Below are 68,918 nucleotides of genomic sequence, written 5' to 3'. Positions count from 1 at the left end.
GGCCCTATGAAAGTATAACAGACACATCTGACTACGAACTTCCTTAGCCCCCCATCCTAAAAGAAATTCTAGGAGGACATGGTTCCCCCCCCCAGGGTCCCCACCTCCTTTATCCCATGCACCAGCTCTTGCCTATTGGTCAGTATTAAGTCGAGTCTGGCAAAGCCTCCTGTAGGTTCTTCCACCATTTGATAAATGAAATGGTCAGCCAGGCAGGCCAGAAAGTTGCCCAAATCTGGACACTCAGCAGGGTGTCTTTGTATATAGCTGTGGCGTGGTTTCATTTGGAATTCTGTGTACATTCCTGGTTATCACATTTCAAAAAGGCTTCTGAAGAAGTAGGGACACAAGGAAAGTCTAAGGAAGATCTGGTGGAGTAAGATCAGCAACCCCTCTGTCCACCCCCGGAGGCGATAGTAGGTGGGATTTAGTTGTTGTTTAATATTTGTTCAATTTTTTAATATTGTTTTATAACTCAACTTTTGAGTTCATCATGAGACAGTCACATGCCTGTTCACATACAGTTTACGTACCTGGAGAGTCCCACTTGCATGCATGTGCGCGCACACACACACACACACACACACACACACACACGTCGTCCTCTGCAAAATAAGAAACTGGTCTGGGGTGCTGGGTTTGTGTGAGAGAAATTTGTTTAAATCTTTTAAACCATTTATGTATCCCAATTTCTCGTGATCATTTCAGGACCCATCTTTGCTAACAACAATATAACAACAATGTTAAAGAACATCGAAAGAAGAAAAATACAATTATCCTTAAGACCACTCTGGAAGCACCTGCTGAGGTTCTTTGGGCTGACAAAATAAATGTGATAAATGTTTCTGTTTTTTATTCCAGATCCAAGAAACGAGCAGCCACCCACAATGAAACCTGGTTTCTAATAGCTCATTTTCGAGGTTACAGACTTCCTCAGAGGCTGAATTACAAAATATATGAAAACAATAATCACTCCACAATTAAACTGGCTAATAAATGAACATCTCATGGGGAAAATTTTGTTTGTGTGTGGCCCTTATTAAACACTAGTAGTAAAGCCCGTTGTGTTCTGTAATACAACAGGTGCTACCTCACGGTTTGGTGTGGGTTTAGTGCTCCTGGAAATGCTGCCCATCTCCAGACTATAAAGATCAGCTCCCCAGTCAAAAATGGCTGCTTTGGAGGGGTGACTGCGTAGCTGTCTGAGACTTAGGGATGCCAGCCTCCAGGTGGGGTCTGAGAATCCCCTGCAAGGACTGCTCATCTCCAGGCATGAAGGGAAAGCGCTCCCCCCTCACATCCACCCCTTCAAAAGAAAAGCACATGGCCCCAGCCACCCCTTGGCCAGCACAGTCTGTTGCTTGGCTGGTGATTTCTGCCCTTCTGAAGCCTGAGGCTTACTGCTGGCCACTGCAGACTCTGTTGTTGTCTGCAAGGCCAAGTCATTGACTAATAGAAGTGGATCACCAAGTTCCCCCCAAGGTCTGGCTGTCTTCTTTCCTGTAAAGCTAACTCCATTTGACATTCTGCGCCACTGATGCCTTTGAGTTCATAGGATCTTCCTGGCAAATACTGATTTCTTTTGAACAGGTGAAGCTGGAGAAAATTCATCTAAGTTCCTAGCTCTCTCAAGCCACTTACTTGCTCACCATTTACCGTTTCAGACTATAAATATTCTTTATATAGATCTCCTTGCACTTTCCAGACTCTCAGGAACCATGCTGGCCCCTCTGCCTGTCTGCCTGCCCACGCCCCAAAATACAAACAGTTTCTGGTAAGAGCCGGCCAAATCGAAATAGCCTTGGCTGGGGTGCAGCTTAAGATTGCACCCTCCACCAGGAATCAGTGGGTGATCCTGCACGCCTCCCTGTCTTTTGAGGCCCAGGTCCCAGGAGTAGCACGCATGGCGTTCTTCCAGGTGAAGCGACCACATATTGGATCATGGCTTTCTCAGCACCTTCTCAGCCAGCACTGACTGTGAGGGCCATTCCGCACAAGGACCAATGTTGCCTTCACAAAGCGGAAACGCTAGTTTAAATAGTGGAATCTCGTCGTTTCGCCTACCTTCATTTGTAGTGGAATCCAGTAGCATTTCATTCTAGTGGGAATCGCTAGGAAGGGATTTTTTTCTGTGCTTGTTCCCACCCCTGACCGTCAATCAAACGGAACAGCCAATGGGCGTTTGTTATCATGCTCCCGAAAAGCCCCTTTCCCTTTAAGCACAGGTTAAGACCCACACACACACAAACACGTTGCAACGAATATGCGTTGATTCGTTGCAGTGGAGAGACCCATCTAGCTGGCTTGTGAGCTGGCTGTTCATCGTTACCACACTCCCCCGAGTGGAAAAAAATCCCCCCCCCACAGGCGCAATTTTTGGCCGAAATTCAAGGGAACTGGCGAACAGGGGGCTGTGTTGTGCTTGGGGACTTAGGGGAGCTTTAAAGCACTTTTGTGGAGTGACTGTAGCCGGAGAAGCCTCGCTGGGTGAATGAAGGCTCGCTGGTTCGTTGCTTTCCCCGCTCTGAGGGAAAAAAAGTTCGGAGGAGAGAGCCAGGGGGAGGGACTTTGTTGCAATCGCTACATTGAGAACGCACAGGTCTTTTTTGCAAGTGTTGCAGGTTGTTGGCAAGAGTGTAGCGATTTTCTGAGGGTGAATCTACTTTTCCCAATTCCCCGAAAATCGCTACAACGAAGCGATTTTGGCGCTAGTGTTGCAGGAGTGTTGCAGATTGCTCACGATGTCATGCAGAATGCAGTTTTAGTTGCGAAAACAAAATGTAAGACTAGTGCTATATTAAAGTCCTGCGGAATGGCCCTGAGTTTTCGTCAGTCTCGGAGTTTCGCCTTGAGCTTCCCTGCAGTTCCGTGTGCCCACATCCCCCTCTAGTGGCAAAGAGGGGTGCTTGTTTCACTGGTGTCTTCGCCACTAAGGGAGGAAACGATTGGGGAGAACCAAGGGGCTTTACGCACCGGGATCTTTGTTGCAAATTGGTCACTGAATGAAAAATCGCCATTTAAAGTAGTGGAATTCGTCGTTATGCATACCTGCCTTTGTAGTGGAATCCAGTTGCGTTTTTTAGCGTTTCCCACAGGCTTCCGGTCTCGGCAGAAATCGCTAGAAAGGAAGCGCTATTGCCAAGCTCGTCCCGCCCCTGGCCGTCAAGCAGCCAATGGGCAGCCGTTAGCATGCTCCCAAACAGCCGCTTTCCCTTTAAGAAAGGTTTTTTTAAAAAAAAACAGACCCATTGCAACGAATCTGTGTAGATTCGTTGCAACGGAGAGACCCATACAGCTGCCTGGGGTGTTTGAGCTGTCGTTTGATCGTTTGATCGTTGCCACGCTTCCTCAGAGTGAAACCCCCCCCTCTCACGGCCCGATTTTCGGCTGAATGAATGTTTAAAAAATTAAAGGAAAATACTTCTGCAAACGTGCTTTTCTGTGGTTTGTGCTTAGTGACTAAAGGGGAGGGACTGAAGCCAGGGAAGCCTCTAAACAGAAAGAGGCTCGCTGGTGCGTTTATCCCCGCTCGCTCGCAGAAAAAAAAATGGCGATCGCTTCGCCAGAAGATCAGAGAAGAGAGCCAGGGGGAGGGACTTTGTAGAAACTGCAACAATGTTAACGCACAGGTCTTTTTTGCTAGTGTTGCAGATTGGTTGCAGGACTGTATCGCTTTCCGGAGGGTGAATCCACTTTTGGGGATTTCCCTGAAAGCGCTACAAGGAATTGCTTTTTGCAGATTGGTTTCAGGTGTGTGGCAGATTGTTGACGACGTTGTGCAAAACAGCAAATCAGTAGCGTTTTCAATTGGCAACCATTGTGCTATTTTGAAGGCGTGCAAAAAGCCCCCAAGAAATAGAAGGCTGTTTCCAGAAAGTGGCCGAGCAGCTCTGGAGAAGGTCAGCAGAATGGGATGGAAAAGTAAAGCTAGACAACCAGGCAGTTGGGGGAACAGGCCGGGATCCAAAACCTGCTACAAACTGGAGGAATTGAGGGATCACTCTTTATACATTTTTGCTAAGACTGAAGAGGTGAGCAGGCGTTGGCACTTGAATGTGAGAGTGATGAATAGTCCTTCTCCCTGGAGATGCACTAATTTGAAAAGGGGTTGTGTGTGTGTGTGCATTGTGGAGTCTCTTTGTGAACTACAAATGGGTTCGAGGGCTCTGATTGGCTGGTTTGGCAGGCAGTTATCATGTGGCTGTATGTGGATGCTGTGACTAATGTAACATGATTAACTTTTGCTTATATATTCCTACTGTTATGATGGTCAGTTCATAGTCCGAGGAAGAGTGCTTGCACTCGAAAGCTCACGCCTTGGTTGGTCTTAAAGGTGCCCCTGGACTCTGATTGTCCATCGTGGAGGGGAGTTTTTTCCTTTTGCATTACAGATAAAAGTATAATGGCAAAGTATTCCTTTAGGGCAGCCTTTTTCAAAATTTTGACCGTGGAGTAACCTCTGAAATATTCTTCAGGCTTCCAGTGACCCTGGGAGTGATACCAGCTGGCCCTGCCCCCCTGCCATGCACCCATAAGTCACGTGTTTACAGTGAGCCTGGCATCATCACTCATATAATAAAATGCTTCTTAAATAAGAAGTTGGTCTCTTTTTTTGTGTTTTGCCTGAGCAAAACAATGAAGAATTCATCTCGGCTTTCACAAATCCTACCATGCAAAGCAGCAGTTCTCAGTGGAAGGATCTGTGTGTGATTTGGAGATCACTTTGGGAGACCGACCACCAGGCACCACCAGGAGATCGGCAATGCCAGCTGGGGATCATTCATTTTTTAAATGGGTGCGTGTGTGGGCGTGTATTAAAAATTTATTCTCCCCAGCTGGGGTAACCCCTCCGTGGCCCTGGTGTCACCCTGGGGTTGCTCGTAACCCTGCTTGAGAATTGATGTGATGAGCCCAAGTCCCTGTGGGGCTGGTTGCGTTCTTTGACCCTGCTGTGGAAGGGACGGGAATTCCCACAGACCAGGCAGAGGATCTTGCAGAATGGATTTATTAAAGCTGCAGCTTGACTAGCCAAACGAGACACTGGGGGTCACCCTTCACTCTGTCATGCGCCCTGTCCCTCTCCCTTGGCTTTCCTGGGCTGGAGGTGAGTTCTTCCTATTCACCCCTCTCCTCCGGGGTTATTTCCCGTTGATGCTTGTGATGCATTCCGTGTTTCTGTCTGTTCTCCTTTGAAACAAAAAACACTCTGTGAAGAGACTAGAAGCGGCCAGGCCACCCGGTCACTTTATCAGACCTCGAGACTCCAGAGTCACACCCCGACAGATGGAACACGGACCTGAGAACAGGCTCTTCCTGCCAGGATTAGGGGCCATGCTCCCCCCCCCCACCTGGGCCATTGTTGATTGTCTTCATCAATTTTCCCTGTTCCCTGACAGATTTCCACTAGATTTCCCAGTATGTACTTGTCAGGAATCAGGCTGAGCCAAGCCTGCAGAGTCCGTGATAAAGACACATCCGAGATACAACAGCCAGTTGAAAATCCAAAGAGAGCTTTATTAAACAGAGTCCACAGAACGCTAAAGCAAGCCAAGATCTTCCTAAGCAAAGATCTTGATAATAACAAGGAACAATGGGTAACCCAGGGCAGATATAGAGTCCTGTTCATAAGGGAGGGGTACACAGGCATTTCGGCGGGAGAGCGAAAGGGCACCAAAGGTGAGTCGTGTCACAAGGCGCCAGATGGTCAGGAATCTAATCTAAGTTGTTACCATGTTGTTGAGACTCAGCTGTCTCCACAAGGACACTTATAGTGAGACTGATACATCAACAGCGGAAAACTCCTGCTGGGAAAAGAAAGGGAGGCTTGGAGCCTGAAGACAGATTTACAGGTTTATGCCGTCGGATCCATCAGGCTGGTGAGAAACTAGATGTCATGACAGTGCCTTCTGAGAAGACTGACTTCGGTTAAGGACCGATGCCTGGACTTGGCTCTGTGGGTGCAGAAGGTCAACTTCTAGGAGGACATTCTGGGGGCCACAACACAATTCCAAGACAGAAGATTTTATACAGGTGCGAAATCCCACACCAGTTAAGTCACATTTAGGTCACATCCTAATGGTCCATTCTGGCACAAGCACTGATAAAATCTTCCACTGAAAACCAGTTAAGTTCAGGTGGAGATCTTCCATTGTGCTCCCCCCACCCCGGGCGTTGAGGGAAGAAGTAGGGCAAAGGCACTGGGTTATAAGGCCAGGTGTGATGTCAAGTCACCCTTATCACAGGCAAAGAATGATTTTGGCAGACAGGTGTCTTCAGGCTGGTTGTTTATGAAATCCTGGAACACTGAACTGCTACACTAAATATTGGGAAAAGACTGAAAGGTAATTAAAGTCTTATAGGATCTTAACATCACTGGCTTTTCACACGGCTTACGGCTATGTACTTACAGTTGCATAGAAAGAACAGTCCCTAAAAACTTCTAAAAGCTACGGGCCCTGCAGAGACTTTCAGCCTTCCGCAGGGCCTGTAAAACGGAGCTCTTCCGCCAGGTCTATGGTTGAGGCTGGGGTCGGCGAGGTAGATCTATGCCCCCCCGGGGGGTTGTACATCGTTGGACCTCCTTCTCTACCCCCATCAGTAGTAGGAGGAGAATGGGATTTTTCCACCATGTTGGGGGTATTTGAAGTCTTTTAATGGGAGTTTTAATGGAGTTTTAAGACACTGTGACCCGCCACAAGCCGGTTAGGGCAGGAAATAAATTGAAACCAATAGGACTTTCTCTATATAATGTAATTCAGTTGAAAATCTATGCCAGGTTGGGGAACTGCAGTGAGTCTCAGAAATACTGGGTGACGGGATGCTTGGATTAGCTAAGGAGGGCAAGTCATCGATCTTCCACAGACAGGTTGATAAGATTCCACATGACATCCTTGTTGACAAGCTGGTAAAATGCACTATGGATCCTAATTCTGTCAGGTGGATCAATAACTGGTTGACAAATCGTACCCAGAGGGTACTTGCTAATGGTTCAGCATCTGCTTGGAGAAGAGTAACAAGTGGAGTATGTTCAGGCTGGAGAAAAGGAGGTTGAGAGGGGACATGATAGCCCTCTTATTTGAAAGGTTGTCACTTGGAGGAGGGCAGGATGCTGTTTCTGTTGGCTGCAGAGGAGAGGACACGCAGTAATGGGTTTAAACTTCAAGTACAACGATATAGGCTAGATATCAGGAAAAAATTTTTCACAGTCAGAGTAGTTCAGCAGTGGAATAGGCTGCCTAAGGAGGTGGTGAGCTCCCCCTCACTGGCAGTCTTCAAGTAAAGGTTGGATACACACTTTTCTTGGATGCTTTAGGATGCTTAGGGCTGATCCTGCGTTGAGCAAGGGGTTGGACTAGATGGCCTGTATGGCCCCTTCCAACTCTATGATTCTAGGATTCTATGACTACCCCAAGGATCTGTCCTGGGGCCTGGGTTGTTCAACATATTTATAAATGATTTGGATGAGGGATTAGAGGGGATACTTATTAAATTTGCAGATGATACTTTAAAAAAACAACAACCCGTCCCCAGGAGAAGGGAGAGGGAGGTGGGTGTGAGGGTCAGCACTGGAGGCAGAGATATAGCACTACTTCAGCTCAACAAATTTCCTCGCTGTGTGCCTTGCTGGTTGCCCTCCTCTGGCTATCACTGCATAGTTTGGGGAATCCGCTTTATGTGATTCCCCAACTAGTGCTTGAAAATGTAGCTACCAGTTTGCTGCTTGGATGCTGTATGATGGGGAGGTCATGTAAAATGCCAAAACTATGGCGTCTGCATAAGGTAAGCATTTCACTTAATTTTTGGGGTGCAGAATGCCTGTATGAGTCTATCATGGAGCATTTTTTGGAAGTTTCGCCTTATTGTAGTTAGAGTACAGGTAGAGCCGAGAAGCACCTTCCAACAAGCAGCAGACCCACTGCCCCCACCAGATCTTCAGGGACAGAGATCCCCTGTCCAGATCTTCCTTGGATGTTTATGTCTGCTGGAAATGTATTGGCCCTCTCCGAGCTCAATTAGCACCCACGGGGGAAGGGGGGGAGGGGAGCATTAGCCAACCTTTCTGAGTCAACAGCTGAACAAAGGACGCTCTGGAAACAAGTTCGTCACACCGTCCTTCCCTCTCGTCAACAGGAACAATAGGCCAAGCGTCACTCTTGCAAATAAATATAATTTTGACTGCATCGTTCCTGTTTCATTTTGGCTATGACTTTAGGGAGTTCCATATGAATATTCATATCAAACACAGAGAAAGGGCAAAAGAAGCTTCAGCTTTCCATCCAAACTAGGATAATCCCGAAATCTCCCAGGAGACCTAATCTTCACTAGGCCAGTATCCAGAATCCATAATGGGTTAGGTTGTGAGTTTTCATCTTCCAAGTATAAGGAAGAATACCAGAAGAGCCCTCCTGGATGAGACCAGTGGTCTGTCCAGTCTCCCATCCCACACAGGGCCAACAAGAGGGTAGAGAGGCCAAGGTCTTCTGCTGATGGTTCCTCCTGGCCCTGGGATCCAGAGGTTATCGGCCTCTGAATGTGCCGTCTCCTCCCGGTCACCAGGGCTTGTAGCCACTGATAGACTCATCCTCCATGCATCTATTTAGATTGGCAGCAAATCTCACATTTGAATTACACTTTGTGTAAAGTGGTGCTTCCTTTTGTCCGTCCTGAACCTACGGCCCATCAGCTTCATTGGATGCCCTCGAGTTCTAATGTCTTGTACTAAGTTGTACCAAGGCTGGTAGACTATGCACGAAATTCACAACTACCTGCCTACCCAAAGTGACCACAGTTTCATACCGAAATGTTTCCCTACTGCCACCATAAAAAATATCCAGAAATTTACCTACCATCCCACAGCAGCAATTAGCAATTATCTGGATATGCAAGGAAAGACCACAAACACTGGCACATCCCTTTCCTGCCAACCAACTCACAAACTGCCTAAGTTCCCAGAATCAACATTTCTGTCTAAAAATCTCCAAAGATGGAGAACCCACCACCTCCCGAGGAAACGCTCTAACTGTCAGGAACTTCTTCCGGATGTTTAGACGGAATTTCTTTTGAATTAATTTCATCCCATTGGTTCAGGTCCGTCCCTCTGGGGCAAGAGAGAACAACTCTGCTCCATCCTCCGTATGGCAGCCTTTTAAATACTTGAAGATGGTTCTCAGATCCCCTCTCAGTCATCTTCTCTCCAGGCTAAACAGACCAAGCTCCCCCAACCTTTCTTCATATGTCTTGGTCTCACCATCTTTGTTGCCCTCCTCCGGACACACTCCAGTTTGTCTACATCCCTCTTCAACTGGGGTGCCCAAAACTGAACCCAGGACTCCAAGTGAGGCCGAACCAGAGCAGAGTAAAGCGGTACCATCACCTCCTGTGATCTGGTCACGATACTCCATTTGAGACAGCCCCAAATCCCATTTGCCTTTTTAGCCCAATGTCTGGTCTACTAAGACTCCTAGATCCTTTTCGCGCATGCTACAGCCAAGACAAGTCTCCCCCATCCTATATTGGTGTATTTGGTTTTCCCTACCTAAATGCATAACTTTATATTTGTCCCTATTGAACTTCGTTTTATTCAGTTTAGCCCACTTCTCCAGCCTATCAAGCTCATCAGTCCTGGCCCCGACCTGGTGGAATGAGCTCCCAGAGGCGCTTTCAGCGATCCGCAGGGCCTGCAAAACAGAACTCTCCCTCCAGGTTTATGGCTGAGGCTGGTGCCGCACGTTAGATCTGATGCCCCCCCCCACCCCCATGCTAAGAGGATCAGCATTTAGCATTGTCATCCATGCTCCTTCTTCACACTCCTCTATATAGATTTTTTTTGGGGGGGGGTTAGTGGGTTGAAGACCACCATGGTTCTCAGGAGTCTGTTTTATTGTATGTGTTCCAGAATTGTTTTAATGGGGGTTTTACTGGGGTTTTATATGGATAGAATGTATCCCGCCACGAGCTGGTTCGGGAGTGGCAGGTAATAAATCCAAATAAACAAACAAACAAATAAATAAATATCCTGTCTTTTGGTGTGTTTGCTACCCCTCCTGATTCAGTATCATCTGCAAATTTAATAAGTACTCCTCTATTCCTTCATTCAAATAATTTCACAGAATCACAGAATCATGGAAGGGGCCATAAAGGCCATCTAGTCCAACCCCCTGCTCAACGCAGGATCAGCCCAAAGCATCCAAGAAAAGTGTGTATGCAACCTTTGCTTGAAGACTGGCATTATCAATATGCTGAACAACACAGAGCCCAGGACAGATCCCTGAGGCACTCCACTCATCACTCCTCTCCAAGAAGATGATGAACCATCCACAAGCACCCTTTGGGTGCAATCTGTCAACCAGTTCTCAATCCGCCTAACAGTAACAGGATCCATACCATATTTTACCAACTTGTCAATAAGAATATCATGTGGGACCTTATCAATAGCCTTACTGAAGTCAAGGTAAACCATGTCCACAGCATTCCCCTGATCCAGCAAGGTTAGTCTGACATGACTTGTTCTTGAGAAAGCTATGCTGACTCTTAGTAATTACAGCCATCTGCTCTAGCTGCTCCAGGATCAATGGTTTGATGATCTGTTCTAAAATTTTGCCAGCCATAGATATCAAGCTGATTGGTCAATAGTTATCCAGGTCCTCCTTTTTCCCCTTCTTGAAGATGGGGACAACATTTGCCTACCTCCAATCTTCTAGCATTTCACCTGTTCTCCAAGAATTGTTTGTGATTGAGCCTTCAGTATTTCACTTTTGAGAAACTTCCAATCTTCTTGAACTCCCATCCCCTTAAGTTTTTCTGACCACTGGATTCTACCCAACATAACTTTAAGTTTCTTAAAATTTGCTCTCCTGAAGTCCAGCCTGTTACGTGTGACAATGTACAGCTTTTCTCTTCCCCAAGATCATAAAGTCCAAAATCACACGGTCCCTACTATCAAGCAAGCCCACAACTTTTACCTTGTCAATCAGTTCTTCACTATTGATGAGAATGAAGTTTAAAACAGCAGACCCCCCCTGGTTGCCCCTTCCACTTTCTGGGAAATGAAGTTGTCAGCAAGACAAGTCATGAATTGATTGGACTTTTCATTTTTAGCAGAGCTGGTCTTCCAACAGATATCTGGGTAATTGAAATCTCCCATGACCACTCGGTCCTGTCTCTCTGAGAATTTTGTAATCTGGTCTGGTCTAGGAGCATCTCATCCAAGTCCTCTGCCTGGCCTGGTGGTCTGTAGCAGCCCCCCACCATAATATCCCTATTATTTCCTACTCCTTTTATTTTTACCCAAAGACGGGTCTCTCGTGCTCAGACACATGTATTTCCTCATAAGTATATATATCCTTAACATGTAGTGCTACTTCTCCCACTTCTTTATTTGTCTGTCCCTTTTTAAAAAGTTGGCTGATTCTGTGAAGGTTCAAGGGGGTGGCAGGTTAAGTGTCAGCAATAGGGATGTGAGTGTCCTGCATTGTGTGGAGGTTTGACCCAGGAGGTCCCTTCCAACTCTATTATTCTATGATTCTACCTTTAAATCCTATTAGTCCAGTTGTGAGAGTTCTCCCACCAGGTTTCTGTAATGCCTATTAGATCACAGTCCCCTTCCTTTATTAGGACTTCTAGTTCTTCCTGCTTGATTCCCATACTCTGTGCAATAGTGTAGAGACATCGTTAATCCTTCATACGAGTTCCCCAGGCTTTTAGTTTCTGATATTTCCTGTGAGTTAATGCATGCCTGAAATTCCCTTTAAGAATGCAGCATTCCCACCTACAGCTTCTTCATCGGAGTAGGCCTTGAATGTTCCTGTCACTCCCCCACTGGACTTAGTTTAGAGCTCTCCTCGCCAGGTCCACAAGACTCTTTGCATAGTTGGAGCAGCTCTCTGAGTCTGAGCAAAGCAGCGAACTGGAGACTCCTTTGCACCTCCTCTCTCTTCTTTACCAGAAACACCCTGTGGATCAGCCCAACAAGGTAAACCAAGCCTGCCTGGCTCATAGCTGCCGCAGCTACTGCTGGGTTGCTGGTTACAGCTGCCTTTCCCTTCACTCAGCTCCATCCAGGTCTTCCCTTTTAGTATGTTCTTAGAAAATAAAACAACCTTTCCTCTTTTCTTAATTTCTCATCTTATTTTCCCCACTTTCCCCTCAGTTTTGCTGTCTTCCTTTTATGATATGCGTGCATTTCTCTCTCTCTCTCTCTCTCTCTCTCTCCATGTCTAATTCCCCTTTTATGTGTCAGTCTTGGTCTCAACTCCTCTCCTCTATCCTGGCTGGCAACTCAGAAGTATTCAACAAGAGTATAAATATTATGTGGGGTGGGGGAATTCATACTGCTGCAAGCTCTATCAAAACAGCATCTCTAGTCCCGGCATCTCAAGAAGGACAGTGCAGACCCTGCCTCAAGGCCTTCCTAAAGTACACCAAGGCTGGGTGGGGCCGTCCTCAGCCAGAGGGCTTGCAGCTGGACCTAATCCGCCTCACAGGAAGGAGGTGCAGCTGGGCCCCATTTAGCCTGACAGGCCAGCTGACCTTCTGATAGCTGCTATGCTGCTTCTCTGGTAAGTCCTCAGGGCTGGACAGGGTCTTCTCCTGGGGTTTTATGTAGATTGGCACACAGGGCTGGATACCCACCTGGCTGGGCTCAGGTTGCTCATTATCAGGAGCACTGGCCTGCCCCCTATCCTCAACCCAGGCAGCACATCTGGATTGACCACAACCTCTGGATTAGCATCTGGGGGCTCACCCAGAGGTGCAACAGGAGCAGGTATGACACAAGAAGCAAGTTCTCTTTTGTGCTGAATCCATCAGAGAGGACAGGACCCTTAACTGAGGTCAAGAGAAGCCCATTAATGATGTCTTTACCTGGAGAGACATCTGGAGGGCTGCAGTTTGACTACCCCTGCTGTAACAGCATGTATAGAGTAAGGCAGGGGTAGTCAACCTGTGTCTTGGTCTCCAAACCCCTCACTATCTTTGTTGCCCTCCTCTGGGCACGCTACAGTTTCTCTGCATCCCTCTTCAACTGGGGTGCAAGCAGGCAGTTCCTTACAAAGGTTAGGTGATCGCCGGGGTTACCCGAGAGAGAAAGAGAAGCCTCCAGGTAACTTGAAAACCTTGGAGGACAAGATGGGGCAGGCTGAAGCAGGCTGAAGCAGGCCTGTTCCACCAGAGCGATCCAGAGGAACTGATCAGCCACTGACTTAGACAGATCGCTGGACTAGAGGTCCACTGGTCTGACCCAGCAGGGCTCTCGTGATCTTAAAAGGTTGCTCCCTTCTGCCCATGCATGGAAATGGCATGTGAACCTGAGATCGGGGCCACACAGGTGGAGCAGAAGTTAGAACCACAACACTGAGCTGAAGTTGTTGTTGTGTTGATGGGACATCTAATACCCCCTCTTAAAAGCTGCTTTGCTACGGTAAACATTAAGTTTCGTGTTAAATGGCAAATGACACAATGTTTTTAGAAACCCTGTCAGCCAAAACAACCCCAACAAATAGCAGTAAATGAGCAAACAAACAAAAGAGATGTGAGAGCTGCATTTGAACTCTGCCACTTGACTGCGCTTCCCCTCTCTTCCCAATCTTTGCTATAATCGCCCAGTCCCTTCTGCATCTCAAGGAGCCCTTAAATTTTGTCTCTGTACCTTGAAGAAAACTTTGTTGGTGCTAAAAGTGCCCCTGGATTCCAACTGGATTTTGTTTCAATTGAAAAGCAGGACATGAGCTGGAAAGCCAATTGTCCAAGTGTCCCTGCTTACCAAGCCTTGCTAAACACGGTCAATATCTTTCCTGCCCAAGCACAGCCTTGGCTGGCTCATCGTCCCTGCCTGCCTCTGCTGTTTCTCTACCGAAAGGAGGCCTGTGTCTAGGAGCATCCCGAGCCAAGAGCCTGCCTCTTCGGGGAGATCAAAGGCCAGAACAAGAGACACCCCAGTTCCCCACCAGTAGCCCTTCTGTTTGGCCAGGATGGACATGCAGCCCTCATTCACCCCCAAATTGCCTCCAGACACCTGTCTGTGGTCCCTGCAGCCTCCCTGGGGTCTGGGTGTGCTGGCCGTCCCCTGCATACTGATGTCAGCTCAGCTCAGATCTCTGGAGGGCCTCCCCAGAAGCTTCACAAAGAGCCTTGAGCAGGGGTAGTCAAACTGCAGCCCTCCAGATGCCCATGGACTACAGTTCCCAGGAGCCCCTGCCAGCGAACGCTGGCAGGGGCTCCTGGGAACTGTAGTCCATGGGCATCTGGAGGGCCGCAGTTTGACTACCCCTGGCCTTGAGAGACCCTCTTGCCATCCCCCAGCACCCCCTTCTGAAAGGCCTCCCACTGAGTTAATAGGGTCTGATCCCATTCCTCTGGGAGGGCATGACCGTCATTCCGGTCCCCTGCTCAGGTCTGAAACTAGACTGGGAGGGGGGCAAATAACTCCACCAAGTCGGGGATTCTTGAAGTTTCCCACCCATCTCTCTTCTAGTCCCCTTGCTTAGCCTCCAAGGGGGTCATTTTCTTCCAGGGAACTGATCTGTGTAGTCTGGAGATGAGAGGCAATTCTGGGAGATCCCCGCCTGGGGGCTGGCATCCCCTTGTCTTCAGCAGGGGCCTCACCCCTGGGCAGCCACAGTGCTGGCTGCTCTCCTTCCAAAGAGCCTTTGGCCACTTCTCCGTCCTGCCCAGCCTTTGGGGGCATCAGAGACCCTGTTTGTCAGGCAGACCCAGACGGAGAGCAGCTACCTTGAGGGCGTGCATCAGAGCCAGGGAAGCCTCCAGCTCTTCCTTGCCCCCGCCCTCCCCCCCCCAAGTTGTTTTGGTTGGGCTGGGCTGGGCTGTGTGGAGGAAAACAAGCTTTCATGCTGGCCAGGCAAGGCTATAAGAAGGGCTCTGGCTGGGAGGCAGGCAGCAGTGCGCCCCAACTGAACCATGCATCTGAGCCTCCTCCTCCTCCCCGGGAGTCTTGCTTTCTTGGCTGGCTTGCCACTTGCATGCCCAACGTTGTACACAGGTGAGTGGCGCTCCCCCTTTCCCATCTGGCTGCGTGTCCCTCGTGGTCAGGAAGCCCCACCTGATCTCTTCCTCCCTCCTGCTTTGCACTCCCTGTGGGTGCCCTCCTGACTCCAGGTTTGCAGCTCTGGCCAGGGGCTGGGGGGCAGCGGGGGGGGTAGGGGTGGGATCGAATTAGCACATTAAAAACACAAAGCTTGTGCTCAATGGATAGTTCTACAGGGGAGCCAGCAGAAATGTGAGCTTCTAGTGCAGCAGAAATTGAGGGGCCAGCCAGGTCTCGGGACGGCAGAACGTCCAAGCGTCTGATTATGCCCTGGAGATCTTCTTGGTCTTGAAGATGCTCCTTCCCCTGCTGCTCTTTCTCCCCCCCCCCCACCGCCCCCCAGGAAAGATGACCGGCTGGCTCCTGCCCTTCCTTCCACACCCACTTCTCTGCTGGGACAGGTCACCCTTTCTGGGGGTCCTCAAAGCCTAACAATATTTCAGGGGTTCCTCCACGGTCAAGAGGTTGGAAGGTAAAGGTATCCCCTGTGCAAGCACTGAGTCATGTCTGACCCTTGGGGTGACGCCCTCCAGCGTTTTCATGGCAGACTCAGTACGGGGTGATTTGCCAGTGCCTTCCCCAGTCATTACCGTTTACCCCCCAGCAGCAAGCTGGGTACTCATTTTACCGACCTCGGAAGGATGGAAGGCTGAGTCAACCTTGAGCCGGCTGCTGGGATCGAACTCCCAGCCTCATGGGCAGACAGCTTCAAACAGCATGTCTGCTGCTTACCACCCTGCGCCACAAGAAGCTCTGAGAGGTTGAAAAAGGCTGCCCAAATCAGCTGCCCGGACCAATTTGACTCTCCCTCCTCCGCTTTCCTTCTCTTCCCAAAAGTAGAAAAAATAGAGAACTGATTGGAATACTGTGTTCTTAGATGTCAATACCATATATCTGTATATTTGTGGAAAATAAATATGATTATAAAATATAGACGAGCTTTTCTAGAAGAACGGCTGTGATGTCTTACTTTTACGGCAACAGAACCATGATGGGTTTTCCCTCCCCCCCTCTCTCCCTGCCCCCCACCTCTGCAGGAGGAAAGAAGCCCCAAACCTGCCCTGATATTCTGCAGAACCCGGATCAAGCTGAGCTGCGTGGAAACTACTGCCAGGACGATTCCAGCTGCCCAGGGAGTCAGAAATGCTGCAAAACCAAACATGGGCAACTCTGTGTGCTTCCTGAGGGAGGTGAGCAGGGGGCTGCTGGGGCAACGAGGGAGGGAGGAGGGGAGGGAGGGGGGGGAAGTCTGAAACCAGCTTGCCCACCCACCCTGCCCGGGCGAGAGGTGTCTGAACCGCCCACCCAAGGTCACCCTCTCCCCACTTGAGTCCCCCTTCCTTTCCTCCGGCACCAGGGAATGAAGGAGGACAGCCATGCCTCTACGCACGTCCTGTTCCAGGAATCCCTGTCCTGGTCCGATGGGACCCTCTCTTCTCTACGTCTGCCAGATGGACCAGGGCTGCAACCCCTGAGCTTTGCCATCCCAGTGGGACAGAGGGAAGAGCTACAGCTGGGGGGGGGGCAGGCCTCTTTCAGAGATGGGGATGATTTTTCCAATGCCCCCGAAAGGAGGCATCCTGGGAGCGATACTCTTAAAGACTTTGACCCCAATCATTTGTGTGTGTGTTTGTGTGTGTGGAGGAGGTAGATCTCGAAATATGCAGTGTCTTTCACAACTTCCAGAACATTTAAAATATCCCTGGTGGGATAAATTCCCTGGGCATTTTGTCCCCATCTGTTGGGAGACACACATCACCGCAGTACCCACACCACCTAACCTCAGAAGGCAAGCTAAATCAGGAATCAACAAAGTGAATCAAAGCGAAATATACTTTCTGTGCCCGTTCTTCATTGGGTGGGGCCAGGTTCACATGGCAGATGGTCAGGGGGGCGGAGCAGGCAGGAGAGAACCCCCGGCTCACCAGCCTCCCCTCGCATCCCTCGGAAACTCTCTCAGCCTGCCCTTAAAGGTCTCTCAGAATTGTCACCAGGAGGAACAGGAGGAGGCAAGAGCCACTAGGCAGCTTGGCTCCTTGGAGCACAGGTGGGACGAACGTGTCAGAGGTAGATTACTGAAATCAAAGGATCCAGACAGGTATGAATTTTCTTGGCAGGTTCTAAGTATGCAAAAGGGGAGCAGAGCACTTGCTGTTTGACAAATGAATGGCCTTGTTGAAAAGAGAAACAACTCTGTAAAGAGGGAGGTGAGAGATAGTCCTAACAGTCTAAACGACTATGTTTGTCCAGAGACAACCAGGGAGGAGGTGGACTCAAAGCAAGTCTCCAGTTGAACCAATCCAGTCACAGGAGATTATTTGAAAAAAAATACCAAGAAATTCTTATTCCAACTGTGCTAACTACACATCTCCTCCCAATTCCTCCTATAGCAGGGGTAGTCAACCTGTGGTCCTCCAGATGTTCATGGACTACCATTCCCATGAGCCTCTGCCAGCAAACGCTGGCAGGGGCTCATGGGAATTGTAGTCCATGAACAACTGGAGGACCACAGCTTGACTACCCCTGCCCTATAGGATATCCCTCATACACTGTTGAATGACACACCCTACAGATCTTATCTAGTCCAACACAAAACCTCTGAAGCGATGATCGTGCACACGAAATCTTATACCCAGAATTCAACTTTGTTGGCCTCCAGGGTCACACGGGACTCACATTTTGTTCTACAATGTCAACCAAAAGTCTTCCAGCTGCTTGGCCAGTTAGGAGCCTGACGGTGGGTCTTCTTTCTTCCCCTTCCCCCTCAGTCCTCAGTGGCTACTGCCCCAAGCTGGCTCTGGAGGACCCGGATGCCGCCACGTGCACGGCAGAATGCAACGACGACTACGACTGCCTTGGGTACCAGCCCAGCCAGAAGTGCTGCGATTTGGGCCCCTGGCGCTTGTGCATGGAATCCGACAAAGGTGCGAGGGGGTCTCACCGGGGGAGGGGGCATGGGCGGCGCTGGGTTCTGGGGACGCAGAGCAGGCCAAGGATTCGTATCTAAAAAAAGGGGAGGTCCTGAGATTTGAGTAGGGATGGAAAGATGCCCCTCCCTCCATCTCCGTGGTGCTCGCGACTGAGAGAAGACCTGACCCCCTTCCCACACAGACCACTCGGGGGCTGCTAAAACAGAATGCTTTAATGCTTATGGAATTTATATCTGGTTTTATATTTATACTGATTGTTACCCACCCTGAGCATTCAGGCAGGGCAGGATATAAAAGTAAAGATTGAGCTTATTTGGGTTTTTTTAGCATTTACTCTGCATTTACCCCACAATTCCATTTTAACCGGGGAGGTTTCTCCGTCCGTTCCAGGACTGCAGCCCATCCAAGTCTGCGACAGTCCTGTCCATGGATGTGACTCCCTCTTCGATTTTTTAATGCTCATGCTCACAGTTAGAAGCCCTGAAGGGAAGAAAGCCCACCTGCAGTGCCTTTGAAAACATGTTTAGAACTGTGATGGAGCCAGCCTGCTTCTGCCTTGCAGGGCCAGCCCTGTCCTTGCCCACCCCCTGTTCTGGCTGGTTGCCAACTCCAGGCAGGTGGCAAATGGAACTCGCTGGGTAACAGAGGGCTAAAGTCCAGGGTCGCAGCTGGAATTGCCAGGACCCCTAGCTGCCCCTTTCACACCCGCGAGGCCTTGGGCATTTCTGCACCCGTTAAATGTCGTGAAATGCTGACCTTATGCAGTCGTTCTATTCCGGCTGCCCCACATGACGTCGCCCACGTCCAGCCTCTGGGCAGTAACCGGCCGGCTACATCCTCCGTTTTAAAGCGCGAGTTGGGGGATCACATAAAGTGGATTCCCCAACCTATTTAGCATGAGCTACTGGCGAGCAAGCAGCAGGCAACCAGCAGAGGGAAGGTATGCAGGGGTAGTCAAACTGCGGCCCTCCAGATGGCAGGGGCTCATGGGAATTGTAGTCCATGGACATCTGGAGGGCCGCAGTTTGACTACCCCTGCCATAGAGGCTCAAAAGTGCATCCATCCCCCTGCATTCTCCTGTCCTGCCCACAGATGTCAGTCCTCTCACTCCATCTCCCATAGACACCAGAAGGTCTCCTGATTCTTTCAGAACACCCTCAGGATGCTGCCAGATCCCATCTTGGGACACTCCACTTCTGTGGTAGTTTCCATCAAATGGTCCCCTTCACTCCTTCTCCCCTGCTGAGGATAAGCCGGAAGTCCCACACTGCATCCTCCAAGCCAGTGGTAGTCAACCTGCGGTCCTCCAGATGTCCATGGACTACAAATGAGACCCTGCCAGCAAATGCTGACAGGGGCTCATGGGAATTGTAGTCCATGGACATCTGGAGGACCGCAGGTTGACTACCCCTGCTCCAAGCCAAGGGCACTCCCTGCAGCTAACCTGTCATGATCAGCTGTTTGGCAGCTCCTTTAAATGCCTCCTCCCCAGACTCCTCCAGCAGCATTTGATGATGGCAGATCAGCTTCTGGACATGCCCTCTTCCAACCTGCCTTCCCTGAGACGAGAGAGAGGATGCCCAGTGGCTGATCCGCTGCCTGGTGCATCCTTTAAATGCCTCCACCCCACCCCCATCCTTCTGAGGCAGAGGAGACACTCCCAGAGAAGGCTGGGGGGCATTTAAAGGGCCTGTCGAGCAGCTGGTCATAAATGATTAACTGCTGGGCATACTATTCCCCCCCCCCCCCATGATGATGTTATCCATTCAGGCGTGACCGACTCTTGGTGATTCTATAGGAGTCTTCGCCATGCGCCCCTGTCTCTGACCGCTTCTTTTAGTTGGTCCATGGTCATCCCTGGGTCGGCTTTGATCGTGTCGAGCCAGCGGATCCTTTGGTGACCACGTTCCCTTTTTCCGCTGACCACGCCGAGCATTCATGATTTCTCCAATGTGTTTGATCGCACCCTCCCCCATAGCCTTCCTTCAACCATGGTTTGACTACTGCTGATTCCGTTTAAAGTGTCCGGATGGGTGACTTGGCTCAAATAGGTCCTAAAAGCACCTGAGTCAGCATTGATTTGTGTAATTTTTGGCTCATCCAAACCAAATTGCCCATCCCTAAAATTGTGTCCTTTACTTTCCGATTGATGATTGAAATGTCTTTCTTATAACTTTGATTTTTTCAGGCCCGCTGTGTTGTTCTGTTTTGCTCTCAGCCTCTTGTGTTTTAAAACATGCCTTGTCATTTGCTTCCTGACGGACTGAGTAGATCTGACCACCTTTGTAATCTGCCTTCGGTACCAGTGAGAAAGCTGGATGACAAATCCCACGAAGAGCCATGGCTGCCTCTAACGCACTCTTATACGTCTGCTTGGGTGTCATCTGACTAATCCCTGCTCCTGAATGACCAGAAGGGTTGTGACCTGTGGCAATACTGCAGGGCAAGGAGAGAACTCTGCACGTGCTCAGAGGCTCCCTTTCAGTTACTGCTTCATATATCCTGCCATTGTACAGACATCCCAGGGCTGAACAAGGCCCAGTTTAGGGGGCTTTGCTAGTGTTTCTTGGCCTGCTCACCCCCAGAATCGTTGCTTTTGAAGGAAAGGTGGGTCTCTCTTGTGCTCTGAGGAGTCAAAAGGGGCAAGAGGTGCAGGGAGCGAAAAGGAGGCAAAAGACTTAGCCAGGGATGAGAAGAGGAAACAGGAGGGCTCAAGGAAGGTCTCTTCAAGGGCTGGGCTGGCCCCAACAGAACCCCCTTTCTCTCCCCCACCTCATTTCAGAGCACCCCGGAGTCTGTCCCTTGAGGGAAGTGGTGCAAACCTGTGATCCCTGCAACAACACCTGCGACGATGACAGGGACTGCTCCATCACCCAGAAGTGCTGCTTCGACGGCTGCAGCCGCAGTTGCCTGGACCCAGGTACTGTCCCTGGCACGCTCCCCCGGCTGCGGCCGCTGCGGCCAAGGGGTCCCGGCTGCAGGACTGGCTAAGGCAGCCAGTGCTCCAGAGTCCGGCCACACGGCCTCACTGCCCTCCCTTGTCCTTCCGACAGTGCGCAGCCACCAGTGTCGGTTGCCTCCGGAGAGGGGCCCTTGCAAGGCCTCCCTCACACATTATTACTACGACGTTGGTCGCAAGGCTTGCGTAAAGTTCACCTACGGCGGCTGCGGGGGCAACTCCAACAACTTCGAGACCAAGGAGGAATGCGAGAAGACCTGCGGGAAAATCAATCCAGGTACTTAGGATGCTCTGGGCTGATCCTGCGTTGAGCAGGGGGTTGGACTAGATGGCCTCTATGGCCCCTTCCCACTCTAGGATTCTATTGTTCTTTAGGATGCTTAGGGCTGATCCTGCGTTGAGCAGGGGGTTGGACTAGATGGCCTCTATGGCCCCTTCCCACTCTAGGATTCTGTGATTCTATGATTCTACCCGAGTCCCTCCTTTCCTAGCTCTGGCTGGGGGCGCAGACCATGGATGGCCGACCTCTGGCCAGACCAAACATCGGGGGTGCCCACGTGCCCAGCGAGGGCTGCCAGGGAGCATGCCCCTCTGGAAGCTACAAGAAGTCTGGCCACTGTGGTGGTGTGGGAGAAGAAATTCTGCACCTTCTTTGCAAAGACCTGTAGGAAAAACACTTAACATATTTGTAGGTGCAAGTTGAAATTTACAATTAAACAGAGCTTGCAATTTGTCGTGTACTTTTATCCAAATTTTCAAAATCCACTCCAGGATTCCGTGATGCCAAGCAATGATTCTCCGCCAGGTACTCTGTGCCCATGCCTGGGAAAGCTCACCGGGAGTCTTGGCTTGGCACTATCCTTTCCAGGGCCCGGCCCCCGGAGGGCTCTTTCTGCTTCCTCTTCTCTCCTGCTGCCCCCTCACCTGCTCCTTCTCTCCCCTCCCTCCTGTGGCGACAGAGGTTTGCAAGCAGCACCCGGATTCAGGCCCCTGCTCCAACTGCATTGAGCGCTACTACTACAACTCCACCTCCAATACTTGCCGCCCGTTTACTTACGGGGGCTGCAAAGGGAACGACAACCGGTTCCAGTCTGAACTGGAGTGCTTGATAGTCTGCAAGAAGCCAGGTAAGGGGGACGGGCTTCTCTGGCTACCTGGGAATGTTCAGCCTGGAGAAAAGGAGGTTGAGAGAGGACATAATAGCCCTCTTTAAGTATTTGAAAGGTTGTCACTTGGAGGAGGGCAGGATGCTGTTTCTGTTGGCTGGAGAGGAAAGGACACGCAGTAATGTGTTTAAACTTCCAAGTACAACGATATAGGCTAGATATCAGGAAAACAATTTTCACAGAGCAGTTCAGCAGTGGAATAGGCTGCCTAAGGAGGTGGTGAGCTCCCCCTCACTGGCAGCCTTCAAGCAAAGGTTGGATACACACTTTTCTTGGATGCTTTAGGATGCTTAGGGCTGATCCTGCGTTGAGCAGGGGGTGGGACTAGATGGCCTGTATGGCCCCTTCCAACTCTATGATTCTAGGATTCTATGAGTCCTTGGCATTGGTGCCAGAACATGATGCATGGTGCCAGAACCAAGATTGCACTCGAGAGAAAACCCCAAAACAATATATACAATCCAGGAACCAAAGGATCACCCGTGGCTGCAAGTGATTGGCCAATCCCAGTTGATTGGTTTAAAACCATTGGATCCTGCAGCGGGGATCCTAGTAACCCACTGCCTCCATCCTACCTTGGACCTCAAGCTTGGTCCTCTGCAGGATCCTTATCGTGGCTGCACGCATAACATACGCCAGATCATAAAGGCAGCCTGCGAGCTGGCGATTGGCCGAAGCTAAAGAACAAAACTGGTTCTACAATTCTGCCACCTGCCCACCTCCCCTTACCCACCACCACCACTCCCCACTGGTGCTTTAGATTTCACTCCTTCAAAGCACAAACTGGAACATCCTTTTCTCTTACTAGAAAGAAACCTTCTGGTCACAGGATCTCTTAGGCAGGTGCAGCTGGAGAAACAGAGCAGGAAGGTCGAGAAGCAGGGAGGGGGGAGGTTGCTGTTTCTCAGCCTGAAGATACCTGAAGACAAATTGTCAGTAGGGATCCCCTCTGCACCATCAGGGTTTACAGATTAAAACTGCCCCAGTGCTCTGCCAATGAAAGGTAGAACTGGTCTGCAGGCCTCACCCCATCTCTCTACAGCAGGGGTGGGCAAACTGTGGCCCTTCAGATGTCCATGGACTACAATTCCCATGAGCCCCTGCCAGTCTATGGACATCTGGAGGGCCACAGTTTGTCCAGAGAGTCATGTTGCAGCAGCAGAACCAAGGGTGTGTCCAGGGGCCCCCTGAAGACCAACCAAGTTTCATTCACGGTGTGAGCCTCCATGTGCAGGCACCCTTCAAGGACACACGCACACACAAGCACATCCCTTGAATCAAACTTTGGGGGTCTACAAGGGGTCCCTGGACTCAAACTTCCTTCTGTAGTGACACAAACAGGCAGAGCTTAATCTTCCAGGACAAGCTGTCTCATCAAACCAAAATCTGCCTTGCTGGCCTCGCCCCCGGGGGAGCTCTGGGGTGGGAGAACAGCCACCCGCCTCCCAGCTGACAGCAGAAATGGATCTTTCCCTACCCTGAAAGGCAGACAAAGACCCCCCCCCCCCCGCTGGCAAAGACCACCCCCTTTTCCCCCAGGTGGCCAACTCACCGCTCCACTCTTCTTTCCACAGATCACTGCATAGTAAAGTGAGCCGTTTGCACGGCCTGTCAAGAGATGATGGGGCCCTCCAGTGCACCCCCGAAGTCTCCGGAGGGGCCGGCAGCCTGCGGCAGCCTCCGGCCCACCCTCACCGCCGGCATCTTGGAAGGGGGCTGGTGGAAGGGGCCACGTTCTCCCCAATAAAGACATGAGTGTTCCCCCCCCCTGTTTAGCGGTGTCAGTTCTTGGGCTCGTATCTGGGGCCACCAGGAGCCCCTTGTGCCTCACTCCCCTCGGCCAGGGAGCAGAAGAGGCAGACTCCCTTGGGCAGCCAGGGCTCCTCCACACCCCCACGGAGCGCACTGCAAGGGAGGCTGCCTGCTGGTCACCTGAGGCAGAGGGGGGACCACGATGGGCCAGTCTGGGGTCGAATTCCTTCATGTTTGGCAGTTCCCTCTCTGACTGTCATGAGGAACCGAGTGTTGGAGGACGGCACTGTTGACTTTATTGACTTTCATCTTTAAATTGACATTCCGCCCCTTCTCCATAGACTCGGGGTGGATTATAGTCAAAGAAGAAGAATCCAGAAAGGAACTTTAGTTCATTTAAATTCCATAGAGTCCTGGGGCTGGAAAGGACCTCCAGGGTCACCAAGTCCACTTTTGTTCGGTCCCCGACGCCCTAACTGCAACGTGGCCCCGACTTCCTGCTGGACTAGAGAGCAGAGCACAGAGGAAGCAAGAGGGGGCAGCAGCACCTGAAGGAAGGAAGGAAGGAGGGTGCTTGCTCACGAGGAGACCCCTGGGCTGCTTGCCTCCAGAGCCACGACAGAGGCTTCTTTCTAGCAGAGAGGAAGGCCTGTGGCCGACTTGGGGCTCCTGTTCTTGCTCCCCCAGGCGGCGCAAACCATAAACAGATTTGTGCACACTGTGCTGCCTCCGAGCAGGCAGGAGCTGGGAAGGGAGGCAAAGGGTGTGTGCTGGAGGAAGAAGCGGGTGCTGGTCTGAAATCTCCCACACACCCCCCCCACAAGGAAGCCAAGAACCCCTGGAGAATCCCTGCCAGCGGCTTCCACAGTCAGAAGCTGGAGGGAGCAGGGCAGGGCAGGCTGTCCCTCGCCCGGTCACCTGGCGGCCAGCACAGAAATTAGTTCGTAGAGGGCTGCAGCCCTGCTGGCTCCTTTATCTCCCTTGCCCTGAGCCCCCGGAGGCAATGGCCCCCCTGGGCAGGGGGGGCACCCAGCGGGGTCCCTGGCAGGGCAAGGCCTGCAGCAGCATGTGCTACATGGGCCACATGGTTAAACCAGCAGTGACAAGGTGTGTGTGGGGCGGGGGAGGTAGGATAGCTATGTTTCACTATATAAAAGGTACATAAGTTGAAGAGGGGGCCAGCTTGTTCCCTGCAGCTTTCCTGACAAGGACTAGGGGCCCTGGGTTCAAACTAGGGGAAAGGAGGTTCCACTGAAATACTAGCAAGCCTTTTCTGTTGGTAGAAGGAATCTACTTCCTCAGGAGGGGGGTGGAGTCTCCTTCATCGGAGGTTTTCAGGAGGGGACTGGAGGAGCACCTGTCAGGGTGTGTGTAAGTCCCCAAGAAGGTGGGCGGGGGGCTGGACTGGATGGTCCTCGGGGGTCTCTAACAGCTCTGTGTAATTCCAATTCTCAATCGCCGCAGGGGCTGGGAGAGGCAGCTGCAGCCATTCCCCAGCCATGCTCCTGCCCAGCCCCATCTCCCTCTGTGGCTCTTCCCAGGCCTTCCTGGCCGTCTCACGCCCTGCCTTGTTCTTCAAGGGGTGGCCTTGACCTGGCCCAGGGCTGCCGAGCGAGCGGCTGCCTCAAAGAGGCATGAGAATGTCCTGAGCGTCTGGCAGGGACCTCCTTGTCTGCACAGAGCACCTCGCCCTGCCAGGCAGACCTAGCCTGGATGAAGGCCGGAGGCACACTGCGTGCGACTCCTAAAAAGACCCCGTGTGGGAGAGAACACATGACAGCATGCGCACCCCTTGGGGTCACCAACCTCCAGGCAGGACCTGGGATCCTCCTGGGATTCAAACTGCACTGCAGACTGCAGCAATCAGTTCCCCCTGGGGGGAAACCGCCATTTTGGAGGCTGGGCCCCATGGTATACCCGCCCTGTGGTCAAGGAGAAATCGAAGTCCCTCCCGCAGCCCGGCCCTAAATCTCCAGGAATCTCCTAGGGTAGAGTTGGGAACCGTAAATAACATCTAGAATTCAAAACCAAGTTGTTTTTTTTTTAATCCTCCTATCAAAGCAACTAAGTATTATTTTAATCTAAGGAAATATGCAACAGAGGAGATAAGAAAAAATGTAGAAAAAAAAGTTAAAATAAAACCAGAGTAGGATCAAGGTCCATCATGAGCAGATGAGGCTCTGAAAACCGAAACATAGAAGAAGAGCCCTCTCGTCCAGCGTCCACAAAGCTCCACCAGGGAGCCAACAGGAGGGCGGAGAGGCCGAGGTCTCCCCCCGAGGTTGCCTCCTGGCTCTGAGACTCAGAGGATTAGTGCCCCTGGATATGGAGGTTCCCCTCAGTCATCAGGGCTAGTAGCCCCTGACAGATCTCTCGTTGTGTATTCCTCTGGCCATCCCTGCATCCTCAGGCAACGAATGCCACATTGTCCTGGAGGGACGTCTGGAGAAGAGCAGCTCTCTGCATCACATTTACACCTAGGAAAGGGTGAAGAGGCCCAGGCCCGGCCAGTGCTTTTCACGCCCTTGGGTGACCCCTCGGTGCCCCAAAGGCAGGGTGAGAGTCACTGGTCTTTCTCCCCACCATTGTCTCTTCCTCTGCAGGAATCTGTCGTTCCGCCCCACTTTATGCCATTGTTGATTGAAATCGGCTGCTGTCCGGCCTGATTCTCCTCCTTCCCGCCTGGGGGGGGGGGGGGGCTGGCCAATGGGGCAGCCTGTCTCCTCCCACCCCCTTCCCATCGTCCTGACATTAAACAAACAGCCTCCCTGCCAGCCGGATGCCAGCACACCAGACATGGAACTGAGGCAGGTCCTGCTTCTGGGGACGGTGCTTGGCCTACCGGCTGCACAGAAGGAGGAGGGTGAGTAAAGCCCCCCTTCTCTTGAGCCTCCACTGCAGGGGGGACGGCAGGCTATGAAGGACCGGGCAGGGCAGAGCTCAGACTGGTCCAGATACCAGAAGAAGAAGAGCCGGGCTTTAGATCTCAAAAAGAGGAGAGATATCGGGGGGGGGGGGGGATTTCCCAGTCAGACTGGTTCAGCCCTGGAATGGGCTGCCTGAGGAGGTGGTGAGCTCCCCCTCACTGGTGGTCTTCAAGTAGTGGCTGGACAGATCCTTCTCCTGGATGCCTGAGGCTGATCCTCCACTGAGCAGGGGGTGGGACTAGATGGCCTCCATGGCCCCTTCGCACTCTAGGATTCTAGGAGTCTAGTTCACCAGGGGAAGGGGCTGCCTAAGGAGGTGGGGAACTCCTCCTCACTGGCCGTCTTCAAGCAGCGGCTGGACAGATCCTTCTCCCGGATGCTTGACGCTGATCCTGCCTTGAGCAGGGGGTGGGACTAGATGGCCTCCATGGCCCCTTCCCACTCTAGGATTCTAGGAGTCCAGTTCAGCAGTGGAAGGGGCTGCCTAAGGAGGTGGGGAGCTCCCCCTCACTGGCCGTCTTCAAGCAGCGGCTGGACAGATCCTTCTCCTGGATGCTTGAGGCTGACCCTGCACTGAGCAGAGGGGGGGACTAGATGGCCTTCACAGACCCTTCCCACTCTAGGATTCTATGGGTCTAGTTCAGCAGCGGAAGGGGCTGCCTAAGGAGGTGGGGAGATTCCCCTCACCGGCCGTCTTCAAGCAGCGGCTGGACAGATCCTTCTCCCGGATGCTTGACGCTGATCCTGCCTTGAGCAGGGGGTGGGACTAGATGGCCTCCATGGCCCCTTCCCACTCTAGGATTCTAGGAGTCCAGTTCAGCAGTGGAAGGGGCTGCCTAAGGAGGTGGGGAGCTCCCCCTCACTGGCCGTCTTCAAGCAGCGGCTGGACAGATCCTTCTCCTGGGTGCTTGAGGCTGATCCTCCGCTGAGCAGGGGGTGGGACTGGATGGCCTCCATGGCCCCTTCCCACTCTAGGATTCTAGGAGTCCAGTTCAGCAGGGGAATGGGCTGCCTGAGGAGGTGGGGAGCTCCCCCTATCTTTGAGTGTGAGACTTACCCCATATGGAGCAGGTGGCCATTAGGGACCTTCCCACACTAGGATTCTATGAGGTCCGTTGGAATATTTGGAGATCCTGAGGTCCCACCCTGGGTCCTACTGAACTGTGGCCCTCCTCTGGAACTTGGGACTATACCTGTCTTCTTGGGGGACTTTTGGTTGGTCACACCCGTTGCCCCTGCTGCCCTCCTGGGTTCTCTTCAGGGCTCCTCCAGTCCTCCCATCTGGCATTCCCCCTCTTTTCCAGTGACAGACGTCTGCGCCCTCCCTGCAGAGAAGGGGCCATGTGCTGGCTATATCGCCATGTTTTACTATTCACCCCGCTCCCAGAGCTGCCAAGGCTTCATCTATGGTGGGTGTGGGGGGAATGAGAACAGGTTCCCCACCCTGGAGATGTGTGTCTGGAGCTGCGTGTACAACGGTGAGTGTGGGGGGGGGGACGCTATACATTCAGGGTGACATGTCAGCCTTGCAGCCCCCCCTTTCCCTTCCAGAGTTGGCTTGCAAGGGGCCCAGGCTCTGGCTTGGAGCAACAGCTTTGCATGCAGCAGTCTCAGGTTTGGGCCCCCTCCCTTCCGCATCTCCACCCCCTGATTTTCTCCCCATAGCAGAGTCTCTAACTCTGGAGCAGCCGGACCTCCCTGGGGGGCCAGGCCATGGCGTCCATCCTCCAAAGCTGCCGTTTGACCCAGGGCCATTGAGCTCAGCCGCTCGGGAGGTCTCCAGGCCCCGCCTGGAAGATGGCAACGCTGCATCTCCTTACCCTTCTTTCCGGGCAAAGTCTGAGTTTGAATCCTCTTTAAAATCCCTCCCCCAACCCCCCCCCCCCCCGGTCTTTCAGACATCTGCAGGCTGCCCGTGAATCGGGGCCGCTGCCAGCAGCGCAAGACCAGGTACTTCTACAACCACGCCAACCAGACCTGCGAGAGATTCGTCTACAGCGGCTGCAGGGGCAACAGAAACCGGTTCCCGACCCTGGAGGAGTGTCAGCGCACCTGCTTGCACCCAGGTAAGAGCGAGAGGGAGGGGAGAGAGAAGCAGGTCAGCAGGGCCCCTCGTTCATGGGGATGCCAACCCCCAGGGGGCACCTGGGGAATGGCAGCTCTTCTCCAAGACACACAGAGACCACCTCCCTGGGAGAAAATGGCTACTTTGGAGGGGGGGGCTTTAGGACACTGACTGAGCCCCTGCCCTCTCCAGGCTCCGTCCCCAGACCTCCAGGAATTTCTCTGCCGGGATCGGCACATAAAGCTCCACCGTCTTGGAAACACGACCGTAAAAGGGGAGCTCCTCAAAGGCTGGTAGCTGTCAGGCAGATATTCCACAGGGCCTGAAAGACGGAGCTCTTCCGCCAGGTTGTTAGTTGAGGCTGGAGCTATAAGATCTTGGCTCCCCTCCTTACTTTTCCCTATTTCATTGGTTAAGATCTAGGCAGCTCCTCTAATCCCCTCTGCAGATGTATCGATCTGTAGGAGCGAGGGCACAGGGGGAATTATCGGATGCCGGTTGGATTGGTTTTTTGGGATTGTGTTGTTATCTTAAAGGGTTTATTATGGGTTTTAATGTGGTTTTACCAGGATTGTTAGCTGCCATGATCCAGTCCTGGCAGTGATGGGGTAGAAGAGGAATGAACAAACAAACATTGTTGTTGTTATCCATTCAGTCTGTGTCCGACCCTTGGCAATTGATTGGATAACAACAACAAACAAACAAACAAACAAACAATTCCCTGCAGCGCACCAGGCAGTAAATTGCCCCCCCCCCCTGCCAGCCAGGAGCTGGACAGTGGGAGACACAGAGGCCAGGCCTCAGTCCTGAGAAGGGAAGCTGGGAGTTGTGACCCTCTCAGCAGACAATGGTGAACACTGGTCAGGTGGGGATGGTGATGCTACCCAAGAGGGAGTGACCAGCCTCTCCAGGGGTTGGGAATTCCTTGGAATGGGCAGAGTGGCACGGGGGCCTCCAGGTTGAAGCAGACCTGTCCTGCCACAGGATCCTTGGGGCCAGCCTTCTAACAACCCTTCTTCTCTCATGTACTTGCAGAAATCTGCCAGCTTCCCATGGACTCGGGTACTTGCAGGGCTCACGTGCCTTTCTACTATTATGAGCCGCGCAACCAGTCCTGTGTGCGCTTCTTGTACGGGGGCTGCCAGGGCAACAGGAACCGGTTTCCCACTCTCGAGCAATGTGAGCATGTCTGCCGGCACCCAGGTACGATGGAACTGGGAAGAGACCCCAGGATTTCAACGCAGAGGGAGACGGGACAGGAACATCCTAGCAGCAGGATGCTGCATGCACACCAAAGATTATCCCTTGGGGAAAAAAAACTGCTGGTCTTTGTTGTCCTCTCAGAGGCACCGCATGTTGTGGTGGAGGGGCAAAATATATACAAAGAGAATTGCCCCTGCCCAGCTGCAAAGGGTCCACTCTTCGGCACATTTTGAGAGAGCGCAGAATACGCTTTACCTCAGAAGCCTTAAGGAAGCTTCAATGAGACAGGGGAACCCTGACAAGACCGCAGGTGTAGTCAAACTGCGTCCCTCCAGATGCCCATGGATTACAATTCCCATGAGCCTCTGCCAGTGACTGCTGGCAGGGGCTCATGGGAATTGTAGTCCATGGACATCTGGAGGGACGCAGTTTGACTACCCCTGGCCTAGAGGCTAAAAAAATGAAGTTTACTTGCTCATATTTACATTAATATATTATGCTCTCTGATCTTGGCCTCTTGTCAGATCAGGGCCATAAAATCTTAGTATGTTTCAGAGCAGGACAGTTCTAACACACTGCTACAACAAAGGCGTTACAATGCAGAGTAAACTGCAATGGAGACAACAAGACAAGGCCATGTGACTGAGCACAAAGGCTGGGCTTCTCTCCCAGAGTCAAGTAAGCGTCCCCACCTGGAACAAAGGCCTCTGATTACCCAGAGGGGAAACCAGAGTAAACTGGCTTCTTGGTAGAGTCTGCAGCCAGGTGTCTCTGCTGAGTATATGACCAGGCTTTTGCAGTGTAGAAACACCAGCCCTTCAGTGTAGGCCTGGACCAAATAACGTGGGGGTGTTGCATTCAAGCAGTCTTCCAGGTGATCCTGGACTCAAACGTTGTCCTGCTGCTTCAAACCAACATGCTGACCCACCTGAATTTATCTTAAGGTTGTTTTCCTAAAAACCGCTGAGTACCCAGGAGGCAAAGGAATTAATGAAATGGAATTTTGGAATTCTGCAAACAAGAATTTGTTTGTCACCCGCCTCCTCGGAGACACACCCTTTTCAGTGCTATTTTAACGTTCCTGCTGGTTTCCATCCATGACTCAGCTCTGTCCTCTGAGGGCCAGCCTGGTGTGGCAGTCAAGAGTGGCAGCCTGTAATCTGGAGAACTGGGTTTGATCCCCCACTCCTCCTCCACCTGCAGCCAGCTGGGGGACCCCAGGCCAGTCCCAGTTCTCTCAGAGCTCTCAGCCCCCACTATGTCACAGGGTGTCTGCCTGTTGCACGGAGAGGAAGGGGAAGGTTTTGGTAAACCACTATAAGTAAAAAGCTGGGTACCCAAAACCAGCTCTCTCTCTCTCAAACCCTGCCCTTCTTCAAAAAGGGTTCCAAGTACCTGCATTTCAGCGTTGCCAACTCTGAGCTGGGAGATTCCTGGAGGTTTGGGGATGGAACGTGACTGGGGGAAGGGACCTCAGCAGGGCTTCACGGCCTAGACGAGGCCAGCTGCTGGGGAACGGAGCCCCTTCATCTGGAGAGTAGTTGGAATTCCAGGAGGTCTCCAGGCCCTGCCTGGCTGTTGGCATGCCTCCGTAATCCCTGAAGAGCAGCCCTGCGGGGCAGCTGTGTGTTTCTGACCCAGACCGTGACCCAGCATGGCTGCCTCTTCCCTGGACCTCTTCAGCAGTGCTAAAAAGGATATCAAAAAGATGGATATCAAAAAGAAGCCACAGGCCTCTTGCGCTGAAAGGCCCCCTCTGCTCTCTCTTGGTAGATGTCTGCGTCCTGCCCCCGGACACAGGGCCCTGCTCCAATTACTCCCGCCGGTTCCATTACTCCCCGGCCACCCAGAAGTGCCTGCCCTTCCCTTACGGAGGCTGCAGGGGAAACGCCAACCGGTTCCCCACCCTGGAAGAATGCAGAGAGACCTGCAGCAGGAAAGGTGGGAGAGCAGGAGAACTCCTCCCCGGCCACGCCTCTCCTTCGTGGGGTCAGGAATACGGCCAATTAGGCCCAGCTCTGGGCTGGGAAATACCTGGGGACTTTGTGGGTGGAGCCCAGAGTGGGTGGGGCTTGGGGCAGGGACGGATCTCAGTGGAGAGAATCAGAGAAATATAGAGTTGGAAGGTACCTCCAGGGTCATCTAGTCTAGCCCCCTGCACAATGCACAAACTCACAACTACCTACCCACCCACAGTGGCCCCATTTTCATGCCCAAGTGATCCCCCCCCCCACCACCACCAATAAGATCTCCAGAACCCAGCCTGGCCTGGAGGGAATTCACCTCCCATCCCACAGTGGTGATCAGGGGAGCCCCTGTCAGGAGGGGGTGATTTTTAAGTCCCTGAGAAGGTAGGGTGGGCTGGACTGGATGACCTTTTGTGGTCTCTTCCAGTTCTGTGTGTGATCCTGATTCTTCACATACGTTCCTGCAGGCAAGTTTGTCTCCTAACCTTTGCAGCCTGATTCCCTCCATCCCACCCCCCCCCCCGGCAGATATCTGCAGGCTCCCCAAGGACCCTGGGCCCTGTGCAGAGCGGATTCCCCGGTTCTACTACGACTCCCTCAGCCAAACGTGCGAGGAATTTGTCTACGGAGGCTGCGGAGGCAACAGCAACAGGTTCGAAACACAGACGGAGTGCGTGTGGCGATGTCGGAACCCAGGCAAGTGCCAGTCTGGCTTGTGGCCCCCCCTCTCTCTCCGTCTCTCTCTCTCCCTCTCCCTCTCTCTCTCTGGCCACAGAAGCCACCAAAACGCAAGGAAGTGGCCTCCATCACCCAAGTGCTCACGGCCCTTTTGGGAGGAAGAAAGAGAAAGAAGCATTCCAGCCGGAAGACCCATCTAAGCAGGCCAGAAGAGACCTTTTCAGTCAGGGGGGGGGGTCTTCTCAGGCCCTCTCAGGGCCAGAATTAAGGGCGGGGTCTCCTCCTTTGGAGACTGCAAAGCCGTGGGGAGGGGGCCACCTGACGGCCCTGCTGATTCTCTGACTTGCTATGAATTTAAACGAGAAAAATTCAACCAATTGGCTGGTACAAAAATGTGACATTTTTGGTTATAATTCTTCCAATTTATTTTGTAGATATTGCCTTCGTATCTATGAAGTACAGACATAAACCAAAACGGCTTCTGGGTCAACACATTTTTTTCAAGAGCCTGTTTTCAGAGTTGTTTTCTTCCTCGGTGGTTCTTCTCACATAATCGGCCCCCCAGGCTCTGTGCCTCGTGGAGGTTTCTTTACTGCTCGATGAATTTGGCAGGGGGTGATGCTGACTCCCCTTCGGGATGGGGGAGGAATTTCCCTCCAGGCCAAATGAGCCCCTGAGGTGTCCGGCCTTCTCTAAAGCAGGGGGGTCACTCAGAAGATGGGGGGGAGGTGCATTTCCTGCACTGGTCATCCTTTGAGGTCCTCTCCAGCTCGATGGTTTTAAGCAGGGGTAGTCAAACTGCGGCCCTCCAGATGTCCATGGACTACAATTCCCAGGAGCCCCTGCCAGCATTCGCTGGCAGGGGCTCCTGGGAATTGTAGTCCATGGACATCTGGAGGGCCGCAGTTTGACTACCCCTGGTTTTAAGTATTACGCCATGCAACATGTTTCTGCTGCCACTCCTTTAGAGGTGAACTTGGGCCACTTGGAAATGCTGCAAGGTCAGAAGAAGAGTTGGGTTCCGTACTCTGCTTTTCACTCCCTGGAAGAGTCTCAAAGCAACTTCCAGCCACCTTCCCTTTCCTCTCCCCACAACAGATCCCCTGTGAGGGAGGGGGGGGCTGAGAGAGCCCTGACAGAACTGCTCTGTGAGAACAGCCCTGAGAGAACTGTGACTGCCCCAAGGTCACCCAGCTGGTTGCATGTGGCGGAGGAGTGGGGAATCAAACCCAGGTCTCCAGATTCGAAGCTGCCGCTTGTGGTTAACACCAAGCTGGCACTTCCTTTGCTTGGCAGCACGACAGGAGAATGATTTTGGCTGAGTGGAGTGCCAGGGGAACAGACGTTGTCCCGTTACTGTCTTTGACGTGGCACTTCAATCTTGGCCACATATGAACCCCTGGCCTCAGTGAGTGTGCTGGGAGGGCAACCCAGAAATTAAATAAAGCAGTCTATAAATGCACACATATTTGGTTGGCTGCTTGCAAGGGTGATGGTTGTTGGCGGAATTCAGCCACTTTCAAGAATTCAGCTGCAGAATTCTGCTGTGCCATTTGGGCCAGAAGAATGGCCAGCAATGTGGCCTGTTTCACGCTGGGATTTAGTCTCCTGCGTCCTGATTGGCCGGCCCTTGGCAGGAAGGAGGGGGGGGGTGAGTTGGGCAGCCCTTTCTCTGGCTTGCTGGGTCCTCATCATCTCTGCTCTGCTTCTCCAGATATCTGCCGGCTGCCCCCAGAGACGGGCTCCTGCCGAGCGCCCCGGCTGAGGTACTCTTACAACCCGGACAGGCGGAGGTGTGACACCTTCACCTACAGCGGCTGCAAGGGCAACGAGAACCGGTTTGCAACTCTGCAGGAGTGCCGGCACGCCTGCGCTAAGCCGAGTAAGCCGACGGGCGCCTCAGAGGGGGCTGCCTGTCCCACAGGCCAGCCATCTTGAGCCTCAAGTCCAGTTTAATTTTGTGCTTCACCCAATACAGAAAGCGAAAGTGGAGATTCCACACCTGCCGACAGGTGGGAACATCTCTAGCCTGCACCTGCTTTTGGCTTCTTGAATGTGCCCAGTCTTTCTAGATTTATTTTCTGCATCCTCTTTGTGAACCCTCTGCAAGAGGTTTTGGGGTTATTCGGTGTTAAGAAACAATGTTTGCCTGCTTCAGTCTATGGTTGCCACCCTCCAGGTGGGTCCTGGAGATCTCCTGGATTTATGACCAATCTCCAGGCTATGGAGAGCTGTTCTACTGGTGAAAATGGTTGTTTTCAAAGGTGGACCCCCTCCCCAAATCCCACTCCCTCCAAGCTCCCCCCTCAAATCTCCATTTCCATAACCCAGAGTTGGCAACCCTAATTGCAGGCCTCACTCTCCTGGAAGCAGAGACCTGAGAGCTTTAATCTGCTCTGCACAAGGGCAGCCGACTGGGCCGGGGTGGGAAGGGGAGTCAGGTGGGCTGCAGAAGCAGTAAGCCCCTGGCATTCCTCAGAGCCCCTGTCCCGTTAGGGAAGTTGAGGTGGTCTGAAGGCTCAACTGACATCCCCGGTCCCCTTTCCTTCTAGACAGCTCTCTTGCCCTGGAGGGGTGGACAAGAACCAGTGGGATGAAATTAATTCAAAAGAAATTCCATCTAAACCTCCGGAAGAAGTTCCTGACAGTCAGAGCGGTTTCTCAGTGGATCAGGCTTCCTCGGGAGGTGGTGGGTTCTCCGTCTTTGGAGATTTTTAAACAGAGGCTGGATCGCTGTCTGACGGAGAGGCTGATTCTGTGAAGGTTCAAGGGGGTGGCAGGTGACAGTGGGTGAGCGAGAGGGTGGTGAGTGTCCTGCATAGTGCAGGGGGTTGGACTAGATGGCCCAGGAGGTCCCTTCCAACTCTTCTATGATTCTAGGATTCTCTCTCTCCTTGGTCTGTGGCTGCAGATCTGTGCCGGCTGCCGCTGGACCGTGGGCAGGGAAACGGCTCCATCCCCATGTACTACTACAACCCAGACAAGCAGGTCTGTGCAAAGTCTGCCTTCAGAGGCCGCCAGGGCAATGCTAACCGGTTTGCGTCTCGGGCAGAGTGCCGGGAGACCTGCAGAGACCCCGGTGAGTACTGGTGTGTTTTCTGCATCGAAGGGGAAGGCCTGCCTCGGCCAGGGGCTGGGAGAACCAACGGAGCAGAAGCTCACAGGCTGAGGAGCAGAGGCTTGAAGTTGGCGGGGGGGAGGACTGGTCCAGTTCCTTTAGCCAGCAGCCGCAACCCCACCCTGGAGGCCAATGGCCCATTTCAAGAATTCAGCCTTTCTCTTCTGCTCAGGAGGCAAATGGCTCTGCCCAGTGGGGGGCAGAAACGAGAGGCATCTTTGCGCATTCTCCTTACAGAGCATGAGGATCCGGCCACGAGTCCTCAGAGGCATCTCCCCCCAGAGCAGGGTCCAATGTGCCTGGCGTGGCTGTAGCCATTGGTGCAGGCTGGGGAAACACTGCAGGAGACCCCAATCACACGTTTGCTCTTCTGGGGACCCCTGGCCAGAATTCAGCAGCCACTTGACGGCTCTTTCTGCCACCGAGAGGTGCCACTTTCCCATGCAGGGAGTTGCTCAAGGAAAGCGTTTGGTGCTTCCCGTCTGGAGATGCATGAACCCCCAGCACAGAGCCCGTTCCCCACCCGGCTTTTCACACAGGCACCCTCTCCCTCTGGGCCTGCCTGCCTGTCTCTCTGTCTGTATGTCTGTCCGCTCTGTGGCTGCAGATATCTGCCAACTCCCCAAGGAGCCTGGCCCCTGTGAAGCACGGATCCCCAGCTTCTACTATAACTCCACCTCCAGGCTGTGCACAGAGTTCAACTACGGGGGCTGCAAGGGGAACCAGAACAGATTTGCCTCCCAAGAAGAGTGCCAGCGGGTCTGCCGGGGTCCAGGTGAGCAAGGCAGGTGCTGTCAGGTGGGGCCGCGGTGGGGCGGGGCCAGAGCAGCAGGTGGGGAGGGGCCCGGCCCAGGCGTAGAGCACCCGCTTGACACACGTTCAGCCCCCTGGATCTCCAACTGGAAGCGTGAAGCGGGCCATGATGAGAAAGACCCTTCTCTGCCTGAGACTCTGGAGAGCAGCTGCCTGCCCGAGTAGACAATACCGGTGCGGAGGGAGCCTGCTGGAACCAGCGAGGGAGTCCCTGGCCGGGAAGACTGGCACAAACCACTCTGGGGGTTCTGCCTTGACTAGGCTGCTCTTGCCCTGCAGAGTGGAGCCCCCCCGGGGGCTGCCAGGTGACTTGCCACAAGGACTGCGACTGCCCCGGAGTCAAGAAGTGCTGTGCCACGGGGTGTGGACAGATGTGCCTGGAGCCTGCCAAAGGTGAGTGGGGCAAAGGCAGAGCAGGCACCGGGGAAGGGCGTGCAGGAGAGAGAGGGTCCAGACTCAGCCCACGCCTTCTGCTTTGGGAGAGCCCACGGCTCAGTGGCAGAACATCGGCTTGGCGTGAGGCAGGTCCTGAGTTCAATCCCCGGCATCTCCAGTTGAAAGAGACAGGGAGAAGCCACTGAGAAAGGCCTCAGCCGGGAGCCGCTGTCGGTTTGAGTACACAAGACCGAGGGTCTCATTCAGCATCAGGCAGCTTCATGAGCTTGTTTGTGCAGGGGGGTGGGGTGGGGGTGCAGAGGCATGCAGAAGGTCCCGGGTTCAAATCCCTCCCAGTGAATTGGACAGCAGGGATAATGGCTCGGCTGAAACGAATGGAAGTCAACAATCGGCATGCAAAAGGAGATCTTGAGAAATGGGCTGCTGAAAGCATCAAGACACGTAAGAAGCATTAAAAACAACAACATGCAGAACAGGAATGTTTGGCAGAGAACTGCGGGGCCTGGAGACTGCAAAGGGCTCAAGGGATTGCTAAAGGAAGACGGGGAGAGGGCAGGGCAGCTCAAAGACTCCTTTGCCGCTGGGTTCACCGTGGAAGGTGTGGGGCACAGACCCCTCCGTGCCAGAGCGCCTGTTTCCAGGGAGCCTGAAGAACTGAGCCAAGTTGAGGAGGAGGAGGAGGAGGAGGAAGAGTTGGTTTTTACACCCTGCTTTTTCCTTGCTGAGGGAGCCTCAAGGCGGCTTCCAATGGCCTCCCCTTCCTCTCCCCCACAGCAAAGCCTGGATCATGCCCATCATCTGAGCCTCCCACCCCTGCCTATGACAAGTCCTGCCAGGATGACCGGGACTGTCCGGGGACGGAGAAATGCTGCAGCTATGGAGACCGGCCCGTCTGCAAACCTCCCCACCCCTAGAGGTGAGTCTCCCATTCGCCTCTGCTGAATTGCCCCCACCTCTACTGGATCTCCTGGGGGCTTTTATACCTCCAACCCCTGGGGGCTTTTATACCTCAAAGGAGTCCCAAAGTGGGTTACCAACACTTTCCCCTTCCTCTCCCCACAGCAGACACCCTATGAGGGAGGTGGGGCTGAGAAAGCTCCAGGAGAACAACTGCATGAGAACAGCTCTAAGAGAACTGGGGCCGGCCCAAGGTTGCCCAGCTGAGGGAGGAGAGGGGAAGTGAACCCTGCTCTCCAGATCAGAGGCTCCTTAACTGCTGTTGCTGCTTAACTGCGACACTTGCTGGGAAGAGAAGGCAGCCTTTCTCCAGGGGCTTCAGCACCCATGTGCATGGCTCTCCTTCTGCAGCAGGAAGCCAGTAGTGCCCTGGGCCTACCTGGCGTGGCTTAACTCTGAACTAGACCCCGAGGCTCAGTGCCTCTCCAGGGTCTCAAGCAGAAGTCTTCCATAGGGGAATTCCCTCCAGGCCAGGCTAGATGCTGGAGATCTTTGGTGGTGGTGGGGGGGATCATTTGGGCATGGGACTGGGGTCACCGTGGGTGGGCAGGTAGTTGTGAGTTCCTGCATTATGCAGGAGGCTGGATGACCCTGGAGGCCCCTTCCAGCTCCATGATCCTATGATCCCCCGTTGGCCCCTTCTAACTGGGGTTGCTGCCAGGGTCTGGACCTGAGGCCTCCTGCAGGCCACGCAGATGCTCTGCCACTGAGCCACGGCCCCTTCCCATGGCGTACTCCAGCCTGCCCTGAGCACAATCGAACTCTGACCCATTTTCATGGAAAGAGACACCTCCCCCTGCACGCCAGCCCTGCAGTTTCCCCCACATCAGCACCCCTTTGCTGCTCCCACACCTCAGGCAGGCCACAGCTAGGCAGGGAGGCTGAGACCGCCCCCCCTTCTCTGGAGGGGCCAGCTTGCAAAATGGTGTCTGAGCATCTTAGCATGGCTTTGTTTGTGACCCCAGGAGATGTCCAGCTTCTGCCTGGAGGTTGGCAACAGCCTTAATGGATAAGCTTTGTCCAAGCCAGGCTTCCGGTATGGTCAGGAAGGGAGCTGTGCCACGTCAGCCAGCAGGTGGCAGCATTGGGCTGTTTTTCAGCTGCATTAGAAGGGCATTGAGGGGGGGGGGGCTGCATGGGCCCCTCCACAAGGCCAGGGAATCTGTGGGGCAGGAGAGACTGCGGGAGGGAGGGCGCTGCCTCAAGGTCTGGATTCCATTTATTCATTTACAAGTTCTCATTTAAACAGCAGCTGAGAACAACAGCCCAGCGTGGGGTCGTGGTTAAGAGTGGCGGTTTCTAATCTGGAGATCCAGGTTCAGTTGCCCAGCCCTGCCCCACACGCAGCCAGCTGGGTGACCGTGGGCCAGCCCCCCTTCTCTTAGGGCTGCCAGTCAAATCTCCAGGGGCCTATCAGAAGCCTTGCTGGGGAGAATCCCCACCTGCCCCCTGCTTGCCAAAAACACTTGCGGGGTGCCAGGAGAGATGTGGCTGGGGAAGACCATAGAGGCTCCAGGGACTGCCTAGAGCATCACCGACTTGTGAGGTCGTGTCTGGGAGGCACCAGTGCTGTCAGAGCCCTCCCCTTTTCCTCCCCTGCTCACCTGACCAGGCCCAGGGGGCTGAGGCCGGAGCAGGAGGTCACCCACCGAGGGAGGGCTGGCCAACGGTGAGCCAACTTTCTTGGAGTGCTGGACTCCTTCTCCCTGGCAGGTGCTCTGCTGCCCTCCCAGGTGTTCTGAATTCCATAAAGCAGTTTGGGTCGTGTGTGAGACTCCGTGTCAGATGCACCCTTTAGAGCCGTGCCTCTGCCATGAGGGGGCTGCAGGCTATGTCAGCCAGCAAGGAAATAAGGAACACTCGTTGACTGGCCTGGACCAAACCAGCCCCAGCAGCAAGGGCTGCGGGACGTGGATTGCCCATGGACCCCCCCCCCCAAAGGAGGATGCTGCTATAAGGGAACCGGACTGTCGTCTGCGGCCCCCTTTCAGTGTGTATCTTCTGGGCTTTCCTGCCTGGTCTTTTAAAAAATGCCTGATTTCCTGCTCCTGAAATTGCCACCCTCTTGCATGGACGACTGCCTGTCTGGTGTGAACTGTTTGTGGCAGCCCGGAACCTCTTTGAAACGGGCTTTGAAGGCCGGTGAGAAAGACGGGCCAATGGACGAGCGGGCGGGGTCTCCGTCCCAGTTCCTCTGAGGGCCCAGGACAGGACAGGGGCTGCTGCCTCCCGGCTCTGGGATCCAGGGGTTTGGGGCCTCCGAATGTGGAGGTTCTTCTCAGTCTCCACGGCCAGCGGCCACCGTTGGGCTCTTCCTCCTCCTCCTCCTCCTCCTCGAAGACTAACAGTCTCCACTTCTGTATGAGCCTCCAAGCGTCACGAATGCTCATGCAGAAATGAACATTGTTCGTCTTCCAGGTTTTCCTCCGCTGCGATTTGCAAAAGACCTTCCCTCTGCTTGCCGTGTGAGGCTCTGAGCACTAGAGGGCAGCAGTGTCACGCGGATGGGCTCCATCGTCTGCCCACAGGGGGGTGCATGGCCCAATGGTTAGAGAGTCAGGCTATGAGGGGGGGGGGAATCTCTCTCAGCCTCACCATCCACACAGGGTTGCCACCCTCCTGGTGGGGCCTGGAGACCTGCCGGAATTGCACCTGATCTCCAGAATGCAGTGATGCATTTCACTGGCCGTTTTTAGAAGGCAAGTCCTGCCTACCTCATAGGGCCCTTGTGAAGATAAAACGGGAAGGAAGAACTGAGGACACAACACTCCACCCAGGCCAACTCCACCGTATCCAGGAGAAGGATCTAGTCCCACCCCCTGCTCAGTGCAGGATCAGCCCCAAGCATCCAGGAGAAGGATCTGTCCAGACGCTGCTTGAAGACGGCCAGTGAGGGGGAGCTCCCCACCTCCTTAGGCAGCCCCTTCCACGGCTGAACTAGACTCCTAGAATCCTAGAGTGGGAAGGGGCCATGAAGGCCATCCAGTCCCACCCCCTGCTCAGTGCAGGATCAGCCTTCAGCATCCAGGAGAAGGATCTGTCCAGCTGCAGCTTGGAGACCCCCAGTGAGGGGGAGCTCCCCACTTCCTTAGGCAGCCCATTCCCCTGCTGAACTGGACTCCTAGAATCCTAGAGGGGGAAGGGGCCATGCAGGCCATCTAGTCCCACCCCCTGATCAGTGCAGGATCAGCCTCAAGCATCCAGGAGAAGGGTCTGTCCAGCCGCTGCTTGGAGACGGCCAGTGAGGGGGAGCTCCCCACCTCCTGAGGCAGCCCCTTCCACGGCTGAACTCCTAGAATCCTAGACTCCTAGAATCCTAGAGTTGGAAGGGGTCATACAGGACCACCTAGTCTCACCTCTGCTCAATGCAGGAACGGCCTCAAGCATCCAGGAGAAGGATCTGTCCATCCCCTGCTTGAAGACCATCAGCCCACCACCTCCTTAGGCAGCCCCTTCCACTGCTGAACTGGACTCCTAGAATCCTAGAGGGGGAAGGGGCCATGCAGGCCATCTAGTCCCACCCCCTGCTCAGGGCAGGATCAGCCTCAAGCATCCAGGAGAAGGATCTGTCCAGCCGCTGCTTGAAGACGGCCAGTGAGGGGGAGCTCCCCACCTCCTCAGGCAGCCCACTTCACTGCTGAACTAGACTCTTGGAATCCTAGAGGGGGAAGGGGCCATGCAGGCCATCTAGTCCCACCCCCTGCTCAGTGCAGGATCAGCCTCCAGGATCCAGAAGAAGGGTCTGTCCAGCCACTGACTGAAGACGGCCAGTGAGGGGGAGCTCCCCACCTCCTCAGGCAGCCCATTCCCCTGCTGAACTAGACTCCTAGAACCCTAGAACTTAATTACTCTGACTCTGGAAATGTCCCCCCTGATATCTAGCTGCATTGTTCCAGTCTTAGCCTAGATCTATTAGTGTGAGTCTTCTCCTCTGCTACCAACAGAAACCTTTCCCTGTCCTCCTCCAAGTGAGGAGGACTTCAGGAGAGAGCTAGTCTCCCCTCTCAATTTCCTCTTTCCACTGAGGGCTTGGTCCCTCCCCAGACCCTGGGTCCACCTCTTTGCTCTTCTCTGCACCTGCCCCATTTTGTCCTTGTCCCCTTCGAAGTGAGTGTCTCTTGTGCCTGCCAAATTCTTGGCATTCTCAAAGGATTTTTTGCTGAGTGCTGCATTCCTGAGCTGGCACAGCCAGAAGCAGGAAGGTGAAACATCCTGTCCTGTCCTCAAGGAGGGGCCTGCAGCCTTCTTCTGCACCCCAAATTTCCCCTGCCCCCAACAACTGCAGGAGGGGGGCTTGTTCCTAGTACCTGCCTCAGGGCCGCCCTGAGAAGCGGCTTCTTCGGTGCCTTCCCAATCACGAAGGACGATCAACACAGACGGACCCCCCCCCCAGCCCCACATATTAAAGGACATAGATTCTCCGTCTGCCTGGGGGGGCGTAATGAGCCTGGCAGCCCACCCCTCCTCCCTCCGCAGACACTGAGCCAGGGGAGCCTGTTTGCGCCAGGCCTGCCAACTGTGCCCGCCCTCTGAGAAATGAGTCCCTGAAAATGCCTCCCACAGCAGGAGGCCCTCAGGGAAGCGGCCCTCCCCTCCGCTCACAGTCTGCAAACACACACACACACACACACACACAAAAACACACACACGCCTGCTTCCCCGAGGGAAGTGCCCGAACTGCTGCTGGTCTCTCAGGGGCTCCTGGACTCTTTCCAAGGGCCCCCGGGCAGCCGACCATGACAAGAGACAGGACCAAAGCACCACCAGGTTCGGGTTCCCCACGGTCATGGCTGTTCTTCCTCTGATCCTGGAAAGAGAGTTTTTGCATCGGCTACAATGTCTCTGAGCAGGGCTGGGGCTGGAGATGTCGCGTAACACACGGAAACTAGAAAGTGCCGGGTCCCAGGGCACGGCAGCCACGCTTGGCTCAAGGCGCAACCTTCGGGGTGCCTGCAGGCAGCCTGACTCACACACACACACACACACTGGGTCCTTTGCAGGACGTGCATCAGCTGGGGGGAAGCCGCAGGGGTCTGGCCGCAGTGGGAGGAAAGGGGCCCAGCAACCGGGGCAGAGGGGATGTGAGGTGCTGGCATTGGCCACCCTCTGAATGTGCACCCTGTTTCCTTTTCACGGGGAGGCAAGGCCACAGCTTGGCTGCCTCTTCCCATCCGCCTGGCTCTTCTAGCCAAACACGTGAAAGCTGGTTCATACCCAGAATCCCGCAGGGGGGAGAGTTCCACAACCAGCAACCAATCATCCATCTATAGCAGGGGTCGTCAACCTGTGGTCCTCCAGATGTCCATGGACTACAATTCCCATGAGCCCCTGCCAGCGAATGCTGGCAGGGGCTCATGGGAATTGTAGTCCATGGACATCTGGAAGACCACAGGTTGATGACCCCTGATCTAGAGGACTGTGGGAAGCAGCAGCCACTTCCTGTCTCAGGGGTGGGGATCAGCTGTGGCTGTCAGAGCAGCAATTCCCCGCAGGACATGGATTTAACCCCAGAGTCCGGAGGGAACCCCAGAGTCATCTAGTCCAGCACCTGCCTTGGCAGGAACTACAACCATAATCCCCCCCCCAAAAAAAGTCAGCATTGATACTTTAAAATCTGCAGCGATGAAAGCACACATCTCCCGGATCCTTCAGGCTGATCCTGCCTTGATCAGGGGGTTGGACTAGATGGCCTTTAGGGTCACTTCCCACTCTAGGATTCTATGAAGAATGGACCACTTCATAAGGGGGATGTCCCTGGGTGGGGGGGGGAAGGTAAATTTCCAAGAAAGACACTTGCCTACTTACAGACAGGGCTTGGGGGTGTTTGTGTGTGTGGGTGTGGGGGGGTGATGGTTTCTCCCCAAGGGACCTCCTTGCTTTTCTGATATTCACGGTCTAAGATTAGTTAGCCCCTGTCCCCCTTAATGATGGATTTCCGAACCTGCCCGACGGTTCTGAAGCCGATTAAGCGGGCTGCCCCCTGCCGGCTGACGCGGCTCCTTTCTGGCGGAGTTATCCGGAGTTCAAGGTCTGCGCACGCTTCGATTGGCCTCCCGTTACCCTGAAATCCTGTCCGACAAGAGATAAGGCTTAATACCTCCCAATAGCGACTATCGACGTTCACAGAGGGCCCATAAATATTAATAGCATTCTAATTAGCCCCCTTCCAATGCATCACACAAACGAAGCGTCTCTTGCTGAAATAAATCAGCAGGCCCCATTTGCATTCCTTTCCGAAGCGTGGAAGGAAAAGGAACGGCTGCTTCCCTCCTCAGCCTCCTGGGTGCCCACTCTGCTTCTGCTCCCAGCCTTTGGAGGATTCCTCTGGAGAAAGAAAATCACATCTGGAGCATAGAATCATAGAATCATAGAGTTGGAAGGGGCCAAACTGGCCATCTAGTCCCACCCCCTGCTCAACGCAGGATCAGCCCAGAGCATCCTAAAGCATCCTAGAGCACTCGGGTCTGCTGGGGCCATGGCCCTAAGGGAGCCCACCCTGCCAGGCCGTTAGGTGGCAGGGACTGAGACCCTCCACACACAGATCCTCTTCTCCTCCTCCTCCTCCTCCTCCTCCTCCTCCTCCCTCCCGGCTGCTTCAAGCCCTGCGGGTGCTGGGTGGCCATCGGAGGCATCTCCCATCTCCAGCCTGGGCCTCAGTGAGAATCACTTGTGCTGCCCATTGGGTTGCCTGCTCTGGGCTAGGCGATACCCAGAGAGGTAGGCGGTGGAAGGGGCTGAGGGAGCAGAGAACGGAACAGCCGTGTTTTCCAGCCTCCCTCCCCACTGCCCAACATCCTGCTCCCCCCACCGCTCAACCCCTCTGCCAAGAAGATGGGAAGGGGCATAAGCAATCATGGGGGGGGGGCAGCCAACACCAAGGTTTGTGCCAGAGGGAAGGCGGTGAGGGGTTGTGCCAAGAGGCTGCCAGGTGTTGCACCGGTGCAAGCAGCCGCCGCCCCCAGCGCCAGGCCCATTTTCTCGTGGGGCCAGGCTCCCCTCGCCTGGGGCACGCACCACTGAGCTGTCCTTTGTTCATGGGGCAGGTGTCCCTGGGCACAGGCTGGTTAAGCTGTGTGATTCTGCCCACACAAGAGGGCTTGAATGGGCCAGGGGGCCCTCGCCACCAAGGGCCTGATCCCTGGACTCCATGCCCCAAACGTCCCATTGCCCCCTTGCAGTCTGACATCTAGTGGCGTAGGTTCAGTGGATGGAAAGAGGATTTGCGTTTCCCCCAATTTCTTTTGGGTTCACTTGCTTAATTCATTTCTAAAAGTATACTGGAAAACATTTTTTTAAATAACTATTTTATCATTTTGTATGCTGATGGTGGTTTTTTGTCCCACACTGACCGTCACCAGTGTTGGAGATGCTGTTCTGAAGGGAAGCCCAGGGGAGGGAGGGAGGGAGGGAAGGTGGCCAGACTGGCATTTATTCCAGGGCCGCACCCAGCAGGAACTTGTCCCCTGAGGGAGACGCAGAGGCAAGGCCTCCACTGTCCAAAGGGGAAGCTGGCAGCCCAGTAGGGAATTCGGTATAAAAGGCTTCTCTGGCTTTTCCTTTTTCTAACTGCAACCTGAATGTGATCTTGAGCTACTGGAATGAATGTCAGTGTACGCTTTTTGCCATGTTCTTTTTGGGAGATTTGTTTACTGCGCTCAGGACCAGGTTTCTATGCTGGGCAGATGCTGCCCTCTTAGCCCAATATCCCAGGACGTTGGCTGGACGAGAGCAGGAAGGGCCAGGCAACTGCCAGCCTGCCAGCCACATGCACCAGCAGGACATGATTAGAGCTATGCTCAACATTACCTTTTTCTGGAAGAGTCATTTTGCCAATTTTGCTGCTCCACGTGGAGTATGTGAAAGGAGGGGGAGGCAGGAAACTTGGCAAAATAACTCCCCCGCAGTGCGGTCGTCACATGAGAAAACTGCTGGGAGGGGGGGGTGCTTCTTCCCCATGCAGTGCTGTTCTCAGCCCATCTGGGCTCCCCCACTCCCTTTTTAGAAGCAGTTCTGGCTGCAGGGAACACATGAAGCTGCATGGGGAGGGTAATGCCTAATTTGGCTCTTTGTGAGAAAAACTTGGAAGGCACCAGGGAAAGAGGAAGATCTGCCATGAGATGGGCTGGCCCCTCCCAGGAAGCCGTAGGTCTCACTGTGCAACACCTGAACAAGGCTGCAAAAGAGAGGAGAGTTTGGAGGGCCTTCAGTCACTGAGTCGCCGTTTGTTGGGAATGACTTGAAGGCACTTCCCACACACATACTTTGGCCCTTAGCACCAACTGGCCCTGAACTGTGCCCAGGTGGTCAAGAGCATTGCCTCGATAGCAGTCACTAATGTCCCTGGTGGGAAAGAGTCAGGTGAGTCCGAAGTACACTTCTGTCCCGTTCCCAATAAGCAGATCAGCTCTAAACAAGAAATCTCTTTATTGAAGAAAATGGCGAACAGAGGCAAGGATTTCCCTTGCTAGAACTGGCAAGCAAAACTACAAGCAGACTTTTAGGATACCTGTGCAGCCTGTTCCCCCAGTTCAAATTTTGGCACACTCATCTATGTGCCAGGCCCTCAAACCTCCCAGGCCAATTTTCCCAGGCTAAAAACATGTGCCAGTTTCTGGACACTAGAAGCATTCCTAAGAATATAGATCAGTCCAGAATGATGGAACCCCTGCAAGGAAAAGAGCCGTGAAAAACTCACTGCACTATTAAGGCAAAGGTTGAAAAGAAGTCCAAGGGAACGTTACTCAGCCAAAGCATAAAAGCATAGAACAAATAAAAAAAATGGAAGATGGTTCATGAAAACATTACATAGAAAGCCTTACATGGCAAGGTCATGAAAGCAGGCCTGCATTGTGCCACCTTCAAGGCCGCCTCCTGCCCCCTGCCCAGAACTGGCATTGGAAGGGCTCTGTGCCAGGCTGCCAGCAGGGCGCCAATGGAGGCCAGCACCGAGTCCAGCATGCAGGAGCCCTGCTTCCTTCACTGGGGCTGGCTGGGAGCTCTCCTCTGCTGAGCCCGATCAGATTTCCTGTCACCTTGACAACACAGCTCTCCAGCCTCACGAAACCTGAAGTGCCCAGGTGCAGAGGAAATTCACCTGGAAACAAGCACAGGAAAATCATTCAGGATAGAGACCAGAAAGATTTTCAGGGCAGATTTCGAGAGAACTTGTTCACCCAAAGAGTCATTCACGTGTGGCATTCTTTGCAGCAGTGAGTGCTGGTGGCTACAAGCTTAGACAGAGACACGTCCGGAGCAGAGGCTCTTAGCCACAAGGTCTGGATGGAACTCTGCCTGGGGCAGGGATGCTCCGTCTCCTTGGTGCTTGGGGGGGCCACAGTGGGAGGGCTTCTGGAGTTCTGGTGGACCTCCAGATGGTACCTGGAGTTGGCCCCTGGGTGGCACAGAGAGTGGGACGGATCCAACATGGCTTCTCTTACATTCTTATGTCTGGGGCAGTGGCGCTCTGCCTTCTTGGTGCTTGGGGTGGGCAGATGAAGAGTGGGAGGGCCTCTGGAGTTCTGGGCCTGCTGGTGGAGCTGCTGACAATCCCTGGGCTTTGGCCACCCTGTGGGACTGCATGAGCCACTGGCCTGATCCAGCATGGCTTCCAGGGAGTTCTGCCTCCTGCAGGTTCATCCCCCCAACTCTTGTTGGACTCAAGTCATGCTGTTCTGCTTTTTAGGGCTGCCCTCAGAAACTATCTTCAAGGAAAATCCTGAGTTTGTGAAAGCTCTTCTGAGACCGGAAACCAGCCCCTGAATGGGATGGGGGCAGTAAGTCCTTGGCAACACTTTTGCCTTTGCATGCCCATCCCAGTAGGGCACCATGTTCAGTCTGCTTCCCACTGCCTGCCCTATGGTCCAGAACCAGACCCCCCATCCCCCCCCATGTGTAGGTGACCAGGGGCCTTTGTAAGCTGGCCTTGTTTGGTAGCTCTACAGTGACCTTTGCTGGGTCTTGGAAGAGTGTCCAGTTTCACATAATGTAATCATAGGAGGAAGATCCAGGACTTATTTGAATTAAGAGGAAAGCTGGCTTTTTGTACCCCACTTTTCACTGCCTGAAGGAGTCTCAAAGCGGCTTATAATTGCCCCCCCCTTCCTCTCTCCACAACAGGCACCCTGCAAGGCGGATGGCGCTGAGAGAGCTCTGAGGAAACTGTGGCCGGCCTAAGGTCATGCAGTTGGCTGCATGTGGAGGAGGAGATCGGCCGCAGTTCCCCAGATCCGAGGTTTCCGCTCTTACACCCGGCACCCAGCTGGCTCTCTTTAAGCAGGAAGAGGTTTGTGATTGACGTATAAGAGTGACACCTCCCTCCCCTCTCGCACTCCCCAGAGCTCCAAAGAGGTATTTTGCAATAAACCACCAACCTGCTAAGATCAATATTTAAAAAGTAAACAGCAGCAGCAGATCAGTCAAAATGCAAACAAACGTGATGCAGAAGAACCTTTGTTGGTTTCCCAGATGTGAAACTGAGTTGCAAGAGGAAACTTGGGGAGGGGGAACCTGAACTGGGGCCATGATGCTGAAGTTTGGGTGGAGGAATGCCCTGAGACCCTTGCCGGAACTCCAGACACACCTGATTTTACCGGGGGTGGGGGTGGGGATGGGGGAGTTTGGTGATCCTCTTCTGCATGTCTTTTTTCCTTCCAGGGCTTAAAATGAGATGATTGGGGGTGGGAGGATTAAACTATCCCTTCCTTGACTAGCAATTCAACTATCAGGCCTCCCGTTATAGTGAGAAGCTTCCCATCAAAAGGTCAGAAGAAAAAGAAAGAAAATACAGCAACGCTGGCTTCATCATTGGTTGTGAATGTCCTGCATTCTGTAGGGGGTTGGACTAGATGACCCTGGAGGTCCCCTTCCAACTCTGTGATTCTATGATCACTACATCACTTCCAGGTAAACCCCAGGCATGCACTGCTGAAAAAATCTATACATTAACATAGAGTTTCCAACAATTCCCAGAGTTTCCCTATATCTCTTATGGGTTTTCCTCGCAAGATTGGCCACATTGCCCACTCCCCCAGCCTCAGACCAGCCTCAGAGCACCAGCATGGGATGCCCTGCATCCCTCAACAGCCTAGCACAGGGGTAGTCAAACTGCGGCCCTCCAGATGTCCATGGACTACAATACCCAGGAGCCCCTGCCAGCAAATGCTGGCAGGGGCTCCTGGGAATTGTAGTCCATGGACATCTGGAGGGCCGCAGTTTGACTACCCCTGGCCTAGCGTAACTCCCATTTGGAATGATCAGAACTAGATCACCGCTCATTCTGCACAGATTGCCTAATGTATCTGCAGAAGTCGATTTTCCTGTTTTACAAAGGAAAATACAGTTGCAAAAGCACCATTAGCATACATTCCCCAAAATGTGTGGAAGATTCAAGGGGGTGGCAGGTTGCACTGTCAGCAATACGGTTGTGGTTGTCCTGCATGGTGCAGGGGGTTAGACTAGATGACCCAGGAGGCCCCTGCCCACTCTAGGATTCCATGAGCCTAATGCGACATGCAAGCATCTCTGGGCTGGTCAAGCAGGGTTATGTCATGACAAACGTGTTCCTAGTGAAGGGGCACGGAGCCCTTTACTCTTTTCAAGCATCAGCCCATGTGTGTGAACATGCACGAGAGGCAGTCAGGATGCTGCTGGTCATCCGGGACATTCCCCCCATCTTCAAAAGCGGAAATTCCAGCTGATGCGGCTTCTGCGGTTGCCGGGGCCCTCCAATGAGAAAAGGAGCCCTCAGACAGCACAGAGCGTGCACCACCGGCCCGAAGTTCTTTCGCCAGCAAAGAGACGTCCATAATGGGAATGGTCCTCCAATCCAACCCCGGCTGGAGTCTTTTGTTGGGAGGCAAGGGCCGATCATACCTGCTTCCGATGATTGAAGGAGTATTTAAAGGCGGCCCTTGATGAGGCAGCTGCTGAAGTCTCTGAAAGGGAGAGAGAGAAGAGAGAGGGGGAGGATTAAATCCCAGCGCAGAGCGAGACGCTGGCTGCAGCCTGGCCACGCAAGGAGAGGGGCCCTCCGACCCCAATCAGGGTGAAGTTATTAATGGCTCTTCCCCCCCCCCCTGCCTGCACCTGGAGATTTGCATTGACAGCAATTCTGCCTATAATGAGCCCGCCTGACCGCCTCACCTCCCCCGCAGTCTCCACCAAATCAATCCAAGGGGAAGGTGCATCTGCAGGGCTTGCAGTGGTGCAGGTGTGCAGGTGAGATCTCTCGGGCGGGCCCCTTTGGCACATCACTGTGCTAAGTGCTACATCTCATCAGGCAAAGCAGGAGGAGGATGCAGGGAGGGGGGGAGATGTCCCTGATGCTCTTGCAGAGGCATGGGGGGGGGGGAGCAACCACTGAAGCAGAAGGGATTTAGAGACTTCATCCAAGGCTGGAAATGCAGGCCAGCTCAAAGTGGCATTGAAAATCCACTCGTCTCTGGCCCCAAAGCAGAAACTGGGGGACGTGAAATACAGACAAGCCGTTTGTGATGCTGAGGTTCACTGCAACGGAAAACACCAGCTGCTTCTTAAGCAGATAACAGCCCTGCTGGATCAGAGCAGCCATCCTCCTAGTCAAGCATCTTAACTCACGCAGTCTCCCAACCAGTTCCTCTGCAGGGCCAGCCACAGGGCAGAGAGGCCGAGGCCTTCCCCTGAGAAGACCCTCAGAAGAGCCCTGCTGGGTCAGGCCAGGGAGGGTCCCTCCAGTCCAGCCTCCCGTCTCACCCAGGGGCCAGCCAGTTCCTCTGCAGGGCCAGCCACAGGGCAGAGAGGCCGAGGCCTTCCCCTGAGAAGACCCTCAGAAGAGCCCTGCTGGGTCAGGCCAGGGAGGGTCCCTCCAGCCCAGCCTCCCTTCTCACCCAGGGGCCAGCCAGTTCCTCTGCAGGGCCAGCCACAGGGCAGAGAGGCCGAGGCCTTCCCCTGAGAAGACCCTCAGAAGAGCCCTGCTGGGTCAGGCCAGGGAGGGTCCCTCCAGCCCAGCCTCCCTTCTCACCCAGGGGCCAGCCAGTTCCTCTGCAGGGCCAGCCACAGGGCAGAGAGGCCGAGGCCTTCCCCTGAGAAGACCCTCAGAAGAGCCCTGCTGGGTCAGGCCAGGGAGGGTCCCTCCAGTCCAGCCTCCCTTCTCACCCAGGGGCCAGCCAGTTCCTCTGCAGGGCCAGCCACAGGGCAGAGAGGCTGAGGCCTTCCCCTGAGAAGACCCTCAGAAGAGCCCTGCTGGGTCAGACCAGGGAGGGTCCCTCCAGTCCAGCCTCCCGTCTCACCCAGGGGCCAGCCAGTTCCTCTGCAGGGCCAGCCACAGGGCAGAGAGGCCGAGGCCTTCCCCTGAGAAGACCCTCAGAAGAGCCCTGCTGGGTCAGGCCAGGGAGGGTCCCTCCAGTCCAGCCTCCCGTCTCACCCAGGGGCCAGCCAGTTCCTCTGCAGGGCCAGCCACAGGGCAGAGAGGCCGAGGCCTTCCCCTGAGAAGACCCTCAGAAGAGCCCTGCTGGGTCAGGCCAGGGAGGGTCCCTCCAGCCCAGCCTCCCATCTCACCCAGGGGCCAACCAGTTCTTCTGCAGGGCCAGCCACAGGGCAGAGAGGCCGAGGCCTTCCCCTGAGAAGACCCTCAGAAGAGCCCTGCTGGGTCAGGCCAGGGAGGGTCCCTCCAGTCCAGACTCCCTTCTCACCCAGGGGCCAGCCAGTTCCTCTGCAGGGCCAGCCACAGGGCAGAGAGGCCAAGGCCTTCCCCTGAGAAGACCCTCAGAAGAGCCCTGCTGGGTCAGGCCAGGGAGGGTCCCTCCAGTCCAGCCTCCCACCTCACCCAGGGGCCAGCCAGTTCCTCTGCAGGGCCAGCCACAGGGCAGGGAGGCCGAAGCCTTCCCCTGAGAAGACCTTCATAAGAGGTTCTAGTCCAGCATAGTCACACAGGTGCCTGCCAATTCCTCTGGAGGTTTAACAAAAGGACATGAATCATAGAATCATAGAATCATAGAATCCCAGAGTGGGAAGGGGCCATACAGGCCATCTAGTCCCACCCCCTGCTGAGTGCAGGATCATCCTCAAGCATCCAGGAGAAGGATCTGTCCAGCCGCTGCTTGGAGACGGCCAGTGAGGTCTTCAATCATAGAATCATAGAGTGGGAAGGGGCCATGCAGGCCATCTAGTCCAACCCCCTGCTCAACGCAGGATCAGCCCTAAGCATCCTAAAGCATCCAAAAAAAGTGTGTATCCAGCCTTTGCTTGAAGACTGCCAGTGAAGGCCAAGGCCTGTATAAGATTCTTCCAGTCCAGCATCCTATATATTGGGAGGGGGCGGAAAAGCTCTGTCACTCACTCTACCTAATGTATAATTTTTAAACCTCCATTATGTCTCTTCATAGTCAGATGTTCAGCTGTTCCCTCACAGTGAAGTTTATCTTCGACAGCTCTGCCAAGTCTCCGGAGCTGGTTGGCCCCTGCGAGTTTTATGAGTTTCCTGCATTATGCAGGGGGTTGGACTAGATAGCCCTGGAGGCCCCTTCCAACTCTATGATTCTACGATTTATACATTAATTAATAAATTAAGAGAGCCCACTTGGTGAGTGAGTAAGAGTGGTGGTTTGTAATCTGGAGAGCCAGGTTTGATTCCCCATTCCTCTACATGCAGCCAGGTGGGTGACCTTGGGCTGGTCACAGTCCTGTTCTCCCAGACCAGTTCTATCAGGACTCTCCCAGCCCCACCTGCCTCACAGGGTGTCTGTTATGGGAAGTGGAATGAAAGGTGACTGGAAGCCGCTCGGAGACTCCTTTGAGTAGTGGAAAGCAGGGCATAAAACCCAACTCTTCTTCTTCAAAGTAATTATTTTATTAAAACCTTGCCCCAAAGGGACATCCCAGCATTTATTGATGACATTTTTATCACCTCCAAGGAGCAAAGAGCAGGTATACAATCCTACCCTTCCCTAAATCATCCAGGCAGCCCTGTGGGTTTGCATGCGCATCTCTCCAGGCCTGGCCTGACATTCTGGCAGCAGATGCTGGGTTCTCCCTCAGATTCCACGTTTATTGCCCCTGCGCATCTCAAGAGGACACTTGTGGACTGATGCTCCCTCTCAGCCCGCCTATTTCCTCCCTCTGCTAAAGTTCAAGAGCTCACCTGGGCCGGTTGCCTGGCAACGGGAGGCGGTGAATGAGAGGGCTCCTCAGACGCATGAAGGAGAAGAGGGGTCAAAGGGGAGGGCCTTCGTGGAGCCCCCTCCCCTTGCACCTGCCGTGGGGGGGGGAAAGGTGCTCTTCCAGGCTCAGTGGTGGGATTGTCCCCCAACGGCCCCTTTTCTCAGCCCTGTGCCTTCCATGTCCGAGGCTGGCATGGGGCGCGCACCGGTCTGACCCACATCCCTGCTCCTTATTCTGAAACTCCCGTGGCTGAAATGGGGGTCTCCGATTTCTCGGTAGGTCTGCAGAACCTCCTGGGACTTCAACAGCAATGACTTATCCCTGGAGAAAAGGGTGGCTGTGGGGGGGTCTGGGTGGCACTTGAGCCCATGGAGGTCCCCTCCTTCCTCCCCCAAACCTGCCCTCCTCCTCAGGCTCTCCCCCCTTCCCAGTCTCCAGGAATTCCCCAGCCCAGAGCTGGCAACCCACACAATGGGCCACTGTGGGTGGCCACCAACACAACACGACACAACACAACACAGGCAATGACCCCCCCCCCACACACACACATACCCCAAACAGCCCAGCCAAGCAGCCCACCCATCCTGGGCTCTGCGGGAGAGGAGGGGACCCGGGAGAGCCTCCCTGGCTGCTTGAAGTGAGCCACGTTCTGGTGAATCGGGGCCTAGTGGCTAGTGACTTTGCCCAGACATCCAGTCCTCCATCAGACAGTGTCATGTGCTTCCAGCTGTGTTGCCAACCCCCAGCTTGGCCCTGGAGTTTTCCCCTCCCACTGCCGAATCACAATTACCCTCCGATTGATGAGGAGGCCCCTTCCGTAGGCCGTAGAATCCACGGTTCGAAGCAGCCATTTTCTCTTGAGGAATTGGTCGACATAGTTTGGAAGACCTCTGGGTTTGCCCTGGAGGCTGGCAACCATAGCCTGGGAACCCTCAGCCTGCAGAGGAATCTCCAAAGTGTGCTGACAACCGGCTTCTGTTCCCCCCGAAGTGAGGAACCCATCCCGGCCACTCCGCTTGCTCAAAGAGAAATTAATATAGTGTAAAATCTGCAGCAGATGATTTAAGAAAACTTAATTTCAAATCCCAGTGCAAATAAGCTTTTGATAAGGTCAAATGGAAGATTAAACATCTCGAGCCAGTGAACCGTTTGCCGCTCGGAGTGGCATTTCCCTCGGCGAGTCGGATTCAGGCCCACCGGGCTCAGCCCCCGGCTGAGGGGCACGCAGCAGGTCCCCTGGCAGTGGGATCCAGGCCCCAAACAAGGTCTCCCTGCCCCAGAGTGTGTCGCCTCAGCTCCTGGGGGGCAGAGCTGCCAGCCTCCAGGTGGGCCCCACGGATGTGTCAGAGGGCAGCCCTCCTGCAATAGGGCAGGACAGCTTGACTCAAACCCAGGGGCACCTCGGGGGGGGGGTGTGTGTGTGTGGGGGGGGGGGCTTTAGAGAGTTAGAGCTCCAGTCTTCCCATGCCAATGGGCTTCAGTCCCAATCAGAAGCTGGGAGGGGTGTGGCAGAGAAACCAGTTGAGGTGCAAGAAGCAGCAGCAGCAGCAGCAGCAGAAGAGCTGTCCTTGGCATAGCTCTCTCTTCACTACCCGAAGGAGGCTCAAAGCAGCTTGCAGACGCCTTTCCCCCCCCCTCTCCCCACAACAGACACCCCACGTGGCAGGTGGGGTTGAGAGAGCTCTGAGAGAACTGTGAGTGGCCCAAGGTCACCCAGCTGGCTGCAGGTGGGGGAAGAGAGGAGAATCAGTGCAGTTCTTCAGATGAGAATCTACCACTCTTTAATCATGACATCTCGCCAGCTCTTTGCTTCTCGAAAGCTTAGACCAGAGGTAGTCAAACTGTGGCCCTCCAGATGTCCATGGACTATGATTCCCATGAGCCCATGCCAGTGACTGCTGGCAGGGCCTCGTGGGAACTGTAGTCCGTGGGCATCTGGAGGGCCATAGTTTGACTACCCCTGGTTTAGACCTAGCGAATCCTAGAATCCTAGAGTTGGAAGGGACTCCAAGGGTCATCTAGTCCAACCCCCTGCACTATGCAGGACACTCACAGCTACCTGCCCACCCAGGGTGACCCCAGTTTCATGCCCAAGTGATCCCCCCTCCCAGCAAAAATCTCCAGCATCCTGGAAATGCTGCCAGGCTCTGAGGTCTCTGCCCATCTTGCCCACCTAAGAGCTGCAGGTGCATCTCACAGCCCTCGTCAAAGGCCGGTGGCCCCAGGCTCCTGCTTCGGCCGTGACTGTCTCCAAGAAGAGGGTGCTCCTAAGCAGGTCTTCAGCTTCCCCTGCAGAACGGCCCCTGCCCCATCCGGAGCTGAGGAGAACAAAGCAGACCCCCCCCCCCGTCTCCCTCCCAGCTGGCCCCAGAGCAGGGCAAACAGCCATGGAGCTCAACCGTTCCAAGTGAGGAGGTTATAGCCCAGCGACAACCGCATCCATCACCCGTTCCCCATTATTAAGAAACCCTCCATGTGCTGGGACAGATTCCGCACCTTATCTGAACCCAGCAGCTGTGCCCTAAATTCTGAGCCTGGCGCCTGCCTGAAGGAGGCCAGTTCCCGGTGCTGAAAATTAGCGTCAGCATCTATCATTCCGCGGCACCAAACGGGCGCGAGTCGGACGCTGGCAGCTCTGATCCGTCCCCAGGATGTTCCAATGCCCACCTCCCTCCCTGATCCATCACTGCCAGCCGGTGAGACCCTCAAGTGGGCAGCCGCCACCCAGGGGGCAGGCCTCTGTGTCGGGGTCTTCTGCAAACGCTCTTTAGGTGGGGTGGGGTGGGCTCCCCTTCCCTCTTCCCTCTTCCCATTGGAACAGGGGCAGGCGACTGGGCACACTTAGCAGCCAGGGGGATGACGGGCAGAGCTCAAGGCCAGTGCTGCAGCCAAGGGAGCCCAGCTGTGTTTCAGCTCTGTTGGCCACAGATGCCCCCCCCCAGGGCAGTTGCCCTCCCTGGGAAGCAGAGGCCTGAGCCATGGTCATCCAGGTGAGCTGCATCTCCATCTCAGGTGACTTGCATTACTAAGCAGGGGAAACTGCTGCTTTGGGGGTTGCCAGTTTCTCCAGGTTGGGAAACTGCTCGATATTTGGGGTGGAGGGAGAGGGACTTCTGGCCTAGTGTCATAGAGTCATAGAGTCATAGAATCATAGAATCATAGAGTTGGAAGGGGACATACAGGCCATCTAGTCCAACCCCCTGATCAACGCAGGATCAGCCCTAAGCATCCTAAAGCATCCAAGAAAAGTGTGTATCCAACCTTTGCTTGAAGACTTCCAGTGAGGGGGCGCTCACCACCTCCTTAGGCAGCCTATTCCACTGCTGAACTACTCTGACTGTGAAAATCTTTTTCCTGATATCTAGCCTATATCGTTGTACTTGAAGTTTAAACCTATTACTGCGTGTCCTCTCCTTTGCAGCCAATGGAAACAGCATTCTTTCAAACAGCAACCTTTCAAATACTTAAAGAGGGCTATCATGTCCCCTCTCAACCTCCTTTTCTCCAGGCTAAACATTCCCAAGTCCCTCAACCTATCTTCATAGGGCTTGGTCCCTTGGCCCCAGATCATCTTCGTCGCTCTCCTTTCAATTTTATCGACGTCCTTCTTGAAGTGAGGCCTCCAGAACTGCACACAGTACTCCAGGTGTGGTCTGACCAGTGCCGTATACAATGGGACTGTGACATCTTGTGATTTTGATGTGATGCCCGTGTTGATACAGCCCAAAATGGCATTTGCCTTTCTTACCGCTGCATCACACTGCCTGCTCATGTTTAGTTTACAGTCCACAAGTTCCCCAAGGTCTCGTTCACACACAATGTTACCTAGAACCATTGACAACAACTGAGTGGGGTTCTCTAACCAATTCCCTATCCACTTAACTATCTGAAAATCCAGATTGCAGTCCTTCAACTTATCCTCAGAAGAGCCCTGCTGGGTCAGGCCAGGGAGGGTCCCTCCAGTCCAGCCTCCCGTCTCACCCAGGGTCCAGCCAGTTCCTCTGCAGGGCCAGCCACAGGGCAGAGAGGCCTTCCCCTGAGAAGACCCTCAGAAGAGCCTTGCTGGGTCAGGCCAGGTAGGGTCCCTCCAGTCCCACCTCCCGTCTCACCCAGGGCCAGCCAGTTCCTTTGCAGGGCCAGCCACAGGGCAGAGAGGCCGAGGCCTTCCCCTGAGAAGACCCTCAGAAGAGCCTTGCTGGGTCAGGCCAGGTAGGGTCCCTCCAGCCCAGCCTCCCTTCTCACCCAGGGGCCAGCCAGTTCCTCTGCAGGGCCAGCCACAGGGCAGAGAGGCCGAGGCCTTCCCTTGAGAAGACCCTCAGAAGAGCCCTGCTGGGTCAGGCCAGGGAGGGTCCCTCCAGTCCAGCCTCCCGTCTCACCCAGGGGCCAGACAGTTCCTTTGCAGGGCCAGCCACAGGCCAGAGAGGCCGAGGCCTTCCCCTGAGAAGACCCTCAGAAGAGCCTTGCTGGGTCAGGCCAGGTAGGGTCCCTCCAGCCCAGCCTCCCGTCTCACCCAGGGGCCAGCCAGTTCCTCTGCAGGGCCAGCCACAGGGCAGAGAGGCCGAGGCCTTCCCCTGAGAAGACCCTCAGAAGAGCCCTGCTGGGTCAGGCCAGGGAGGGTCCCTCCAGTCCAGCCTTCCGTCTCACCCAGGGGCCAGCCAGTTCCTCTGCAGGGCCAGCCACAGGGCAGAGAGGCCGAGGCCTTCCCCTTAGACCCTCAGAAGAGCCCTGCTGGGTCAGACCAGGGGTCCCTCCAGTCCAGCCTCCCGTCTCACCCAGGGGCCAGCCAGTTCCTCTGCAGGGCCAGCCACAGGGCAGAGAGGCCGAGGCCTTCCCCTGAGAAGACCCTCAGAAGAGCCCTGCTGGGTCAGGCCAGGGAGGGTCCCTCCAGTCCAGCCTCCCGTCTCACCCAGGGGCCAGCCAGTTCCTCTGCAGGGCCAGCCACAGGGCAGAGAGGCCTCGGCCTTCCCCTTAGAAGCCCCTCAGAAGAGCCCTGCTGGGTCAGGCCAGGGAGGGTCCCTCCAGTCCAGCCTCCCGTCTCACCCAGGGGCCAGCCAGTTCCTCTGCAGGGCCAGCCACAGGGCAGGGAGGCCTCGGCCTTCCCCTGAGAAGCCCCTCAGAAGAGCCCTGCTGGGTCAGGCCAGGGAGGGTCCCTCCAGTCCAGCCTCCCGTCTCTCCCAGGGGCCAGCCAGTTCCTCTGCAGGGCCAGCCACAGGGCAGGGAGGCCGAGGCCTTCCCCTGAGAAGACCCTCAGAAGAGCCCTGCTGGCTCAGGCCAGGGAGGGTCCCTCCAGTCCAGCCTCCCGTCTCACCCAGGGGCCAACCGGTTCCTCTGCAGGGCCAGCCACAGGGCAGGGAGGCCTCGGCCTTCCCCTGAGAAGCCCCTCAGAAGAGCCCTGCTGGGTCAGGCCAGGGAGGGTCCCTCCAGTCCAGCCTCCCGTCTCTCCCAGGGGCCAGCCAGTTCCTCTGCAGGGCCAGCCACAGGGCAGAGAGGCCGAGGCCTTCCCCTGAGAAGACCCTCAGAAGAGCCCTGCTGGGTCAGGCCAGGGAGGGTCCCTCCAGTCCAGCCTCCCGTCTCACCCAGGGGCCAGCCAGTTCCTCTGCAGGGCCAGCCACAGGGCAGGGAGTCTGAAGCTTTCATAAGGACCTGAGAGGTGCCTTGCTGGATCAGACCAGAGGTCCATCTAGTCCAGCCTCCTGCCTCACACAGGAGGAACTGGCTGGCCTCTGCTTGAGGCTGGATGCTGGATGGGATTGACCCGCAGTGGCCTGACCCAGCAGGGCTACTATGATGTTCTTCTGTTCTTCTACATGCAGCTTGTTGGGTCCTGCTCAGACAACACCTTCTCTTCCTGCTGCATCATGTGTCCCCCCTCCCCTTTATACATAACCTTGTGTTGAAGGTATTTAAAGTCTCCAGATCTCATTCATCCAAAAGGTACCCAACAAAAGTGTCCCTGAACTCTCCACCAGCTGAGGAAGGGGCAGGGAAACCACGGTTGCCATCTCTGGATTAGGAAATAGATTTTGTGGGCAGAGGGCAGGGTTTCCGAAGGGGAGGACCTCAGGAGGGTACAACGTCATTGGGTCCAGCCTCCAGATTGGCTGTTATCTCCACAGGAGCAGATCTTTATTGGCTGGAGATGCGCTGCAACAGCAGGAGATCTCCAGCCACCTCCTGGAGGTTGGGAACCCTAACAGAAGCACTGGGGACTGGACGTCTGGGCACCACCTGGGTCCAGTGTAAGAAAGAAGAGGTTTGTGGAGGGATCCCAGGCTTTGCAGACCCTCAGCATCTCCCGCCAGGGGAACCTCTGCCCCCACCCACACACACACCTAGGAACTGCCTGAAGGCTTTGGGGGTGGAGCCAGGAGTGGGCAGGTTTGGGGGGCAGGGAGGGTCCTCAGTGCTGCGTAATGCTACGGAGTCTCCCCTCCACAGCAGCCCTTGTCTCTGGTGGCACTGGCCTCTGTAGTCTGGGGATGAGCTGTAATTCTGGGGGCCCCAGTCCCACCTGGAGGCTGGCATCCCCCTCAGTGAGCAGCTGCCCTTGTAGGGGTGGCAGGAGCACGGTGGGTGGGGCCTGCACTGCACCTCCTTGGCTGTGACATTGCCCTGCTGGCGGACAGGCGCCCTGCCTTGTGCTCGCTCCTGCCTGGCCCCCAGGAGGAACGGCTGTAAATAACCTCCCATTATGGAAACGGCCCCGCTCCGATGAGCAACTTGTTTGGCTGGACACATTATGGGCGCCATAAAGAGCCTCATTTATTTCCTGTCTCCGGCTTCTGGCGCCTGCAGGCGTGCGGGGAGAGTGCTTCTTGCCACAGTGGCGTGCACATGCAAGGGAAGCACATGCTCCGTCGATGGGCTGCCTCTCGTTTGCCCGGCTTCCTGACGAAGAGCCATGGCGACTGTGACTTCGTAGCTGAGTTGCTGCAAGGCATTCTGGGGGCCGGGGGTGTCTCCCCTTGGAGTCCCTGCCCCACCGGCCCAGAATGCAGCGGCCGGTTCCTCGTCAGCAGCTGGACAGCCAGTGAGCCTCACCCAACGTCACACGGCTGCATTGGCCGCCGTTTGTTTCCGAGTCCCATTCAGGGGCCTATTTGCAACCTTTGAAGCCCCTCGCAGCCTGGAGCCCGCCAGCTCTCAAGGACTGCCTGCCCCCAGCTTGTTCCCACCCTCCAGCAACAGTTCTCAGGCTACCACCTGATAGCTGCCCTCCCATTCAGGAGGATCAGGGCCCAGGACTTTTCTTTTGCCGCCCCTACTTGGATGCAGGAAGAGAAGCAAGTCCCTTCCTTGGACCTCTGGCCTAGAGGTTTCCTCGGGTTTCTCGGTTCAGGTCTGCCTCTTGTCCCGCCATGCCGCTCTTCCCCTGTTCTGCTGCTCCAGACAGATGAACACTCCATCTCGATCTACCCTGCAAGGCCGTTGGATGATGCTCCCCCCGCCAAGTTGCTTGCCCTGCAGCGACCCCTGTGAAAGGGTCGTTTGACCCCCGAAGGGGTCCCGACCCCCAGGTTGAGAGCTACTGGTCTAGAGTGAGAGCTCTCTGCCCTTTCTTGGATGCCCGGTGTCATCTTCTGCGATGGGTTTTCACATCTAAGCCATTTTTCCCAGGAGTACCAAGAATGCTCCCAACTGGGGCGGGAGGTAAACGAACTAACATCAGCCGCGATCCAGACAAAAGCATGAGAGAACGCAGGGTGTGTGTTGTGTTCTTTTCCACTTCAGAGGGTGCGTTTGAAAGGAATAGCATCAGCTCCTTTTAGTTTTTTGCTGTCAGAAGCATTTGACGGAGAGAGGAGCTCTCCCAAGTCCTTGAGAACAATTTCCATGGAGACCGCGGTGCCGGGAGGCTGCGGCCCCTCCAGGTGCCGAGAGAGACGAGGCGGCACCAGAAATAGCCCGTCAGAGCAGCGACTCCTGTCACAAGAAGCAAGCAGCAGCCGTCCGGGAAGGCAGCGGGCTCCAAAGTGGGTCCTGAGGCTTCCCGCGATGGCCTCACAGAGCCTGTTTCCTCCTTTGTCACTGCTGGTTCAACAGAGACTGCAGGTTTTGAAAGAGAACAGAAACCTGCCAGACCTGGGTGTCACCTGCACGGGGCTTTTTACCCAGTCCCAGTTTGAATGAATCCCTCCTGTCTACACTCAATTCGATTTCCACTTTGATTTGTGGCCCTTTAAATTTTCCCTCTGCAAAATGCATGATTGATCCAAAGTGACCCTAACTCCGCCCCCCCATCCTCGAGATGTATATAACTCTCGATACTTGAAGCTTAGCAAAGCAGTCTTCCCAGATTGGCCAAGGCATCAGTTCAAAGACTTCCTGGTTCCCGGTTGCAAAGTTTCCCTTAAAGTGACTGCGCTCCAGAAGCCCTAACTTCTCTCAGCAGAGATTTGCCCCTTGTTATTTCCCTCCCCTCTGCTGTCTCCAATCCTCCCCCCACACATAGACACACACCATTCAAGAAAAGATACTCCTGCTGCACTTGGCTCCCCTCCCTGCTCTGCGCTTTCCCAGTTGAGTGCAGAACACTTTCTGTTTCAATTGAGAACTCGAGTTCAAATCGATCTGAATGCAGCAGGATCCACAATGAAAAAAACAAAGTCAGTGCAGAATCAGCCCTGGTTGACCAGAGGCAGCAGAAGGAATTGGGTATGCACAGCCACGGATGGCAAGGCCTCTCCAAACACAGGAAGCTGCCTTCCACTCCCAGGCTTCGGGGTCCCAGTAGATTCCTTCCCTATCCTTTACCTCCCAGGACTTTGCGCTGGAAGTGCTAGGTGGTGGTGGGGGGTGGGGAATTGAACCTTCTGCTCTCCAAGCAGGGCCTCTACCACTGAGTCACAGCCCCCCCCCTTTTCCAAGCAAGAGGCATATCCTTCCCAATCTCTGGAAAGCAGCAGGAAACTTGTCCCTGGCCCTGAGTTCCACCCTGCATCACCCACCGCTCTGTTCCCAGTTGACCAGCAATGCGTCTTCCCTCCCTGCCCCGCCCATCCCTGCCCCTCCCGTGACAGTCATGGATGAAACCCCCAAGGTGTGGCTGTTCCATCACAGCTCCAAGAAAGCCATTTCTGGAGAGTCATGGTCAGCTGCCAGGCACCCCAAGAAGAGAATGCAACCGGGGGTGGGGTGGGGGTGGGAGTGGGGGTGGGGGTGGGGGTGGGGGGGAGTGGAGGGGATTTCAACCCAGAGCAAAGCCAGCAACCAAAGAAGTTAGAAGCTAGAAAAGAAGAAGCACCTGGCATGCAAACCTATCAAGGTCAATTCCAATAAAGCTAAATTATATTTAATCAAAGAAACTTTAATCAACCTGGAAATATTAAAAACTGCATAAAACCCTATCCATTTTAATTGCATGCATACTGTGAATTGCATATACGCCTTTATGAGAGAACAAAAATGGAAATTGTCTGACTCAAAAAAGACACAAGACCCTCCTTTTGTGAGACCGCCAGTGGGGCTTTTGCTTTGTTTTTTTAAGTCCCTGAGAAGGTGGGGGCTGGGCTGGATGACCCTTTGTGGTCTCTTCCAGCTCTGTGCAATTCTGATGCTGGAGGGTGTTTCGGGAGCCGTTATTTCCCTGGGTTGCTGTGAGTCAAAAGCAACTTTGTGTCAACACACACACAAACGCACATGTACCTTCCCCTAGAACAAAAAATCCTTTTTGTAAGATTACACCTGTTAACACGTGTAATTTTACAAAAAAAAGAAAGTGTTTTTCCCCACTAGGGGAAGGTACCGATAAACACAGCTGAAGTTGATGGATGTCCATGCATCGGTTTTAATATTTACACAATCCCAAGAAGCAAAGTGAGGCCAGGGCCTTGCATGTGTGTCAGCCGGTCCATCAGCTGTAAGCACAAAGGGGAGCCAGGGTGCTGCTTCTGGACAACTCCTAGTAGGGGTGCCATCCTCCAGGAGGGGCCTGGGGATCCCCTGGGGTGAAAGCTCATCTCTAGACAACAGAGACCAGTTCCCCTGCTGGAGAAAAGGGCTGCTTTGGAGGGGGGACTTGATGGCGTTGTGCTCCATGGAGGTCCCCGTCCTTCCCAAATTCTATCCCCAAACCAACAATGTTGCAAGGGTTAACCTCTCTCTCTCTCTCTCTCTCTCTCTCTCTCTCTCTGTGTGTGTGTGTGTGTATATATATATATATATATGGTGTACCGACACAATGGCAAAGATTAAAAACAAAATTTCCTGTATTAATCTCGTGGAGTAACCAATTTTGCTATGCTACTCATGACGGATGATGCACAGCTCCACAGTCACTGGACATTTTAAACCAGTTCCCCTGAGAAGAGGCCCTTGACTCATTTGACAAACTGCACAACAGCTGAGAAAACAGCTCCAGTTCAGGATCTAGACATTAACTTCTGAACGTTGGGCTTTAAAATATATATATTCTTGACTCCCAGGGAAGGTCTTATGGTCCAAAACATTTGTGGTCTTCTTGGTCATGGGGTAGATTCACCAGCTGCATAAGTGAGACCATCTGTTTTGTTTGTGAAATCCCTACAGCTTCTCTGAGGTCAGTTTGATGGTCTCTGTCATCTCGCATTCAGACATTGCATTTTTAACCACTGTTGTTCACACTGTAGAGGATGGATGGATGGATGGATGGATGGATGGATGGATGGATGGATGGATGGATGGATGGATGGATGGATGGATGGATGGATGGATGGATGGATGGATGGATGGATGGACTGACAGACAGACAGATGACAGATGGACGGACGGACAGACAGACATTATTTGAGATACCTTGACTCTTGCACATCATCATTTGCGGTTCAGTTCCCACCACCCATTTATCTTGTTTACCCATCCCCCAATCTCCAGGAGTTCTGCAGCTTGGATCTGGACACACTGCCCCTCCCCCATCCCCAGCCCTGGCCAGGGGAACCTGGCAACCCTCGCTCCTCACAGACCTTCAGCCCTGAGTGAAAATAGGGAGGGCTGCATTCAAGGACGGCTCATGGTCACCTTCTTTCCAGGCCACCGAGGAAAGGGTGGAGGCTCCTTTGATCTGAATGGTCTTGGACAGCATTTTCTGTAGTTTTGCTTTTCCTGAGGTTTTGACTCATGGCTGCATTTTTGGGATTGGATGGATGATCGGAGCTGTTGTGTTGTGCTCCTTCACTGTAAGCTGCTTTGTACGGCATCAGGAGGGAAAGCCTTGAGCAGCCGATGGAGATCTTCAGTCTTTCCCCCACCTGCAGGCCAGCAGTCTCGTCTCGGGATTAATGGGCAGCAGATCTCCAGCAGAACCAGTGGCTGCTGTCTCCCCATCCCCCCAGATGCATGCCCAGCTTAGGCTGCCCCCTCACCCAAATCTTCAGGACTTTCTTAGTTACTCTCTACGATTAGGCTAGCCCTAAATGTAATGAGCACAATTCCTTCCTTCCTTCCTTCCTTCCTCCCTCCCTCCCTCCTTCCTTCCTTCCTTCCTTCCTTCCTTCCCCCCTCCCTCCCCCACCTTTATCACTGAAACCCAGGGCATGCACTAGAAAAAAAACAACTGATCCCTCCAGCATAAGTCGTCCAGGTCACCAGGGCGAGGGTTACAGTGCGAGAAGACCATGAAAACAGCAACTTGCCTCAAGCAAGGGACCCTGTAAACCACAAACCAGAAAAGCAATCAAAGCGATCTGCTCTAGCTGCTCAAGGACTGACTGATGATTTGTGCTAAAACATTTCCAGCTGATAGGTCAGAAGTTACCCAGGTCCTCTATGCCGCGTTTGGTGACCTCAAAGTGGCTTTCAATTGCATCTCTTGTCTGCATCTTTGGGCAAAGATTGAAGCATCCATAGTAGAGCAAAGGCTTTATTTACTCATCAGAGCTATGCATGGCACAAAATCATAGAATCATAGAGATTTCCCCCCCTGATATCTAGCCTATATCGTTGTTGTTGTTGTTGTTATGTGCGAAGTCGTGTCCGACCCATCGCGACCCCATGGACAATGATCCTCCAGGCCTTCCTGTCCTCTACCATTCCCCGGAGTCCTTTTAAGTTTGCACCTACTGCTTCAGTGACTCCATCCATCCACCTAATTCTCTGTCGTCCCCTTCTTCTTTTGCCCTCGATCACTCCCAGCATTAGGCTTTTCTCCAGGGAGTCCTTCCTTCTCATGAGGTGGCCAAAGTATTTGAGTTTCATCTTCAGGATCTGGCCTTCTAAAGAGCAGTCAGGGCTGATCTCCTCTAGGACTGACCGGTTTGTTCGCCTTGCAGTCCAAGGGACTCGCAAGAGTCTTCTCCAGCACCAGAGTTCAAAAGCCTCAATTCTTTGACGCTCGGCCTTCCTTATGGTCCAACTTTCGCAGCCATACATTGCAACTGGGAATACCATAGCCTTGACTAAACGCACTTTTGTTGGCAGGGTGATGTCTCTGCTTTTTAGGATGCTGTCTAGATTTTCCATAGCTTTCTTCCCCAGGAGCAAGCGTCTTTTAATTTCTTGGCTGCAGTCCCCATCTGCAGTGATCATGGAGCCCAGGAAAATAAAATCTGTCACTACCTCCATTTCTTCCCCATCTATTTGCCAGGAATTGAGAGGGCCGGCTGCCATGATCTTTGTTTTCTTGATGTTGAGTTTCAAGCCAACTTTTGCACTCTCCTCCTTCACCCGCATCAACAGGCTCTTTAGTTCCTCTTCACTTTCTGCCATTATATATCGTTGTACTTGTAGTTTAAATCCATTTACAATCCACAAGTACCCCAAGGTCATGTTCACACACAGTGTTACCTAGAAGCGTATCCCCCATCCAGTAGGCATGCTTTTCATTTTTCTGACCCAGATGCAGAACTTTACACTTATCTTTATTAAACTGCATCTTGTTCTCATTTGCCCATGTACAGATCTCTTTGAACTCTGTCTCTATCTTCCGGAGTATTTGCCAGTCCTCCCAATTTGGTGTCATCTGCAAACTTGATGAGTAGTCCCTCCACCTCCTCATCTAGATCATTAATAAATAAATAAATAAATACCAGACCGAGTCCAAAGCCCCGAGGTACCCCGCTACTCACCTCTCTCCAGTCTGATGAAACACCATCTTTAGAGTTATATGTAGTGAAAAAGGACATTTAACAATCACTACAATTATTACTATATGTGGATGATGCAGTATTACTTTCCAGATTGCTTCTTGGCCTAAGGAGAGCTCTCGTCAATTTAGCTGTACACTGTGAAAAAGAGGAAATGACAATTAACTACCAAAAGACCAAAGTTATGGCCTTTGGTACTTTACAAAAATCTAGAAAGTGGTACATAAAAAAATCACAGTATATAGAGCAGCTTAATATTCTTAAATTCCTTCAGAACAGGGGTAGCCATTGTGTCCTGGCTGCACTTAAAGTTTTTCAGGCCAAGACTCTTGCTGAACTACTTTAGGTGTATTCCTTGGTTCTTCTTACACTTGGTTTCCCCTTGTTTTTGAATTACAGGCAAGTTTCTGAGCGTGGTTCTGCAAACCCCCAGATTTGTGTCAAATTTCTTGGTTTGGATGGAGACAGGAATGAGGAAAGTTGAGGCAAAGGTCATACTTTCCTTTTTCTATCTCTGGCTTAACTTGATCTTTAACCCCCATGGACATTGACCCGTAATTTTAGAGGACACCTTTCAGTCTAGTTGGGTTTAAATTATGTGGTAAATGGTAAATGATATCAGCTAGATATAAGGGAAAAAACATTGACAGTCACAGTACTTTAGCAGTGGAAGGGGCTGCCTAAGGAGCTCCCCGTCACTGGCCGTCTTCAAGCAAAGAATGGACATCTTTCTCCTGGATGCTTGAGGCTGATCCTACACTGAACAGGGGGTGGGTCTAGATGGCCTATGTGGTCCCTTCCCACTCTAGGATTCTGTGAGTCTAGTTCAGCAGTGGAATGGGCTGCCTAAGGAGGTGGGGAGCTCCCCTCCCTGGCCGTCTTCAAGCAGTAGCTGGACAGATCCTTCTCCTGGATGCTGGATGCTGATCCTGCACTGAGCAGGGGGTGGGACTAGATGGCCTTTGTTGCCCCTTCCCACTCTAGGATTCTAGGAGTCTAGTTCAGCAGTGGAATGGGATGCCTCAGGAGCTCGGGAACTCCCCCTCACTGGTGGTCTTCAAGCAGCGGCTGGACAGATCCTTCTCCTGGATGCTTAAGGCTGATCCTGCACTGAGCAGGGGATGGGACTAGATGGCCTTTGTTGCCCCTTCCCACTCTAGGATTCTAGGAGTCTAGTTCAGCAGTGGAATGGGCTGCCTCAGGAGCTCGGGAACTCCCCCTCACTGGTGGTCTTCAAGCAGCGGCTGGACAGATCCTTCTCCTGGATGCTGGAGGCGGATCCTGCATTGAGTAGGGGGTGGGACTGGATGGCCTTCATGGCCCCTTCTGACTCTAGGATTCTATGAGTCCATGAATGACGATGAACAGGTAGTGTCCAATGTTATCCATTTATGATGGGAGGGGGCAAACCTGTCATGGCAGAGCGGAGCAGGAGAAGCTGTCCTTCAGGAATGGGCTCCAAGGCCACTGATAACTGATAACTTTGACTTGAAACTGGGAACTTCCTTCCTTCAGATGAAGTCTTAGATGAATGCATGAATCTGCCTTCGAGTCAGCCCTTTGGGCCATTGAGGTCAGTATTGTCTACTCAGGATGACAGCTATTCTCCAGGGTTTCCAGGAGAGCTCATTCACATTACCTACATATTGATTCTTATAACTGGAGATGCTGGGGATTGAACCTGGGACCTTCCGCGTGGCAGTCAGAGACTCTGCCACTGAGCCAGGGCCAAGTTTCAGGTGTGTAAACTGCATGTGTATTCATATGACTGGTACTGCAGTGACCACAGAGGGGGTGGCCAAGAAACCCAATTTTTGCACCTGATTCAATCCAAGCTGCTGCTAGTTCCTGAAAGGAGAGGAGGATGAGCTGGGGTTTTGTACCCTGGTTCTCACTAGCCAGAGGTATCTCAAAGCGGCTTACTAGCATCTTTCCCTTCCTCTCCCCACAGCAGAAACCCTGCAAGGCAGATGGGGCTGAGAGAGTTCTAAGAGAACTACTCTGCAAGAACAGCCCTAAGAGAACTGTGACTGGCCCAAGATCACCCAGCTGGCTGCACATGGAGTGGGGAGTCAAACCCTGCTCTCCAGATTAGAGGCCGCTGCTCGTAACCGTGGCTGCACGCTGCCGCCCTGAAAGGCAAAAGGCCTGAGAAGTTCTGCTAGGACAGCTCTGTCCTCCTGAGCAGAGCCTCCCAAAGTGCAGCCCTGCAAACAGGTCGAAGTCTGGCAGGTGCAGACAGTGCACCGTTTCCAGTCTGAAGAGGCCTCCTGCGCCGTTTCCTTGGCTCTGGCTGCCCAGCGTGTCTGTGCGCAGGCAGGCGTGCCCATGCGCCCATGCGCCCGTTTTCCCTGAGTCGGCGGTTGCTCCTATCTGGCTCAGCAGAGCTGCCTCCCCCTCGGCATGATGGAGGGCCTCCCGGGAACACGCAGATAACGTACAAGGCTGGGTCAGCCGGAGGCCTGTGTAAGCCATCCATCAGGCCCCGCCAGCCTTCCCCGTGCCACCATCTGATGCGCCGTTATCCGGCACAAATGTGTTTCTTCCTCCAAGGTTAAATGGATGAGTGAGGTTTAGGCGATGACAGCTCGGCTTCCGCACCGTGACAATAAATGGCGCTCCCAAAGGGGGGGAGGGGGAGGGTGGCCCTTCACTGGGGCTGCTGCCCAATGCATGGGCCCTGGGGGGGGACACTGCCACACAACCCCCCAGCATTGCTTAGGGGGATCAGGTCAAAGCAGGAGTTTGCCCAA

At 53.8% G+C, this 68,918-nt stretch overlaps 2 protein-coding genes and 2 long non-coding RNA genes across 5 annotated transcripts; 3 read left to right on the top strand and 1 right to left on the bottom strand.

Annotated features, from left to right (window-relative positions):
* Positions 1-14,864: 14,864 nt before the first annotated feature.
* LOC143836618 (uncharacterized) lies at positions 14,865-23,861 on the top strand. The gene is made up of 7 exons (XM_077336107.1): positions 14,865-14,995; positions 16,078-16,230; positions 17,809-17,964; positions 20,754-20,891; positions 21,025-21,207; positions 21,890-22,057; positions 23,671-23,861. Exons 1-7 carry the CDS (start codon positions 14,914-14,916, stop codon positions 23,688-23,690), a joined length of 900 nt encoding a protein of 299 aa, XP_077192222.1. The 5' UTR covers positions 14,865-14,913; the 3' UTR covers positions 23,691-23,861.
* A 2,754-nt stretch (positions 23,862-26,615) lies between these two features.
* Positions 26,616-36,784, top strand: LOC143836694 (papilin-like). Its single transcript, XM_077336238.1, has 10 exons — positions 26,616-26,711; positions 28,080-28,253; positions 28,674-28,841; positions 29,876-30,043; positions 31,817-31,984; positions 32,539-32,706; positions 34,403-34,570; positions 35,600-35,767; positions 36,414-36,581; positions 36,690-36,784. The coding sequence occupies exons 1-10, from the start codon at positions 26,645-26,647 to the stop codon at positions 36,782-36,784; spliced, it is 1,512 nt and encodes a 503-aa protein (XP_077192353.1). The 5' UTR covers positions 26,616-26,644.
* A 115-nt stretch (positions 36,785-36,899) lies between these two features.
* LOC143836615 (uncharacterized) lies at positions 36,900-48,489 on the top strand. Of its 2 annotated transcripts, none has more exons than XR_013230656.1 (3): positions 36,900-37,012; positions 37,790-37,931; positions 48,089-48,489. It is a non-coding gene; the product is annotated as an uncharacterized LOC143836615 (long non-coding RNA). The 2 variants fall into 2 exon arrangements; XR_013230657.1 differs by lacking the exon at positions 48,089-48,489 and adding an exon at positions 39,686-39,762.
* On the bottom strand, positions 46,455-55,514 carry LOC143836616 (uncharacterized). The gene is made up of 3 exons (XR_013230658.1): positions 55,281-55,514; positions 49,844-49,905; positions 46,455-47,066 (listed from the first exon to the last, which is right to left on the bottom strand). It is a non-coding gene; the product is annotated as an uncharacterized LOC143836616 (long non-coding RNA).
* Between the last annotated feature and the right edge of the window lie 13,404 nt (positions 55,515-68,918).

The sequence above is a fragment of the Paroedura picta genome, chromosome 4 (genome assembly GCF_049243985.1).
Source record: "Paroedura picta isolate Pp20150507F chromosome 4, Ppicta_v3.0, whole genome shotgun sequence".
Lineage (NCBI taxonomy): Eukaryota > Metazoa > Chordata > Lepidosauria > Squamata > Gekkonidae > Paroedura > Paroedura picta.
The sequence above is the reverse complement of the archived record's forward strand: the minus strand, read 5'-3'. Positions and strand labels throughout refer to the sequence as shown.

What these genes read in the sequence shown, in the direction of transcription:
- LOC143836618 (XM_077336107.1), top strand. Translation starts at nt 14,914, where the DNA reads ATGCATCTGAGCCTCCTCCTCCTCCCCGGGAGTCTTGCTTTCTTGGCT. An exon ending in ATGCCCAACGTTGTACACAG is followed by an intron (nt 14,996 to 16,077) that starts GTGAGTGGCGCT and finishes CCACCTCTGCAG; the next exon opens with GAGGAAAGAAGCCCCAAACC. An exon ending in CTGTGTGCTTCCTGAGGGAG is followed by an intron (nt 16,231 to 17,808) that starts GTGAGCAGGGGG and finishes CTTCCCCCTCAG; the next exon opens with TCCTCAGTGGCTACTGCCCC.
- LOC143836694 (XM_077336238.1), top strand. Translation starts at nt 26,645, where the DNA reads ATGGAACTGAGGCAGGTCCTGCTTCTGGGGACGGTGCTTGGCCTACCG. An exon ending in CTGGAGCTGCGTGTACAACG is followed by an intron (nt 28,254 to 28,673) that starts GTGAGTGTGGGG and finishes CCGGTCTTTCAG; the next exon opens with ACATCTGCAGGCTGCCCGTG. An exon ending in GGAGACCTGCAGAGACCCCG is followed by an intron (nt 35,768 to 36,413) that starts GTGAGTACTGGT and finishes CTGTGGCTGCAG; the next exon opens with ATATCTGCCAACTCCCCAAG.